Here is a 70,671-nt window from a genome sequence, read left to right on the forward strand (position 1 = left end):
ACGTTTGTCCTCTGCATCTGTGTCTCTATTTCGGCACTGCAAACCGGTTCATCTGTAGCATTTTTCTAGGTTCCACATATATGCGTTAATATACGATATTTGCTTTTCTCTCTCTGACTTACTTCACTCTGTATGACAGTCTCTAGATCCATCCACATCTCTACAAATGACACAATTGTGTTTTTTATGGCTGAGTAATATTCCATTTTATATATGTGGCATATCTTGTTTATCTCTTCATCTGTCGATGGACATTTAGGTTGCTTCCATGTCCTGGCTATTGTAAATACAGCTGCAATGAACATTGTGGTACATGACTCTTTCTGAATTATGGTTTTCTCAGGGTATATGCCCAGTAGTGGGATTGCTGAGTCATAAGGCAGTTCTATTTTTAGTTTCTTAAGGAGCCTCCATACCATAGTGGTATGTATCAATTTATTGGTATGTATCACTTTTTCCATAGTGGCTGTATCAATTTACATGCCCACCTTGAAAGGGTAAGGACAGAGATCACCTAAGGTGGCAGGTGGGGATTGGAAAAGGGAGGGGAGAGGAAATTTGGAAAAATCGGGGAAACTAAGTGAAGAGGGGAGGATGGGACAAAACTAGGGAGAAAGAGGAGGTGCAGAGGTGAGGGAAGCGAGGGGGAAATAAAATGAGGGAAAGGAAGGGGAAGAAAGAAACCAAGGCAAGAAAAAGAGGAATGGGGGAGGAAAGGGGTGAATGAGGAAATAAAGAAAAAGAATCCAGAAAAGGAATAAAAAAGGGGGCGGGCTTCCCTGGTGGCGCAGTGGTTGAGAGTCCGCCTGCCGATACAGGGGACACGGGTTCGTGCCCCGATCCGGGAAGATCCCACATGCCGCGGAGCGGCTGGGCCCGTGAGCCATGGCCGCTGAGCCTGCGCGTCCGGAGCCTGTGCTCCTCAACGGGAGAGGCCACAGCAGTGACAGGCCCGCGTACCGCAAAAAAAAAAAAAAGGGGGGGGGAGAAAGAAAGGAAAGAGCAGAAAGGAGTAAATAAAGAGGAAAACTGAGATAAAGAATGGGAGAAGGGCCAAGAGAAGGCAGGCTGGGGGGTGGGGGATTGAGACAGCGAGGGAACAGGGGCGGCGGGAAGCCCGCTGAGGGGCTGGCATTCCCCGGAGCGAGCTCAGAGACCGCCTCCGCTGGGGTTCAGGGGAGACAGGCGAGAGCAAGTGGGAGGAAAGGGGAAGATGAGTGAAGGGAGAAGAAAGGGACAGAGACCAAGGAGCAGTTGAGTGTGCTTCTGTGAGTTTTGTTCCAGGCCCGTCTTGGGTCCTCCCGAGGCGTGCCCGGCGCCCTCAGACTCTCCTCAGGGGCCACCGCTCTCTCTGCACCTCCCCCCACCACCACCGCCACCCCGCTTCTCGAAGGCGGCGTCTCTCCTGTAGGGGCACCCGTCCGCGGTGGGACCAGACACATTGGCCCGCCCGCGGAGCTCGAGACCGGGGTGGCGAGGCCGCCCCGAGCGGCGGCTCTCGGGGATTTCTGGCCGAAGATGCGCCAGAAGCGGCGAGAGAGCCCGAGCTTGGGCGCCGTGGAGCGCGTTGAGGGAGGGAGAGCTGGGCCGGGCTCCCGGCGCCTCAGGCGAGGGTGCGGGCAGCCGTTAGAGTGCGGGGGTCGGGGCGGGGCTGGGGGCGGGGCAGGACCGCGCCGGCTCTGAGGAGCACGCGGGGGTAAGCGCGGCCCCTCGTGGTCCGCCTGCCCCCCAGGGGTCATTTGCATGTTGTCACGGCCCCGCGCCGACTACCGGACGCGCGGCTCGCTTGCTCGCTCACTCGCTCACTCGCGCTCGGCTCCTGCTACCGCTCCGCCGGCGCAGCCCCGGGGAGCCCGAGTTCTGGCAAGTCCGCGAGCCGGGGAGGGAGGGAGGGAACCCGTGAGGGAGGGAGCGAGGGCGCGCCCCGGCTCTCCCTCTACCCCGCCAACCGCCCTTCCTGCTACCACAGGTCCGCCCCGGGCCCCCGCTTACACTTGGGAAACTTGGGACGGCTCTGGGGCCGCGTGTGGCACCTCAGGGGGGCGGCCCCGGCCCGGAGAGGAGCGGGTGGGGGAGAGGAGGAGGAAGTGAGCCCGAAGGATCGGCTCAGAGCTGTTTGTCCAGCTGTTTCTATTCGCACCCCGAGCGGCACAGCCAGAAGGGGGCCGAGCCGAGGGTGGCCGGCTCTCGGCGCTCATTTCCAACTCTTCTCCTCACAGCTTGTCTTTCCCAGACACCCTGGAGTCCCCTCAGGCCGGCCCGGAGGGCGCGCACCTGCCGGCCGCCCCTGACCTCGCGGGCCAGGCGTCCCCCGAGGCGGAGAATATGGCCCAGTCCAAGTCCGACTGCCGCTCACCTGTCGGCCTCGACTGCTGCAACTGCTGCCTGGCCCTGGCCCACCGGAGCGGGCTCCAGCGCGACAGCAGCGGGGCCAACAACAACCCGGGCAGCCCCACCGTGAGCAACTTTCGGCAGCTGCAGGAGAAGCTGATCTTCGAGAACCTCAACACCGACAAGCTCAACAGCATAATGCGGCAGGATTCGCTAGAGCCCGTGCTGCGGGACCCCTGCTACCTGATCAACGAGGGCATCTGCAACCGCAACATCGACCAGACCATTCTCTCCATCCTGCTCTTCTTCCACAGGTGGGTGGCAGGGCACGCGGGTGGGCACACGGGCCCGGCTCGCAGCCGCCTCGGCTGGACCCGCCCCTCTGACAGAAAGGGGCAACGGGAAGGCCAAAAGGGGCACTGGGGGGGGCGGCTGTCGGGCTCCCGGGCTGCCACGACCGGACCCTGAGGCTACCTGGATTCCTGTACGGCTGAGGGGAAGCCTGGCAGGTGGGAGCCCTGTTTTGAAAGGTGCCTGCAGAGTCTTTCCTAGGGAGATGCTGGAGCCCAGAAGGTGGACAGAGTCCTAGATGGTTTGGGTGTAGCTGGAGGCACTTTCTCCCCAAATGCCCACCTTTCTACAGCCACTTCGGAGAATGTGCCATGGGATGCTCTTGGGATCTGAGTCCCACCCTCATTAAAAAGCCCATTTCCAAATATGCAAACTCAGATGGAAACGGCAAGGGCTTTTAAATTACTGAGTGGCCCTGACTGAGGATGAGGGCAAGCAAAATGTCGAGACAAATTAAGCTGCTGCTGGTGTCGGGGAGAGCGGGGGGGGGATAGGCAAAATTAGAGACCTGTGAGAATTTCTTGAAACTCCGGATGGGGCGGGACCCCGCACCTCCTCCATGGATCACAGCCTTCAATTTCCAATGACGATTAAATGCAGCCCCAAAGAGCATCCTAAGGACAGGAGGGTGGATGATCCATGTCATAGCAGACGTGTGTTGGAGTGCGGGTCAGGCTTTCTAGAAATCTTGCTGAAGGGCAAGGAAGAGAGAGGGAAGGATAGAAACACAATGGGAAGACCAAAGGTGGCTGCAGTCCTCCAGTATGAGACACTCTGGTAAGAGCCGGTCTTGGGGGGACAACTGAGGCAATTTTGAGGCAGGGGAGGCAACTTCAGGAAACCTAGTGGTGTGTTTGGTGTTCTTAGAGCCATAGGAACCGGGCACTGGTGTGTGTGTGTGTGTGTGTGTGTGTGTGTGTGTGTGTGCGCGCACGCGCGTGCGCGTCCGTGCGTGCAAGCGGGTGGATTTTCTTTCTCAACATCACAGGTTATGTAAGAGAAAGAGAAACCCCGCTGTGGGAGACCTGGGTTGCAGTACAAGTTATGGCTCTACTTCCCTGTGTGAACCTGAGCAAGTCGCCTGACCTCTCTGGTCTCTAAGATGCCTTCTAGTTCTGAGATGCCCGGTTGTGGGCAGGTAATGTGCTCAGACAAGGTAATAAGAAATTTTGAGCTCCCACAGAATACTTGAATAATTGAATGGCTTTTCAGTGAGGCACAAATAAGAAAGTTTAAAAGCCATCGAGCTAGGCAAGAACTACCCTCACTTAGTGCTCAGCCCAGGTTTGCGTCCTCAGCCCCAGAAGTTCCAGGAGGGGACAAGTGACTTAATTAGCATTATTATAACAGGTTGTATTTTCAGGCATTTTCCATGCCATCGAAGCCCTTTCTCACCTATTATTTTACTTTACGCATCAATTTATCTCATTGTCTCCAAGAAACCACGCTGTGCATGGAAAAGGTTTCGAGGGAATCTTCATTTCTGGTGAAAGATTACTACAAGCGTATTCAGACCACAGCAGCTGCAACCCTGCTGGGCGAAAGCCCTAACAGGCTCCTAACAATCTGCTGGGATCTGGGCTAGTAGGCAGCGGGGGAGGGGTGGCAAGACACCTGGAAAGCGCGCCTGTAGCACTTGCACTCTTTCAGCTGGGAGAGAAACAGCTCCGAAGTGGCTTGATGACACAGAAGAGGGGACGCTTCCTCGGCTCTGGTTCCTAGGTTGGAGGCCTGGGAGGGTCAGACCTAAGCGAGTGAGGGGTGAGACTGAAAGCCTGAAATCAAAGTGTTCGCTTGTGCCACACCTTGGGAGGCTTTCTGGTGGTCTGGGTTTCTTGAGTGGCAAGACCTCCTTGTCACCTACTCCATTGACACTTGCTTGTTGACGTTCGGTTCTTGGGAAAGCCTGGAAATGCTACCAGGTTGGGTTGGGGGCTGAGAGCATTGGCGGAGGGAGCATCTCAAGCCCTCAGGCTTCCTTGAGGCTGGGGAGTGACAGAGTCCTGTGGTAACGGCCTTAACGGTTCTAGTGGGACAATAGCAGGACAAAGCATTCTCTCATTTGCCTTGACAACTGGGACCTTCGAGATTGGAGAGCCTCAGTTTGGTTGAGGTTTTGCCTAGAATGACATGCTCATTAGCAAAGTAGGAGACCATTATTACTGGTCACGGGGTTTCTCCAAAATCTGAGCTGGACAGTCTTCTCCCGAGTGAAAATTTCCTCTTCTTACTTCATTTATTCCCTGGTTTTCTATCTTCATACCACAGCCATCATTCTTCCTTCTGTTCCATTTAATGATTTGATATTTCAGATTCCTGCCTGGGTGTCTTTTTCTTCTAATTTGTCTACCTTCAAGGCTGTCTCTTCTGGAGAAGCGACTCTTCCTGCCCCTCCTCCTGCAGCCCACTCCCCTGCTGCAAGGGCTCCTATATTCTTGGGAGAAAGGGTGGGGCAAGTTCTTGATTTCTCTCTGGTTTGTCTGCTTTGACCTGTCCCTGGCTCCCAGCTTAGCTCTTGGTTTCCTTGGAACACAAGAGTGTAAGCAATTTGAGGGTAGGGCGTGTTTTCCACTTACTTGGCTTTCCCTTGGCTTTTAGTTATACACCCAGTACTCAGTAAAGGTTTTTTTTGGCTAGATGACTGCTTAATTGTTGGTGTGGTCCTCTGTAAAGATTTTACAACTTTAGTCTTGGAAAATTCTTATTAAGGTTTAAATGTGATTTTTTTTTCGGTATGAACCACATGCAGTAACTCTAATAGCTTGGTAGAAGTCCTGATGAACAGTGCTGTGTATATACATGTGAATCAGTGGTAATGGCCATGTAGCTCGTTGGTATGTAAATGGTGACTCTAAACTACTGGGGTGGGGGGGAGATGATGTGTTTTACACACCATCCCTTCAATCTTGTGTTAGGTAACTAATAACTATAATAGATTAATAGCTAACATCTATTGAGTGTTTACAGCATGTACTAAGCAGTATAGCTGCATAATGTCATTTAATATTTACACCAACCCAATGAAATGGGTACTGTTATCACCGTTCTTCATTTTTTAATGAAAGAAATTGAAGCTCAGGAAAATTGAATAACTTGCCTGATGCCTTACAATGAAGAGCAGAGCCAAGACTCCACCTAAGGTCAGAAAGACACTAAAGAATTGTCTATGAAGAAAGAATTGTTAAGCAGAGGTAAATATTATCCCAGAAACTAACCAAATGGTTAAAATGTCCTTATTAGGTCGGGTGACCAACCATCCCAGGACTTTCAACCAACACAGGAGTTTCAATGGTCAAACTGGGACAGTCCCAGGGAAACTGGGATGGCTGGTCACCCTATTATTAGGGGACTATACCGTATCGTTTGAAAATGCTCCTAAAACTGGAAAACTTAAGAGGCAGATGTAATATGCCGGGCAAAGAGCTAAAATTTCCAATTGAAATACAGCCTATTAAAAAACTTGCAAAGTTGAAATTTGAGGGGCCTTAATTCTCCGATCAGTAAGGTGTAGCAAGCTGGAATGGGAGCTTTTGCCATACTCTGTTGTTGTCATTGTTGTTGTAACCTCAAATTTATTTCTGAGATTTTATCCAAAACTACTTAATCAGCTCTATTCTGCCTTTGGCCCCCAAGCACGTCAGCCAATGTGATCTGAGCTGCTCTGAATCTGAGTTCCCTTCCAGCTCGGAGAGCCCCAGGAGTCTACCTTTAAGCTTCTGAGCTGGCAACAACTGGTCCCCACACTTAGATGCTCAGAAAATAATAATAGCAAAGATTTCTAATTGTTTTATGTGTGCTAATTCATTTAACCTTCCCTATTGACATAATATATAACAGTAAAGGGAAAGATGTAGATTCAGAGATCAGGCTTCTGACAAAAAATTGCATAAAAATTATGTGTGCTTCTCTAGACCTTCAGACTAATGATTTCATAAATGTATATTCCTGGACCTGATTTCTGAGGATGTAGCCACTTACATGGTGTGATTTGAGGGACAAAACTCTCCTGCCTGCCTGCTGTAGTGCCTAAATTCATATTCTAAGATCAGTTTTCTGTCCTTGTACCATCTAAAACTCCTATCCCATAGCGCAGTGGTATTTGGACCACACCATAAGAAATCCTGAATTAGAGATTGCAACCCTTTGTCAACTAATTTGCCATTTGATTTTGAGGATGGCGTACTTTGCTGTAGAGAGGTTTTGGGTTTCCGTGTGGTTAAGTCTGTCATTCTTTGCCTTCATGATTTTTGCTTTTGGCATCAAGCTTTGAAAGTCCTTCCCTAGCCCGAGTTAATTCAAAATAACTATTTCCTGAGTGCCTAGTGGTCTGACAAAGAATAGGCACTCTTGGATTAAGGCACATTCTCTGTTAAAAACACAAATGCATTTGCAAACTTAACATTTATGGTTTGTATACCTCATGAGAACCTCAATATGTAAGAAATCGCCTTTTTGCTGAGGCACAGATGTGAATTCCATGTGCTAAGAGGCTTTGGGTAGTGACCGACCCCACTGCTCTACTAGCAGCTACTATATATATTACATATGTGTGTGTCTTATATATGTATATAAAGTATATATATATATATATATTAGTACGTACATATATACCAGCAAAATATATATAACATAAAATTTGTCATTTTAACCATTTTTAAGCGTACAATTCAGTAGCATTAGGTATATTCACAGTGGTGCAGTCATCACCATTATCCATTTCCAGAACTTTGTCATCATCCCAAACAGAAACTCTGTACCTATTAAACTCTGTACCCTATTCTCCCCTCCCCCCCAGTCCCTGGTAACCTCTATTCTACTTTCTGTCTCTACGAATTTGCCTATTCTAGATATTTCGTATAAGTGGAATCATACAATATGTGGCCTTTTGTGTCTGGCTTCGTTCACTTAGCGTAATGTTTTCAAGGTCCATCCATGTATCAGTACTTCACTGCTTTTTATGACTGAATCATATTCCATTGTGTGGATACACCACATTTTGTTTAATCCATTCATCTGTCCGCGGACACTTGGGTTCTTTCCACCTGTTGGTTCTGGTGAAGAACGCTGCTTTGGACATTGGTATACACATATCTTTTTGAGTCCCTTCTTTCAATTCTTTTGGGTCTCTACCTAGGAGTGGAGTTGCCCAGCACCTACTTTTCAACTCAGTGTTTTGGTCTTCTACTCTTAGTCAATCCATTCAAGTGTAGTAATGCCCATGAAGTGAGTGAATGTCTACTTCTTTGGGGAGAACACCCCCTCCCTGAGTCAACTGCTAGTGCTAGCGATCACAATGAAAAGAAAGCTAAGAAGTTTAACAAACAACAGAAATAGTAGAAGTCATATGAGAGAAATGATGTGATTTCAGGATGCTCATGAATTAGGAACTGGCAAAAGTTTTGAGCGTGTCTCTCTAATGAATGGCCAGGGTCTACGGGGGTTTACTACCTGAGGGTTTCCTTTTTAAAAGAGTAACATGTAACGGCTTTGCTTGTCATTACCTACTATGTGTGGATTAGTTTATCAGAATTTTCCTTGGGGCGACAGTTCACTGGGAGTAGGGTTCTATGGGAATGGAACATGGGAAAGCCAAGTTTGGAGAAGAGAAGCAGAGAGACGGGGCCGGAGTTCTTGAAAGGCCTGCTGCAGTGTGGAGCTCTGGCCAGCATGGAGCTTGAGAGGCCTGGATGGAATGCTCGTGCTCTTCAAGAAAGGTGGCAAGAACAGAACACAGATTTCACCTTCTCCGCCTCTGGTTTGTCAGGAATGGACCCATGTGAGCCCACACCTCAGAAAATAACTCTTTCCAGGATGACCTTATTTTCCCTCCCAGCCTGAAGAGAAGGTTAACAATCCTGCTTATATTTGCACTTCCAGATAAGCTAACAAGCTTTCAATTCCAGGTAGAGCTTTGGATCCTTTCCATAACAGGTCCTGAAGGCCAAGAAGTCTGGGGAAATGGAGATGCATGTGTCTGGCCACGGCTGCAGGGTCTCCAGGTCCCCTGAGTGATGGAGCCCAGCAGAGCATTGCCCACACCTTGTGGGCTGGTTGAGAGGAATAAGGTCGGCCATGTCTGCACCTGGTGGTGGCCATTGCATGGTGTTTGCTCATCACGATTCTGCTCCTACCTGAACTTTCTCCTCTTATGTAAGGCATCCCTCAAGATAACTACAAAGCCATAATCTGCCATGGCTGGCTGGGTTTACATAACAAATTGGTTGGTGTCATGCAATAGTCTCTCTACCCCTGGAGAAGCCAACGTGCTGTGTGGACCCGAAGCTTGGACCCATTTGGTGGGGCATCTGTGTGCTCAGTGCACTCAAGGGAGAGCATTCCTTGACCACAGGGGTCAAAAAAGATGAAATTTCCCTTTTAGATGAAGAAGGCAATAATGGCCCAGGACATGTACTGTCCCAAGGCTTGCAGTAATGGGGCAAGGGTTAGGGCTTCGCTGTGGGGCCGCAGCTTTGGCAGAGCAGGACCCTGTGGGCTAATGGGATCTCTGTGAAGGCCTGAAGGATAGATCCCAGCCTCAAAGCAGTTTTGATGAGGAGTCAGGGCAGGGAAATGGCTTATGGAAGCTACCATGTACCATACCGAAATCCAGCTTAGCGAAGGAGTCAGAGCGGTGATAAGATGGGGTCCTGGAGAATAGAAAACAAACTTTTTCAAATGCTAATCCAGGCAGGAGGGAATCTTCTCTACAGACAAGTCTAATTCACTTGTACCTTCTAGCTGGAAATCCCTGCCCCAAAGTAGCTACTGCCCTTTTGGAAATAGTTTAAGAGGTGTGAGATCCCAGCCAGCATGGAGACTGACTAGGAAGCTTCCCAATGTGCAGACACTAGCCCAGGGAGAAACAAGAGCTAGAAGCATGCTTGGTCAGTGATGCCCCAGGCACACTATCAGCCTTCCTCCCCTGGGAGCCACTTTCCTCAAATAGACCCAGCCTGAAATCAGGCCCCTGCCTGTGGACAAAGCCCCACAGGGACCTTCCCCATCCTTCCTCGAAGGAAGAATTTACTCACGAAACAGCCTTGGGTATTCAACCTACTTCCTCTTGTCTTCTCTTCAGGGGAGATGGAGAGCAGCTGCTCGCAGCTTAGGGTCTGGCCAGGATTCCCGCTCCGAGCTTTCTAGGCCAGTGATTGGCTACACTGGAAGGGAAGGAAGGAAGGGGGTGAGAAGTGAGAGGAAGGGAAGTGGTTCCAGCGGCTCCTTCCTGGCTTACACCACACACACACACACACACACACACACACACACACACACACACACCCCTCCCTTTTAGCCTCACTCCCAGACTAGGCTGGGCCTGGGCCAGCCTGAGGTCCCTGACTCATATCTCGCATAGTGCCTTATGTAACAGAGCCAGGTTACTGAGGCATCAAGCTTCTGCTTGCTCAGTGGCAGGCTTCCCTGGGGCCAGGCATTCAGAAGCCTGATGGGGGTCTAAGTAGAGCTCACTACACTTCCAAAGGAACAGCCTGCTCTCCCTAGTGTCAGGCCAGTATCTGCTCAGAGCTAAGTGCCAGGCTGTGAAGGTGATTCCCTCTTGAGCCCCCATACTCAGCAGCAAATGTAACCAGGCAGGTGAGCTGCTGTGGGCTTAGTGTGGTTTGGGGTGTTTTTTGGGGGGTGGGTGGCATCTCCTGCTATCACCTGATGGTACAGTGCTAAAGAGTCAGCCTGGTGCATCTGGAGGGGCCCCAAAACAGGTGTCAGAAGTTCTTCTTCCTTTTGTATCTATCTGCTTGTTGGTTCAGGTACTGTTCTGGAGACTTTAGGGAGAAGGGTTTAGTGGAAGCTGGAGGAACTTTTTAAAGGAAGGCCTAAGCCAATTACCAATCCATTCTCCACAAAGTCTAAAAGTCCCCAGGCTAGCCTGAATTCACAGTGAAACTTAGCTCTCTTCCTAGCCTGTTCAGAAAATTGCATTACTGGTTTGGTGCAACTGAGCCCCCAGTGAACTGGGGCTTGCTGAATTCTATGACGTATTTCTCTAATAAGCTTACTCGAATATCTACATTACAGAATAGCCCTATCGATCTAATAGTGCATTGACTCAAAGTTTGTGACTAAACCAATAAGTCCTCTTCTTCTCTTTCCTCGTTTTTGCCCAGCCTGTCACACTGTGTCACCAGGGGGTAAATGGCTCACAGGTTGAGGGTAGCTGGGGACACTGCTGTCCTGTCTGAGAAAAAGAGGAAGAAACAGGGAGATAAAGTCAAAAAGGTGGCATTGGGAATTACCAGCAGTTATGATTTGTATCCAAATCTCAGAGTCATGAATCCTCAGACAAGCTGAAGACCACCATCTCAGTTGCAGTAAAATAAAGAAACAAAGAAAAAAAAATAAGAAAACCTCTGCCCAGTTTTAAGGCAATATACTCCGCCTTCCCCAGGTACACAGGGAAGTGAACGAACTCAGGCCCTGCACTGAGTGACCAAGCACTTCAGTTAATCAATCCATCATTTATTGACCAGGGGCCTGCTAGTAATCTAGCGCCTACTGCGGATTTATTGAATGTCTACCCCGCTAAGCACTGTAGAGGACACAGAAGGCAGGCAGCAGAGGCACGGGCTGGGCTGCGGGGAGCTGAGAGTGATAGAGCTGCATCCCAATGCTGGCGGGGAACAAAGCAGTTCCACCGGAGCCACCGCAGGCCACACTGGGGCTTCTGCTCCTTGAGGGAAAGGCCTCGAGCTTACTGTTCCCTGGATCCGCAAGTCCAGAGCTTAGGCGATGCCAAAGCAGACTAGGAAAGGAGAGTCTCTTTCTGGCTGTGGCTTCCAGCAGGGCCTTAAAGAATGGATTGGTGTGGCCCTGTGGGAAGAGCTGTAGGGCTCTCTAGTTGGGAGCGGGAAAGGGAACCTTGCCAGTCCAGCGGGGCTCATGGGTCAGAACGAGCTGGCTGCGGTGGGAACAGTGAGGAACACTTTCTATTCTTCCTGGGCTGAAACCCAGAGTCACCCAGCTTCAGGAAGGAGAGGCCTACTCTGGCCCTCCTCTCATAGCCCCTCTCTGACTCGGGGCAAGCTGGCCCCTAGTAGCCTCCCCTCAGAGACCTAGCTAGACTTGGATAGGTGGAGGCCTTCAGGGCCCGGGAGCAGGAAGGCACCTCTCGTGGATGCTTGTGGAAAGCTCATCAGAACCAGCAGCGTTGAGCTTGGGAGTGCAGTTGAGGGTGGGCACCAGAGGAGCCTGGGGGTATGGCTTCACATCTGTGCACCTCTGGCACAGTCTCCACCAGACCCCTTCTAAGGGGGGTGACAGAAGCAGGGGCGTGCCAAGGTGCTGCCCTGATAATATATATACCTTTTGCCGCTGGAGACCCCACAGGGTGTCATTTTAGCCTTGCTTCTACTTTGGTCAAACGCTTCTTTCCCAGGTTCCCTATAAATGACGGTCCTGGGGTTGGGCTGAGGAAGGAGGGAAGCCTCGAGCTGACGGGAAAGGAGAGGGAGCTGGAGTAGCAAAGAGGAACCAGCCTCAGATCATCTGGGGAAGGAGGATGCTGCTTGTGGTCAGCACCTTACTTTCTGCGGCCCTGTCCCCGTGCTAGTGTCCTGGGCATCCGCGCCCACACCCTTTCCTATCAGTGCTCTGGAGAATTCACATTTAAGTTCATGACCAGATTCAGTCAACAACAAATATAGCAACAACAAATTCTTGCGTGCCTTCCATGTAACAGGCTCACCGTTAGGCACTGGGAATAGAGTGGGAAACTCACAAAAGGCATGGTCACAGCCACCATGGGATAGTCCTTAGACTGGGGGAGATGAACATTAACGAGAAGAGCCACGCTAGTGAAAGTATAATTACAAATATGTGCCAAGGGGGAAAAGGAATAAGCTTCTCTCAGAGAGTATAACAAAGGATCAGACAAGGCTTCCTGAGGAAGTGATATTGCGCTAAAGAAATGAATCTCTATTGCTGAAATTCTAATCATCAGACCCAAGCCAAAGGAGACGTGTTTAGACAGAGGCTTTCTCAGGAACCTCTGAAGTCATAACATTAGGTAGCTGCTCACACTCTTGGAAATATTTCTAGGCCATGAGTGGCCAGCAGGTCCAAAAGAGGAGGACTGACAGCATTCTGACAAGAGGAAGAGATGAGTTTGAAGCCCACGGGGCAGCTAGTACTTAACGTCATCCTTCGCTAAAAATAGTCCATGACAGTATGGAAATGGGTGAAGGCTGGCCCTGGGGACCAGTGATAAAGTGAGTATAGCATATGGGGAGGAAAATTTGTTTTTGTAAATTATTTACTGTAAAGAAAAAGAATGGGGAGGGTCGTCTGGGTTTTCTTTTCCCTTTGCGGGCCTCCTTCTGAGTTATGAATGCTTCTCATCGTACAGAGGCAGTGGGGCACAGAGCTTCAGGCTGCACTCCTTTCTGGGGCCTGGGGTGTAAATTTTCTGGGCTGCAAATGTCAGATAATTTGTCCAGGCTGAAAAACAGCCTGAACGCAGAAGGGAAGAGAGGCTTGTTTAGCCAACGGGCTAAAGCCTGGGGCTTCAGGGAGCTGCGTGGCCAGGCTAAAGGAACTAAGATGATTGATCAGAGAGGAACATTAAGGGTGGGCCTGAGGGTTGTGGAGAGAGAGAAGAGAGGTTGATCTTCAAATATAAGAAAAGTTACAACTCAGAGATGGTGACTAGCTGTTTCCAAACCACACTAGGAACAGAACAAGAGGAAATAGGCCTCTACTGTAGCATGGAGAATTGCGATTAGATATCAGAAAGAACTTCCTGCCTACCAGCATTCAGAGAAGCTAGACAAAATTACCAAGGGATGTTATATTACAAATATGGGGAAGGTGGTAACAATAGCAATAAAGAACTGAATAAAAGTGTGAGAGGGCTGGTTATAAGGACCATGGACAGAAGGGGATAGACAGGTGGGGAAAGCAAAGGAGTCAGAGTAGGTGCTTATAAGGAAAAGGAAAGTGCCTGTGTGAGAGATGAAAGTGTTTGTTTGTTTTGTTTTTGTTTGTTTTTGCGGTATGCGGGCCTCTCACTGTTGTGGCCTCTCCCGTTGCGGAGCACAGGCTCCGAACGCGCAGGCCCAGCGGCCATGGCTCACGGGCCCAGCCGCTCCACGGCATGTGGGATCCTCCCAGACCGGGGCACGAACCCATGTCCCCTGCATCAGCAGGCGGACTCTCAACCACTGCGCCACCAGGGAAGCCCGAAGGTGTTTTTAGGAAGATACTTTCATAATAGAAATGTGTATGCAATTTCCATTGGAGAACAGTCATGAAAGCTAGCATATACTCTCCTAGGACTGGAATCATGTGGGGGAATAGACTAAGGAGCGGTTAGGTCCCCTCCGCATCCTTCAGCCTTATCTCCTGGACAAATTAGCTTCAATGGGACACCTATCCTCCATAGTCTAACAATTTGGGAGAGCATCTCAATGTGGGGGGCATTGGGATAAGACTGCCCACCCCAGGTGCATGGGGAAGAGGAGGATTTCTCCTTCCACACACAAATGAAAATCAGACACAGGGGAGAAAGTGGCAGCCAACAAGCCAGGAAGGATCCCCGCGGCAGGAAATTTACAATCTAGTAGTGGAGACAGACATCAAATAATAATTACACAAATAACCATATCATTACAATTGATCATAATGAAGAAAAGGTGCAGGAAGCCGTGAGAACACAGGCTAAGGGGGCTTCCCCCAGGATTAGACAATCCGCAAAAAGAAAAGTCACCTTGTTAAAACCTTGGGCACTGCTTGTGTCCCTCTGTGAGGGATTCTTGCCCCAAATCAGTAGCAAGGAAAGTTAAAATGAACCCAGTCACCGCTAATACCCTAAGATGTGGATTTTGAAGTTCCTCTGGCTCACTGGGGCCCTCAGATAGGAGCAAACCTCCGAGGAAATTTTCTCATTGCCAAGATCAAGCAGCCATGATTTAGGCAGAGTGATTCTCTAAGGGCCGTAATAGCCTATCAGCTGAAAATCGGGATCAGAAAGGCTTTGAAGAGCTCATCACCTGCCAGATGAACAGGATGAAGGTCACTGTAGAGAAAAAAGAACTAATGTGCTGAAAATTACACTCGGAACTGGCCCCCCGAAATGACCATGTCTCCAAAATGCTGTATCTTCAGTCTCCTATTCAAACGTGGGAGGCTTTGCTGGTATATTCTAGTATTGGCTGCAGGATGTGCCCAGGGCTGTAGAGACTGGGGGAGCAAGGATTGCAGAGAGGAAGGGCCCCCACTCTGCTTTCCCTGGTTCCTCTCCCAGGGAGGTAGGAGGTGCTGGCCCTTGTGGGGAGCTGGGTTGGGCTTCTTCACCCTTGAAAGTTCCTGGAGGAGCCACTGAGGAGTAGAGAAGGACATTAGCCACTGTGTGCTCCTGAAGAGTCTGATAAGACTACCATTGACAGACTCTGTGACTTTGGCAAGTGACTTCTCTGGACCTCAGTTTCCTCGTGTAGAAAATGGTGAAAGTGTGGTTGGGAAGGTTAAGTGAGAGGACGCTCCCAGGAAGCACTCAGTAAAGGGAAGCCTTCGTTATCATTAGGCAAGTCATACGTGGAACCAGAAGAAAACCTCTTCAGACTTGCCTCATCTCCCTCTCTCACCAGTCCCCTCACCGACCCCTCTCCTTGCTCCGTCAGTCACACACCCCGTCCTGCCCAAAGCCAGCTAACACCTGCAGCCCAGTCTGGCAAGCGTTCTCCCTATCAAGGCTTGCTCTCTGAACCTTCTTCATTCACACTCAGGTGGAAATTACTGAGAAGGCTTCTGGTCTTCCTCCTGTTGGGGGGACGAGCTGCTGGGAGCTTCGAAACTTTTAACAGATCAAGACCTACAGAAGCACCAGGGCACCCTACTGGCATTGCTGGCAAATAGAGAAGGATTTCAGAGGGCAGTGGAGCTGGGGATTGCCTCTTCAAGACCTTGAGCTTCCCCCTCCCGAGGGTTGGTGGCTGACACATGCATCTTAGCCGGAGACACAAAAGCTCAGAACTGGTAGGACTTTCGCAGCCATTCGGTCTGACGCCCACCCCTTACAGATGAGGAAACTGAGGCCCAGGAATGGGTGGGTACCTGCCACAAAGCAAACAGCCAGTTAGTGACCAGCTGAAAAAAGAAACCATGTCTCCTGATTCTCTTGATCCAATGGCCTCATGACTTCTTGTCTCTAGACGGCTGTGGACATCCCATCCCAGTAGGTACACAACACCTCCATGCCAGGAGACCAGCTTTGGGTCTACCTGATGCCAAGAACGGTGTTTTTTAATTTGATTTCATTTAACGGGATTGACCAGTGGTGTGGGTGTTACGGAGTCCCAGCCCTGGAATCTTGCTTCTGCTCAGGCTGGGGCTGCATGCCACAGCCACAGTCATGCAAGGGGGACAGAAAGGCCTGCTGTTCGGGTTGGAAAAGAAATCAGTTACTGAAACATTGGTCTTTTTGAAAGTTCCAACCACAGGGGCTGGCTGGCAGAGCCGCCGTCTGGGCTCCCCCGGAGGATCCGGCCCTCCCCTTCAGTCTGGGAGTTAGTTTAGGAAGCTGGCCCGGCCTCGGCAGAAGATCTGGAGGGCAGCGCTGGCCCCAGGAGCTCCAGCCTTCCCTCAGAGCCTGGGAGCCCCCAAAGGCACTCGGGCCCGGGCCCGGGGCCGGGAACTTCCTCCCGCCTCCACAGCTGAGCCAGCCCAGGCTGGCCCCAAGGCTCCTGAGCACTTTTTCTTCTGAGCCTGGGAAAGAGTTTCCAGTTGCTCCCGCCTAGCCAGGCAGCTACAGAGGGAGAGCTAGAGAGCGAGAGGGAGGCACAGAGAGAGAGAGAGACAGGAGCCAACCCCAGCCAGGCAATCAAGGTTTCCCTGGGCAACAGTGAGATGAAGGGGGAAAGGCTGGAGGAGCCCCAGCTCGTGGAAGACCCCCAGCTTGTAGAGGACACTGAACTCGTGGAGGAGGCACAGTTCCTGGAGGAGCTACAGCTCGAAGTGGTGGAAAGTGGGTCAGATTTGGATCCAGAAGATCTGGGTTCGAATCCTGATTTTGCCACCAATCTGATGCTTGAGCTTGAGTAAGTAACTCCCTGCGCTTCTGTGGGCTGCTTTCCCTACTTAAAAAATGGGGGAGGGGGGAGACAAGGTGGTCTCTAGGGTCTCTTCCAATTCAGATATTCTGGAAGGCTACATCTCTAAAATCTTGATGTGTGTAGATGGGATGCATGGACAGTTGAATATGCCATTGAACCCCTGAATGTTAGAATGGTGGGAGTGACAAAGAGGGGGTTCATATAAGCAAAAAAGGGAAGGAGAAGATGGTAAATGTGTAGAGTCGTGACTCCCAAGAGAGGGTCTAGGCTGAATAGAACATTAGGGTCCATTTTCGAAACTCAAGGATGATGGGCTCGGAATGAGTTAGTAACGAGAACCAGGGTGTTTGGGGGTGTGGTCAGTGTTTAGTTGCCAATGAGCCCTCCACCAAATGTCTCCCAGTGGCGCCTTCACCCCCACAGCTCAGGTCCTCAATCCAGAATGTGTTTCTTGAGTTCTTCATGTGTGTCTTTGTGGAAATTCTCATTCGAATTAGGGGGATTTTCAGGTCTTGGATGTTCACGTCCAGACCTAAAAGACTGCCTAAGAAGAAAGACTAGAATTTGACAGCTGCTATGTATAGCTACTCTCCCCCCAACTAATGCCCAGATGAGCTACCAGAAACCAATCTGCTTGGTGAATGTTGGTGTTTGGTACATTTCACTGCATTCAGATTCCTTCATAGTGGGTCATCTCTCCCTGGGTTATATGGTGAGGGTCCAGAGCCACAGTAGGTGCCATTTCACTAACCAGAGAGCTCTCAAGAGGCTTGAGAGCTCGGGGTTCCCTACATGGTAGATCATCTCCAGTGTCCTCTGCCAACCGTGTACCAGCCAGCCTCTCCACTGCTGGGGAGACTGTGGTGGGGAGGGTGAGTAGAAGAGGAACTGCCCCCACCTGTCCTGACACCTGCCTACTTCCCTAGCACCCTCACCCTCAACACCGCACACTCTGCTTCCTCGCCACTAACCCTCCTTCTTCTTGGCTCAGTTTGTTCAACAATCATTTCTTGCCCCTCAGTTAATCAGTCATAGATCCCTATGGTTGCAAGGGATCTTAGAATTCCCACAGGGAATAGTGCTGCACTATATAGAGTGCTATGATCCTCCTTAGTGCCTTAGGGACTGCTGAAAGGAAAGAAGAAGGGAGAAAGGGAGGAGAGAGTTGGTGGCAGGGGAGAAGCCAGGGAGAAGGTGAATTTAAGGGAGGAAAGGAGAAGAGGAGAGAGTTTAGAGGGGGACAGAAAGAAAGACGGGAGGTTGATTGTGCCACCGCCCTCATCAAATAGAGGTTACACTTCCAAATAAGGTCACAAAGAAGAATCTGCATGTGTCTTTTAAAGTTGGAGGGGTTTGGGTCCTCACCTGGCTTAATTTTCCTCACCAGAGGATTTTCGAGCTGGGCTGCCCTGAACTACAAGGCATTTCCTGGTGGGTGGTGGAAGTCAGGGGGCTCTGGGCCGAGTGGGTGGAACTCCCTGCCTCAGCCCCGCCTCCCTCAGAGCAGTTCTGCTCGTCTGAAGACTTTGTATCCAGGGACCCTGAGAGTGTCCAGGTCAGATTGGGGGAAATGGGGATGGGGAATGACTATCTGTTTAACAACAACATGAAAAAGGGCCGTAAGCCACTGAAGGGCCTTAACTCTCCAGCCCAAACAAGAATGTCTTGTAAAGCATCCCCAGGGGGTGGACACACTGCTTCAGCTTGAAGGCATCTACCCACAAGCCGGTTCCCTTGTTGGTCAGCCCTGATTGTTAGACAGTCCTTGTGTTTAGCCAACATTGGCACAATCTTTCTGGCCTGCAGGATGCTTGAGCCCCACTGCTCATGTTCTTGCTGCGGGCCTTTTGTCTCCTGACCACCCGGAGAGCAGGCTCAGAGGGGGGTCGCTGGCTTCCCAGGGAATACGGTGTTCCCAGCTAAGGGCACCACGTGCTCCGAGCTTCCCAGCCGGAGGTTGCTGGGGCCCATGTGAGCGCTGGGATGGACAGGCAGGCGACTGATGTGGGCTTAGGGCACTCCAGCCAAAGCAGCCCCTGGGGCCAAGGCTGAGGAAGTCCACTCCACAGAGGGCACTGTCCGAGTTAAGTGAGGTCTAGTGAGGAATTCTCAGCAGGGGAAATAGCTCAAGGGAAGGAGCACTTGACCGAGAATAAGGGCCCTGTGTTCTGCTGCAAACTCCAGCCTTGGCTGGGGCTGGCACCTGAAAGGAGGAAAATAATAAGAGCCAGGGCTCTAGCCCTGAGAGGAAGGCGTGAGGGAGGCATTCCGGCCATTCGGCCCTCTAAAGCCCTGCTGGCTTTACATCGCAGGAGGAAATAAAGCCGTGCTTGTTGGTGGTGGGGACCATCTGCGTGCACTATACAGAGGGCACTGTTCCCCCAAGTGCGGTAAACATACGCTGGTGGTGTGCAAGATGATTTTAGGTGGTACGTGGACTAACTTTGTTCTTCTATTTTTGTAGCTATTTATTTATTTAACATGTATGGGGGGGAGTGTGTACACTGTATAATTTCAAAAATATTTCTGAGGTGGAGGCATTTTTAAAAAGTTAATCTGCTTTAAGTTATTTTAGAGAAAGTAGTAAATAAATAAATAACAATACTGGTGGTCCTCAAATATGGCCCAGATCTTGAGAGTGGTAGGCAAATTATTGGATTTGGGGCCATCCTACCACACTGTGTTAGCAGAGTGGTCAATAGGAGCCATGCAGTATGATTTGACATCGTCTTGTCCATGTACACCTAGCTTGAAGTCCCCCTCTGACAGCCCGATTCCAAGTGTAAGAACACCCTGCTATTTTTACATCTCTGGTGTCCTGCTCTGCCCCGTGACACTCAACACTCCAGATCAGCAGCAGGCCTTTCCCTGGCTCCAGGGCATGGTCTCTACCATGCTCGGGCACACACGGGGACACAGCACTGAGAAGTTGTCCTCACCAGCTTCCACTGACTACTTCTCAGCATTGTTCATGGACATATTCAGCTCCAACCTAAGGAGTATATCCAGGAAGCAAGTCAAAGAGGTTCCAATCTTTCTCTGAATGCACAAAGCCACAGTAGAAGGACAGGAAATATGTCACTGTAGCAATTTCGCATGAACTGGTGCCGATTTCCGGACAGGTTCGGGCAAGATTCGGTGGGAAATTTGTATAAAATCAAACTGTACAAGAGGGTTCCCACTTCTGCCAAGAATTTGTAATGGGCTCTGTGTAAATAAGCTTGGGCCACTTCCTCCTTCCATTGCCCTGAGATAGGGAACATGATTATTAGTCCTGCTTCCTCCCAGGGCTCACCTTGCGGATTGCGAGGTGAGCCCTGGAAGGAAGTGGAAAGGTGATAAAGGTTTTGGGTCAGGTCTCCTGCTTTCCACCTGGATTGTACCTCAGGAGCCTTGAATGTCTTTCCTGTATTGTCCCTGGAACTGTCTTTAGCCAAGGCTCAAGGAGAGACAGCTGATCTTCCAACACCTCTAAGAAAGGAAATACCACATTGTCCTTTGGTCATACACTCCAGTGTTTAACAACCTCTGCTCTCTGAGACTGTTCCTCCTAAATTCTGTCCTCCTGCTTTCAGATATACCCCCTTAATATGATTAAATGGTGGTTATTATGTCCTTTGTCAGCTCTCTTTTCCAAATTAGCAAAATCAATTAAAAAATACTTAGAACCAGTTTGTATTTCTCCATTCCTTAGACAGTCTCCAAATTCTCCACCAGAAACTTCATTCTGTCCTCCGTAACAGCTGAGAGTTAGCAGGCACGTCTCTGCCCTTAGCCCATTGCCCAAATCTCTCCTTTGACCAGTGACACACATTTGCAAGAATGCAGGTTAGGAAAGGAGTAAAATTAACTGGACCTCGGAGGACCCAATCACCTGCCCTAACCCCCGGAGCTGGCTGTCCCACGGGAGACTGGAACAGTGTAGGGTTTCATTAGTGGCCAGTGGCCATAGAATAGAGAAGGAAGATGACCTCAGAGTTCCTACATGCTTCTTCCTTATTTAGAGCATCCAGGATCATGCTTTTTCCTTAATGATACTAAATTGTGTGCTTATAATTCATTGCAACCTCTGTCTTTTGCTGCCCTACCCACATAGCCCCATTCTCGTATCTGGGTAGAGTCATACTTTTATTATTCTTATATTCATTATCCACATCGGGGATTATCCATAGAAGTCACTGAATCCCAGGTTGCCAGCACACACACACACACACCCTTGAGCTGCTCTCTGGGTGTTCAGGCATGCAGGGTCACTTTGACACCAATCCAAGTCAAGCATAAATAAAGAAGATTCTTGCAAAAATAAATTATCTGCTCACACACAGATTCCAAATACAATCATAGTTGAATTTTACGTGGCTGAGGTAACATTGGACCTGTGGCATAGATAATCGAAAATAAAAGTTACACAAAAAAATCATGTATAGCTAGCTTTCGAACTGCACTATGGGTCTAGTTTTTTTTTTCAGTAGTTCTGCCTTCCTAATTATTTGGACCCATATGAAAGTGAGCTTGCATCCCTGGAGTATACAGAAACTAGGAGGAGAACCTGGGTGTAGGGAGAAGCTAAGCTGAGACCAAGTGTTGCCACAGACATTTCACAAAGTGGAAAAGCCACCAGAAATACTTGGGAGTTGGCTTTCAGAAATCTTCTCTGTGTGTCTTTGGAATGTGTCATATAGTTGTTTAAGCCATGGATTTGTCCAGGAAGGTCTAAGGGGCCTGCCTACCAGTACCTAGTTTGACTTGGGGAGGCACAGGGCCAGGGAGTTGACAGGAAATCGTCGTTCCCTTCTCCCTCTTCTCCATAGCCTGATGGCTGTTGCACTGTGCCTAGTCTGGTCACCCGACCTGTGCAAGTCTGAAGGAGGCGGTGCAATTCATCTGAGGAAAATCACGTCTGAGACAGGAAGGGGCATGGCAGCCTCTTCAGCCAAGGATTTATGTATCTGTCACAGGAGGGAAGTGTGAGCTGAGAAATGACTCCCAGAAGTGCTAGAATTGGAAGAGGCAGCACTGCTACCTTTCACAGTCAGTAATGTATTCATGCGGAATCCGGGCTACCTCAGGAGGCCAGCATCCTGGCCCTTCCTCCCTTCCTCGAGTCCATCCTCCCTCCTCACCCCCTTCCTCCCTCCCTCGCTCCTCTCTGGCTCCGCACACACTTAAGAAAACAGAGCAGAGCTGGCCAGGTGCATCCCGCCAGGGGCCAAGCTGTAGGTGAAGGAAGGAGGCTTGTTGCTGCTTTTTGCCTGGCAGTTAGAGGCCAAGGGGACGGACCTCAGACCCTTGAGCCAGTCACAGCAGCTTGCAGTGGATGCCATGTTGCCATGACGGGCATTGTGGCAACCTGGTGGATGGGGTTCCTCAGGTCCCTGCAGCCCACAGAGGCCAGGGGGCTCTATCTAGACTTAATTCTTTGCAGTCTTTGTGAATTGATGTTTGTATTTTTGCCTGCTGGGCACATTTTGGCTATGGGCCCTCTGCTGAGCCTGGGACTGCATCTTTGCTCCACATCCCTTCCCCTGAAGCGTGGCTGCCAGGATTGCTCCCTTGGCAATGTCATTAGGCTTCCGTGGTGTCTCTGGGGAATATAAGCTGGGCAGCAGGGCTCCATCTTTTGGGCTCTAGTTGTCCAGATGACTTCTAGCTTCTCCAGTGCCAAGGGACCCCAGCTGCAAAGTCCAACCCAGTGTCTTTAGGAGCACCCACTCCACTCAGGTCTGTTCCCAGCACCAACGGAAACAGACTCCTGGCCTCCAGGTGCAGCTCTTTGTGTGTTCCTTTCCTATTCTTTGTCTCCAGGGCAGGGGCTTGGCCAAGGGAGCAGATTCCCCACCATGGCAAAGAACTAGTGACTCAAATATCATATATTAATGCATATATGTGGAATCTGAAAAATTTGGTATAGATGATCTTATTTACAAAGCAGAAATAGAGACACAGATGTAGAGAGAACAAATGTACGGATACCAAGGGAGGGAGGGGGGGTGGGATGAATTGGGAGATTGGGATTGACATGTATACACTATTGATACTATATATAAAATAGATAACTAATGAGAACATACTGTATAGCTCAGGGAACTCTACTCAATGCTCTGTGGTGACCTAAATGGGAAGGAAATCCAAAAAAGATGGGATATATGTATACGTATAGCTGATTCACTTTGCTGTACAGTAGAAACTAACACAACATTGTAAAGCAACTATACTCCAATAAAAATTTAAAAAAGAAAGAAAGAAAGAAAAAAAACTAGTGACTGTTGTCATGCTCCTCTTCTCAGGAAGCAAGGGGTGGGCCATGCCAGGCCTTGAAGCCCAGTAGGGAGGGTGGTGAATGACACTCCTGGCTCCAGATCTCATCCCTCCTCACCAGCACATGGTCCCTACATTATGTGGGAGGCGATGAGTCTGAATTCTGGGGAAATGCCTCTGTCTGGAGAGGTGATTTTATCTCTCTTGTTGTAAACCTAATTGCCAAATCTGAAACATTGTCATCCTGGATAGAGGAAGCAGGCACATTCTACAGAAAATGGCAAACTGGGTAGAAATTGGTTTTGACCTTCTCTTTTCTCCCCCATTCTCCTTTCTAGCACAGGTTCCCTCAAACTACCCCCAGCTGCTTAGGGCTCTCAGCTACAGGGTGATAGATAGCTCGTGTTCCAGAACTTTCCTGATCACCCTGCCTCTTAACCATGCCCCTGAGGGAGGCTTACTTGCTGCTACTGCTAATATGGTACAGTGAATCCAGCCAAGGTGTAAACAGCTGGTAGTAACTGAATGTGCTTCCCCTGCCCAAGTCACAATTCTGTTTAGACCTAGACCTTTGATGGAAGTGAAGTGAGAACTGCAGGCTCAGCTGGGGGTTAGCAGAGCTGACCTTTTTGGGCAAGGTTCCTCTGACCTTTAGCCCCTTAAATCATACCAAGCAGGCAGCTACCCTCTCCATGTATGTGCAAAGCCATCCCAGGGGATGCAGTTGACTTTAGCAGAGGCAACTGAGGGAGTCCTGGCTGTGCCCTGCCCCCATACCCATAGAAGCCCATACACAGGGGTAAGGCTCCAGCTGAGCCTAAATTCGGCCTTGGCCTCTGCCCTCCCCCAACCAGCCAGGCAGGCACTTTTGGATGATGCTGGGAAGAAACTGGAAATCCTCACTCGTGTGTGTGTGTGTGTGTGTGTGTGTGTGTGTGTGTACCTAACTCAGTTGACTTTAAATATCTGAGAAAGCAAGAGTGAGGCAATTACTTGTAATAGCAAAACCATTCTCGTTTGAAGGGAGGAGCTCTAACCACTTACAGAGCAAGGGTTACAGTCCTTCCAAGGGGTCTGTTGCTAAGCTATTTTTGGCTCATTTGCTCTTCTTTCCTCCTTGAGTTCTGTTCCTCCCCAGGCCCCTCAGGAGCCCCCCTCTCTACCTCCTTCCTGGTGTCTGCGCTCACACAGGCTTATGCAGGGGAAGTAACCTCTAGCCAAGTGATTCTCTCATCCAACACATTTTTCGAGATGGTCCCACTGCTCCTTTCCAGAAGAGCAGGGACAAAGGCTGTCTGGGCCCGTGTAACGACCTCTTCCCCTCCGCCCAAGCACACCGGAATTCCAAATGCTCTCGTTTCCTTCGAGCACAAATGGCTTTTGCCGCTGATCCTCTGCTCTGGGTTACCCATTTCCTGCTCAGCCCTGGCACAGCAAACGTGTCTCTGTAGCAGCTACCTCAGGGTAATTTGAGAAGGAGCTCTAGGCCACCACATGTGCAAAAGGAATCAGGGGAAGACACATGTGGAATAAGAATCTCCACAGAGAGAAAGATGCTGGGCTTTTGCAAACGGCCTGAATAATATAGAAATACCAGCGCCGGATGTTTCTCGGATGCCAGCATCATTTAGTCTAAGGTGATTTTTTTATTATTATTATTATATCCTCCCAGTTACAGCGACTCAAACAAAATCCCTGACACTGTTCCATCTGCCTTAGGGAGTAAGCAACAACCCATGTCCTGGCTGTGTGAAAGTCTTGGACACACATACCCCTATCTGGCCTGGAACCCTCAGCCTGTACCTGCAGTATCTGATCGGTTTCTGCCTAGTCAGTCAGCTGTGCCCTGTCGCTGAGCCTGTTTGGGTGGGGAGGGTGGGAAAATGGAGCAAGCGCTCCAGGAGGGAGCCTACTCTTTCCCCACCCCCCAACTCCCCAGCTGTCTCTCCTTGTTCTATGTCTCAGGCTTCTGGACTCCAATCCTGACCAGGCCCAACACTCCCTGCGCCTCAAAGCAAAATAAGAAAGCAGGAGCCCTGCTCACGTTCATTTGGTCCCATCCTTTGTTTTACCATTTCTAGACCCATGTTTTTCCGTAGGCCTTCCAGCACTGATTCACAAAACTGCAGCCCCATTCTAGGGTAACCCGAGAATGCCGGCCTGGGACCCTAGACAAAGCTGCTGAGTAAACAAAAGGTGTTGCCCCCAACTCTGTCTGCCTTTCTATAGCATTCTCTCACTCCCCTTCTCTATGTCCTGTACCCCCATCACTCCAGTGCCCAGGCTGTGGCTGCCCCCTGGATGTCTGGAGCACTGGGTGCCAGGCAAGAGCTCCTGCTCGACACTGCCAGTTTTCCAATGTGCTCCTTTTGGAGCCCTGGGGAGCCACCAGAGTGATCTCGAGGGCAAGCGGAGAGCCCAGCCAGTGGGACTCCATGGGCCTCATCTCAACTTCAACTAGAGTAGCTCTGCTTTCATCTGTTTTATAAATTGGGTTTTCCATGTGAGACTCTGTTTGAAAGAAAGGATTCGCTTTTGAAAGAAAAAAAAAATCACTACCCTAGGCCTTACTCTCTGTATATCCAGATCAACCTACTCCTTCCTTGTCCTCTTTCCTCTGGTTCTGAACTCTACTAGGGGACAATGGGGGGTAACGCTAATCAAAGAACCACCCCTACTGATGTGTTAGTTGGCTACAAGCTGGCTGGCAACACCAGTGCCTTCACCCAGCGAAGATGGTGAGGAGAGCAGGCAAGTTGACACTCTGCTCCCCCTTGCATCACGTGGCTGCCTCCCCAACCGTCATTAATAATAATCCCTCGCATTTGCATAGCACTTGACAATTTCCAAAGCACTTTTACAGACTTTATCTTATTTGATCCTCTGGAAAGCCTGTGAAGGCCGCCAGGGCAGGGACTGTTATTTACATTTTACAGACTCAGGAGACTCTCAAGACCATTTAATCATCCGTCTCTCTGAAGAGCTTGCTAAAGGGAACTAGTCAGGATGAGCTGAAAGCCTGGTTAAAAGGAATGAGAGTTGGAAAAAGGGTTAAAAAGAAATGATGGGGGAGGGAGATGAGGTTGAAGGGAGCAGCAGAGCCCACAGTGCCACCAGATCCCCCAGCCTGGTTTGTGAAACTTTTCAGAAATAGTGTGGAACTTTGGGAGGGGCCGACCCAAGGAGATATCCCCTTCTCCATGATGGTGACTGCTTGAGTCGACCACTGCCCCCATCTTGTCTTATCCCCATTTTACAAACCTGACCTGGTCACACAGCTCTCTTGGGGCTCAGGAAGTAGAATGTTAAGTCCTAGAACCGGAAAGGTCCACAGAGATCATCTAGTCCCACCCCTCACGTTATAGGACAGGAAACAGAAGCCCAGAGACAGAAAAAGTCTTGTCCAAGGTCACACAGAGAAGCAGAGGCAGAGCTGGGTTGATACCAAGATCTCCTAACTTGCAGTCCAGAGTGCTTTCCGCTATAACCCACTGCTGCTGCTGTGTGTGTGTGTGTGTGTGTAGAGGTGTGAAGGAGGGTCGTGTGCAGTGCCGGAATGCCTGTCTGGTTAACCACCGTGGCCTGGACTTTGTACCCATGTGCAGTGGCTGGGGGTTAAAGCCATTTGTAGGGCCTGGCGTATGATAGGATGTGAGAAAGACGGAGTTCAGGGTTTCTCTCCCAAGGGGATTCACCCATATAAACTGCTCCAGGTAATTAAGATCCCAGAAGAATTGGCAGCTGCTTGCTGAACAAATTAGACTCTGCCTTTATGGACATGTTCTGTGCTGGAGATCAGAGGGCCCTCCCTGATGTTTGGTTCATTAGTCATTGTTCCCTGTCAGAGCAAGCACTCAGAAAATTGGATGTCTGGCAACAGCCTGTATTCAGAAATTAAATAGCAGAAGCAGCAATGGCAAGAGCGAGTGTCTGGGACAGTGCTCCATGCACAGTAGGTGCTTGGAAAATGCTTGTTAGCTAACTAATGAACTAAGTAAAGAAAGCCTTTAGTCCTCTGTGCTATTCAGAATGAAACAGTGTCAATAACAGATCTGATTGCTTTTCAGCCTAGCCACATTTCAACTTTTTAATGGGCAGGCTGGTGGGACTTGGATAGAAACTAACTGGACCGTAAACTTCCTATGCAGATGGCACTGCATAGATCACAGTGCCCACCACCTGGATCTTAGATCTAATAGACTAACTGCACACTCTCAGCTTGCTCATCACTTCCTTTTTGTCGAATCCAAAAGCCTTTTCCCAGTTCTAGTCTTCTTTGGCCAGAACAGAGGCAGCCTGGTGGGGGACAATGAGATTCCAGAGCATGTATGGGGAGGCGGATGGGGACAGGCTCCAAGAGGACATCCAGGGCTGGTGGGCTTTAAAATCAACTTTTCCTTCTTTGCCATCTTGCCACAGGCCAAGCCTGCCAGGTGAATTTGCACAGACACTTTAGTATTGTTCTTAAATGTCAGGGAAAGATTTTTATTTTTGTCTTGTTTTGTTTTGTTTCTTATACTAAATGTTCTTGGTTCAAAATACCCAGGATTCTTTGCAAAGGTCAGCTAGCATAGCAGAACTAAGAGAGTCTTAGATGCTTTTGGCAGCTGCTAAAGGTTACCGCTGGTGTCTTGTCTATAGGCCAAGGGAGTGAACTCTGTGAGGGATTTCAAATGTCCTTGATGGACTTTTCCACCATGCTAAGAACCATGCTAGGAAAAGCACTTCTCTAGTTCACCTGGCTATCCAGCCACTTCTTCAAATCCTACCCACCAAGGAAGAAAGCACTAGAATTTATTGAGCACAGACTTTTTTGGCCTCTGATGGGAAGGAAGATGTGTATGAGTGTGTGTATGTGTGTAGCTGTGTACATATGTGAGGACTTGGTTGTGTGGAGGGAGTTTGGGTAGTAATGTGGAATGTACATAAAAATATGTTCAAATCGTATGCAAAAAAAGGTATGGAAAATGTATGGTAAATATATTTATGTGTAGATGGGGAGGGACACTTGTGTTCGTGAAGGGACAGCTGGAAAGATGGCATCTGGGAGGGTTGGTGTTCTTGTGTGTGTGACATATGTGTGTAACTCCATCTGAGCCTATTCCTGTATTTGGGACTTGAGAGTCAGGGTGAGGAAGGTATATGTAAAAGAGGCATGTGTGCCTCTGTGTGTGTGTATGTGTGTGTGTGGTGAGGGTTTGTGAGGGTGTATATGTCTGGACTCTCCTCAAGTCCTAGGCTTGCCTGGGAGAACCATTTTGGCCCCTATTCCCTTTTCTCCACTCACAGACCTCTTTAAGCTCTCTGCCTCTGCATTCCCCCCCTTTCTCTGTTTCATGATCTCTATCATCCCTCCCCACTGCCCCCCCTCTCCCAGGCCACCTGCAGTCTCTATCAACAAAGTGGGGGTGACTCCACCATTGAGAAGGGCAGTGCTGAATGATCGGGAAACAATCTCCGAGCCAATAAAATGTCTGCCTAAAGATTGTTCTTGGATCAATGGGAATCCTGTGGGTCACCCTTGGACAGATTAACATCATTAAGAAATGTAATATAGATATTCAATCCGAGAATTTTGGTGACTTAATTAAAGCCTTGTTTTTAGTTCTATTGAGAAGAAAGATCATGTATTATCTTAAGTCTGACCCTGTGCCTTCAAGAGAACTCTTATTCTGTGAAAATAAGGGCTGAGGTAGGCAATTCACACATACTTGTGAAATCTAAGCAGATTATCTCACTAGTGGCTATAACTGTAATAAACTGAAGTGACCTCGGTTTAAACAAACAGATGTTTGGGGCTGACAATTGAAGTGCAAACATGACCTTAATTAATGACCGGGTTAATAGTAAGTAGCTCACTCGTTAGAGATATTAGCTAAATTCTCAATCTCAGCTATAACATAGGTCTCCAGGCTACCTCTGTATTCCTCCTGTTAGAAATGAAAGATTTCTAGCTACTCAGTTGGTGAGGCCACTTATGAAACAGGAGAGAAGGAAAACCTAGAGACAGTTCTGATTGGAATGAGTGTTTTAGGAAAAGTATTCCTAAATACTCAAGGTTCCCATCCATAAATGTGTATCCACCATCAAAGCCAGTCCTCTTTTATTTTCCCCTAGGTAAACCCATAAACAAGGTATACGTTAATAACCATTAATGAACAAACATGATCTCTAGTTTCAAATAATTTCCTATCAATAATTCAATCTGGGTCCACTGTCGTCCCACAGCTAGACGCAGGGAGACTGTCACTTGTGGAAACGAGCCTAGAAAGAAGCCTAACACCCTGTTTCCAAAGAGATGGATGAAACAGAATAGAGGATGTTGGGAAACGGAATGTCCAGCTCCTCGGCTTAATGGCCGCTTGGTGTGAGGCACCCCACCCTTGTCCCAACTGCTTAGTTGTTGTTTCATCAAGATGGGACAGGGAGGGGGTAGTTAAGTCAACTGACATGCTGGCTTTGGGTGACCCTCCCTTCAAGAATAGCTCTTTCTTTACAGCAGCGGATACATCCAGCTGCAGATTTCCGTCATCACTGGATGCGCCTGCCGATGAATTCAGAAATTATGCTGGCCTCCCCAGTTGTTGTTATTGAGTTGAACAAGCACTATTGAGACCATCCTCTTGGCCACACCACTGTCCTGAGTGCTACAGGGAGAGGGAGGAGGGGAGAAAAAGCCACCAAAGGCCCGCTTCCCACCCATCAGGAGCTTTGGATCAAGCTGGGGAGATAGATTACACACAGAAATCACTCCAGAACAATGATAGAGATAGTCCACAGATGTAAAATAACACATAGCAAAATGTCTTATAAAATGATGGTCTCTGTAAAGTGATGGGTGGAATTAAGTGGTAAATGTAACTGTCTGGAATCTCGGTGCAGAACTTCATGAGTGGGATCAAGAAGGACCTTGTTCTAACTGTCACTTGAATACCACAGCCCTCAGCAAGAACAAGGGGGAATGGAAGTGGTTAAAGTAGGTTCTAAAGCATGTGTTTAAGTATTGAAAGTTTTGGGCATGATTGTCTTCCATGCTGAGCTCTTTATGTTAATGGAGCTTCTCGCAGATATCCAGGTAACTGTGTCTCGGAAAACAGCACGTGCTGTTTCCACACTGGCCATAGTGAAGGGTTAGTGGCTTCTAGTAGCGGAGGGTTGGCTACATCAGAGGGGGTGGGGTCAGCTCAGCTTCAGCCCCAGCGCATGGCTTGAAGACAGACGCAGTCGATATAATTTCAGCCTGAGCATGCCAGGCTTAGCCTTGTGGGCCTTGCCATCTGCTTACAATCTGGCCCCAGAGCTTGCTCAAAGTTAAGAAAGCTATCTAGGGCTTATTACCTTCTTGAAGCTGATAGGCACTCCTGCCTACCCACTTCTTCTTCCCTGTTCACAACTGGAGGATTATACCTGGGCTGTGAAGGAGCAAGGTGGGCTCTGAATCCCAAAGAGGTGGCAAAAGCCACATACCTAGGCTTGCCCCCATACTGCCCTCCCCAACCGGTGGAGAAACTATGGCTGAGTTTCTTCCCCCTCCAGAGCTTGAGCCCTGGTAGGAAGAATACTCTAGAAAAGGTGAAGGCAAGAAAGAGCAGGGGTCCCCAACCCAACTCCGACTTGACATTGAGCCCCAGGTGTGATGGCCACATGGCCCCATAACATCAACAGGCATATCCCTTGACAGGTGAAAGGGATCTAAAGTGCTCACAGACCCACACCAGCCTCATGGCCACATTCAGCTCACCGGGCTACCCTGCCCATGTCAACTCAGAGCTTCTGGATCCCAGAATTCTTACTTGGGTCTTGGGTTGGCATATCGTCTTCCAACCATGGCCAGGACCCAGAACTCTTTGGGCTAGTGCCCTGACTTCTAGTGCCAGCTCTTCTGCTAACCAGCAGAAGTCTCCACATCACTCTGGGCCTCAGTTTCCCCATACATAAGATGAAATGGTTGGACGACATGATCCCCCGAGGTGCTCTGGCTCTGCCATCCTGCAGTCTAAGTGCCTAGGTTTTCTCATGAGGCAAATGCTTCTTTTGTGAGGGGGCGGCCAAGGTATATTTGAGGACTTTCAGTTTGGAAGCTGGTCCAAAGTTCCCAGGTTGTGTTTGTTTCCATGTTTGCTTCTTCCCGACTGGCTTCTCCCATGGCTAAGGGCCAGCGGCCCCTCGGTTTGGGCCGTGAACACGGTGGGGCGGCGGGTCGGTGGTTCAGGGCCGCCCCGGGCCTCCCCCTCTGGCTGCGGAGGAAGTTGTGTGTCTCCTCCCGGCCGGTCCTCCTCCCCTGGGAGGCAGCCTTGCGAAGCGAGCTGAGTGGCCCCCTGAGAGACCCGGCCTCCGGGCCCCGGGGTTGGACTGGGTGTGGGAGTGGGTGCTGGCTCGGGGCCCTCGGGGAGTGGGGGCTTCTGGGGACCCCACGAGGAGCCCGTGCCATTCCCGGGCAGGCGGGCGGGCGATGAGCTTCCCCTCAGGGATCTGGGACACTGGGGCCTGGGGGCGGCTTGTCATTAGGCTGTCGATGAGCCTGGGGGAGACGAGGGGACAGGGGCTCTGCTACAGCGCCTGCTCTGCTTCCTCCAAGGGACCTGGGAGGCCTTCAAGCCCGGCCCCTCATTTCACATGGGCCGGAGGAGACTGGCTTCCACAAAGCCACAGGACCAGGGGTTTGAGGGAGGGCGTGTTGTTCTGTGTGATCACGTGACCGCGGGACTCCTATTTCCCAGTGCTTTCTGGGGAAACATTAGTAGCTTGGAAGGATGCTAGGTGGGGAGACCAGTGATGGTGTGCCACACAGAAGGCAGTGTCAGCCACAACAAACAAGCAGAGCCTCTCAGACAAACACAGACTCTCTCTCTCTCTCTCTCTCTCTCTCTCTCTCTCTCGCTCTCGCTCTCGCTCTCGCTCTCTCTCGCTCTCTCACACACACACACACACACATACACACACACACAGGCCTAGGCCTCACTGCACACCCCTGTGCCTCTGTGGCACTGACTTTCTATGACGACCAGCTGGCAGCCCAGCCCACATCACCTGTTGGTACAACTTCACTTTGTCCAGGTGTGGGGGAGGGATGAGGTTCCTTGGAAGGGGAGGGGCATCTTCTAAAGCTTAAAAAAATGAAAGAAAGAAAGAAAACAAAGCAAGGCTGAAGTCCTCCCACAGGCAGGCTTGTGCTCCGGGTGTGCTTTCGCAGGCCAGAAACTACAGAACTGGGAGTACTGCCAAGTGCTTTATCAAAGGAAACAGCCCGCCCAACAGCTGGAGATGGGCTCCTGCCAGCTGTGTGTGCCTCTTGGTTGCTCCTTCTGCTTTTCTCTCCCCTTCTCCTATCTCCATCCATCCATCTCCTGCAGCCTTGCACTTTGCATTGGGAGAGCCCGCAGGCGGACTTCCTTGGACCACAGAGTACCCTTGATGCCGAGTAACTGAGCAGATCGCAGCCCCAGCTGGAGTGGGGTGGTGGTGGCTGTCATTGCAAGGGGATGTGCCGTCTAGAGGCAGGTCTTCTGGCATCGGGCTAGGGGTTGCTGGGTGGCGGGTGCTTCTGATGCAGCTGGAGCCTTGGGGAGATACAGTCGAGTAGTCGTTCGGAGCTTCCTTCTCACCCATGCTGGGAGGCGGGTGCCTGGCTGGGCTGTGTGTGTTGGCTGCAACAGGGTGTTTTCCAGCAACCTCAGCAACTTTCCCATCCATATTCATTAATTAGTTAATTACTTGGATTCATTTCTCTAAGCCTTGGGCTTCCCAGGAAGGGAGGAGACGATGGGCTGGTGGGGGAGAGCTCTGAAGAAGAGTGTTCTCCCCTTGCTGGAGGTGGGAGGCCCACTGGCAGAAGCTAAGGAACGAGAGGGCGAGGGTATCCTCCTGTGGCTTCACCACTTCCCCCAGCCCTCACCCATTTCAGGCTCCCTGTGTGTCAGCTAAAGTGTCCCGGCACAGCCCTGAAAGGCTGCTCCGAGCTACGTTTGTAGAAGCAACCCAGTGGAGAATGGTGCCAGCTGGACTGCCTAGCTCTGTGAGTGGAGCTAAAGGCAGCAGCCCTGTCTCTGGGGAGACCCAGGGGCTTCGTTCTGTTCCCTGACTGTGCACAGCCCGCACCGTTAGCCCCAGTTAACCCCTGGGGGTGGCTCAAGGCCAATCTAACATCTCCTCTGCCAGCCTGCCACATCTCAAGGGCAGGGTGCCTGTTGGGTTTGTCTCTATCCCCCTAGTGCCTGCCACGTGCTGGGGGCTTAAGTAATGTCTGGTGACCTGGCCTCTGAGGAAACCACTTTAAAGCTTGGGTCTTACCAAGAGGGAGGCAGCAACTTGGTCTGTGTGTATTCCCCAAGGTTGCTCCTTAGCAGTTTTACTGAGTGAGTACTGGTGTGAGGGCAAGCACCATGATGGGGGGCCTTGGGGGTTCCCAAGAGGTGTGAGGTTGCAAACTTAGATAATCTTAGCTTCTGGCATCTGGTGGGCGTTCTGCTGCCCATCTTCCCTCTTTCACACCATGGCCCACCATCTCCTCCACCATTGTGGTTCTTCTCCAAGGCCCAGCTCTCCAATCTTCCCTTTTACCCCTCTCTTCCTTCCTTCCCTGAAGCTTTTTGTATAAATGGGCACAGTCATATGCTTAGTCACAAGGGCCCTGTAGTTTAATGAGCACAGGCTTTGCAGTCAGCCAGACCTCTACTGAATCCCTATTCAGCCACTCTACCTGGTGGGACTTTGAGTAAGTTATTTCGTCTCTCTGGACCTCAGGTTCCCCTTCTGTAAACTGGGGAGGGTTAATTGAGATAAAATACGTACTGTATATGAAGTGCTTTGAACTATGTTTGGTGCAAAGTAGGCACTCAATGAATGTTAACTGCTGGTGTTCATTACTGCTACCGTGTGTGTGTGTGTGTGTGTGTGTGTGTGTGTGTGTGTGTATTGGAGGCATCTATCATGCACAGCTGAGCTGATAAGACTGACTATGCGCTAAACCATAGACAAACTGGAGGCCCTGACCAAGACACTCAGAAGGCACTCTGGCAGTTCCATTTGTCCAGCCCTGGCAGCCACAATCTTGGGTGGAACAAGGTATGGAGGTCAAGAGCCTGAGGCCGAGTTCAACCGCTTATCCCTGATTCCGTCCCTCCCAAGTAAGGCTTCTCCTTAGGCCATAGGCCAGACTAGACTCCCAGGCGTGGATAGGGCCAAATGTCTTCTGGGAAACTCTACCTTTCCTACAACTTCTCTGGACTCTGGCTTCTCAGCTTCCCTCATTTGGGGTCTCCTATGTCTCATCTGTCCACCCACCCTATGCTCTAATACACATGCCCTTGCTGCATGTTCCCCAGCGTGTTGTCAACCCTGAGTGTAACTTAAAAAACCAGGCTAAGACTCGAAATGACCATTTCTATCATGGCCTGTTGATAACTATCTCTCTGAAGATTGTGTGTGTGTGTGTGTGTGTGTGCGCGCGCGCGCATGTGTGTGTTTCCGTGTGTGTGTGTGTGTGTGTCAAGAACCTTCAGCCTTGGGGTACCAGTTCTTCTGCGTGTTTAAACTTTGTGACATCAAGATTTCTCATTCCTAGTGTTTTCTGACTGCTCAACCTTCCCTCAGCAGCGGCCTCTGAGAGCTGGGCAGTCGGAAGGATGCTGATGTGGGCATGTACATGATTTGCAATGTAGGTCTTCACGAATGGAGGTTTGTGGGGCTTGCCCCCTCCGGTACCCTCACAGGGGCACTTCCGATGGTTGGCACCAGCACCATGTCAGCTGCAGGGAGCAAATGGTGTGAGGAAAGAGATTCCAGGTCTTCTTTGGCTACGGCTGTCTCCTTATTTCCTCTCCTTTCCCAGTTTGGGAGCATTTGTTGCTGTCTGAAGGGCCGGGCAGTGCCAAGACCACAATAAACAGCTTGTCCAGTACACACAAGCTCTTTGGACCCTGAAATGTCAGCTGGCCAACTGGCTCACAGCTAGACCCTGCTGCATGCCGTTTGCATCCGGCCCCGGCAGTGCCACTCAGCACTTGTAGAACCCAGTATCGTAGCAACAGCCCTGGGAGTGGGGACCCACAGTGACCTAGCCCTAGCCCTGGGATGCTAAGCTTAGGGGCCCCACTTAGGGCCCCTGGAAAAAAAATGACTGCATTAGGGCTGCAGCTCTGTGGATCCCAGACCAGCAGAGCGACCCGCCCTCCCCCTCCCCCACCTGGGCCTGGCCCCACGGGCAGCAGACAGCCAGACTCCCCATGCCCCATATGGTTGAACTGCTGACTGGTGTCGGACAGAAATATCTCATGCAGTGAAAGCTAGTGGGGTGCAGGGCACGTGCCTCCAGACGGTGCAGACAGAGCACAAAGGGCAAGAGAAGAGAGGGAGAGGCAGTGGGATCTGGTGGCAAGAGTGCCAGGCCAGGATCCGGGAAACCTGGGCTCTGCTCCCAGCCCCTGCCACCAACTCCCTTGGCATCCTTTAGCAAGATCACCCAGAGGGCAGGGTTGGGGGACCAGGCCCAGGACCAAGACCTTGCCTAGGAGAAGATGAGCTGCAAAGTCAAGTTCATGCACTTGGGAGGTAGGGGGTGGGTGTTTAACCAGGAACACTGTCCCCTGAAGAAATACCTAGTTGCCTTTAAATGCCTTGGATACCTCTTGACCAGCAAGGGAACCAAACTCAGGGGCCCGGGGGACATATCAGAAAAGAGAGCACCGCTCCTTCCAAAATGTCCTGTCCTTTGCCTTGCTTGCGAGGTCAACAGGCAAGGACTGAGGGTGGAGCGCACAGCTGTCCCTTAGCCGTGGAAGGCCCTGTGATTGTCCTCACCTCTGCCTCTTGCGGCTACCCAGGACAACTTCTCTGGTGTGTGAGGTTTGTCCCTGGTCCTAGGAGTCTGTGTAGAAGTGGCATCTCCCAGCTCACCACCCTAGGCGCCCATGCCTCAGTATCCCCGATGTGCAGAGACCCACACTATGGTACACGCTTACTCTCAGGACCTGCCTTCGCAGCTGACCCCCGAGCTTCATCTGACCCTACATGCTCGTTTGGAACTTGTGAGGTACAGCAGTCTTCAACTGCACAAAACACAGTCGATAGAAGCTACCAGTGTCTGATACAGAGTAGGCGCTCAGTAAATATTTGTGAAATGAATCCAGGTTGGAATAAATTCACAGTACTTTCATATAAAGGACAGCATTTAATAGAAGAAATGTCAGGCTCAGGCTCTGTGGTCTGGTTTCAGGACCAGTTTCGGGGCAGGAGGAAGAAGCCTGTTTGTGACCATGCAAATAACAGCATGAGGGCAGCCACTCTCTGTGTGCATGGAGGGAAGGTAGTATACACCCACTGGGGCTGGGGGAAGGATGTCTGGGAAAAGGGCCAACATCCACTCCAGTCTGAGGGCCTCAGACACTTCCCAGTGCAGGAAGGCCCCATGGTGTTGTCTAATTGGCTTTCTAGTTATTCTCTTCCTTAGTGAAGGCCCAGTGTGGCAAAGCTGGGGTAGGGCCGAGCTTCCAGAATCACTACTGGAGCTCCGGACAGCTTCTGATTATTCCCAACCAGGTGCCAGTTACCAAGGAGGGCCTAGGATCTGATTAGCATTGCCCGAGGGTTAGCCAGGAGGGCCTTGGCCGGGGTCTTCACAAGTCACTCATACCTTAACATGCACCCACCCCTCCCCATTCGGTTCAGGGGCTCTGGGAGCTATGGTCTGGCCTTTGCAGCTTCGCTTGCCAGATTCCTGTGTTGTCTATGCCTTCACAGCAGGGTGGGTGAGAAAGAAGGAAAAAATAAACAGGAAAGGTCTCCGGGTCTGTTGACGTTATAAGTGCTATTGATTTTACAAGATTTTTCCATTGGGAGGACAGTGAACTGACCTCATTTTGCAGCCGGCTCGGGCTTTGACGCCACCGTCTAGGCCATGAACTGAGAATCCGAGAGGCTATTGCTTTATCTCAACACATACTTGGTAGTCACCACTCTCGGCAAGGCCAGGCTGGGGCCTCCCAGGGTGGGAAGTGGGAGGATATGGGCAGTTCCAGGCCTCTGCTCCTTCTACCTTTCCCCAATGATGCTCTATGACCCTGGGCCCAAGCACTCTCAGATCTTGCAGGACCTGGAGGGCAGAGGAGGGGGGATTTCCAAACAAGAAGGACTCTTGGCAAAGAGTGCAGACAGGAAGAGGGTGGTTGAAAGAGCGCTGAACTAAGAGTTGGTGACTTGGACTTGGCTCCCAGCTGGGCTACTAATTAGCTGTCTGATTTCGAGCAGATGACTTCCCCTCTCCTGGTCTCAGTTTCCTCATCTGTGCAGTGATAGGTGAAACTAATGATCCCCGAGGTCCCTTCCAGCTCTAAAATCCAGCAGATTTGTGAGAAATGCAGAAGTTAAGAAGGAGGATAAGAATATAAAGAAGAAGCAAGAATGAAACATCCCAGTACAGTACAGAACGGGAAAAATGGGATAAAAAGAGAGGTGCACCACATCATGGTATAGTGGGAAGAGGCCCCAAGTGGAGACTCAGAGACCTAGATCTGGTTCCCAGTTCTACCACTGAAGAGCTGCATGACCTTAGGTGGCTCACTTCCCCTTTTTGTGCCTCATTCAAGTGGGAGGAATGAGTTAGCTCCCGCCCCCGTAGACTACTTTCTCGTTGGGAAACCTAGATACACACATGGGAAACAATTAGGGAATAGAATCAGTGCTCAGCGGTGTGACATGGGCAATAGGTGCATTTGGAGAAAGAGAGGGGAATGGCAGCTGGTGGGCTAAGGCCTTACCTGAAGGGTAAGGGAGCAGAGTAAAGGAGCAGAAGCCCCAGAATCAGGTAGACCTGGATGGAGTTTTGGCTTTGCCCCTGCCTGGCTGTGTGACCCTGGGCAAGTCATTTGCTGTATTCAAATTAGTTTCCTTGCCTATAAAAGGAGGGGTTGGAACTAGTTGATCCTCAAGGTTCCTTCCATCTCTCTGAATATGTGGGAAGACAAAACACAACAAAAAGAGGTCAGACAATGCCAAGTAGGCCAAAGGGGAGAATTGCCCATTTAAGGAGGAAGCCAGCCAGTGTGTATCTGACATATTTGCCAGGAGAAAAGAAAGGATGGTTTTCCCAGAGCAATAGTGAGCTGGGGGGAAAGGAGGGCAAGGAGAATTGGGAGGAAGAGGCAGGGCGAGGTCATCTCAAAGGAGAGATTGGAAGGGAGGGACATGGATGCATGTTCAGTGAGGGGGGCCTTGGTTGGCGGGCATGCCAGTTAAGAAGCCACCGCCTGGCACAGAGGTCTTGAGTGGGTCCTGGACCAGATGTTAAGGGTGGTGACTGCTACAGTGGACTCACCAAAGGGTAAGCTCCAAGTGGAGTTTGGGGAATGGAAACACTTTCAAATTGGCAGGGCTTCTTCCACAGAGGACAGAGGGTTCAGGGGCCCATCACTAAGTATTTGACACCCTTGGATTTTATACATCGCTGATCCCTGCCCAGGACCAGAGATAGAGTCTGGACAGGTGGGGAAACTGAGGGCCTGAGAGGGAATTCAACCAGCTTGCGGTCACAGAACAATGTCACGGCAGGGCCAGGAGCAAAAGTTGGTCTCTCTCCTGATTCAGAGCCCAGTACTCTTGTGTGACCTTTGCCCCATTCATTGGATGCTCTTAAACAAATCCCTGATTGGAATTGTTAGCCTCTTAGGGGAAAAAATGGAGTGAAGAAAAACCAATTCCAGGTGACTGAGGTTCTCATTATGAGACCAGCTTTCCCAGGTGGCCTCTCCAGAGAGTTCCACCTCCTCTCCACCTGCCTGCCAACATGGGGCCCCAGCAGCAGGCAGAGGGAGGGAGACAGGTGGCAGGGGCCAACAAAATAAGGCCTTGTGTTGCCGCCCTGTCACCAGTTCCCTGCCAAGGCCTAGCAAGGTCACCTTTTGCTTCTAATTTCCTCCTTTGGGGAGGGGAGGGTTGAAACGAAGCCCTGAAGGATAAAAGTAAGGGCTTTGCCCCCACCATTTAGAAGAAACCCTCTCTAGTATTTGCTAGACCAAGAGACATTCCAGCCAAGGGGACTGCTGTCAACCTAATATAGGAGCAGAGCTATTAGGTCCATGCTGAACTGTGGTAAGCATTGTTCTCCAGCCCCTAGGAAAATCCCAGGAGCCCCTAATTCTGAAGAGGGAAACCCAGGTTTCCTCAGGTGAGAAGATTCCTGGGTACGGCGTTCAGAGAGAGCTGATTGCTTATGCTGGGAAATTCAGAGGGTGCCCCAAACTGCTGTCAGCCTCTTATCCCTGGGGGAAAGGTGGGGTCACCAGAGAAACTCAGTGGCGCTAGGCCAGGGAGGCCCCAAATCACATTCTAGCTTGCAGGTCCTGGAGATGAAAGAGCCCAGCACATTCTCTGGGTTGAGAGGTGAAGGGGAAGATGGGTGGGAAGACCAGGCGGGCGGGGCCTGGCGGATCTAGAGGTGGAGCAGTTGCCTATCTGGCGCGATGTCAGGAGCCCCAAAGCAGACTCCACCCCCAGGTCTCCCTCAGCACACGCAACCAAACAATGATGTGTTTCTGGAGCGCATGCTGGGTGTTCTGCGTTGTGCTCAGCCTCTGTAGCAAATCATCAAGTTCAGTCATTACCCCTGCCCCAGAGTCCTTCCTCTTCAAAGCTTTGATGGGGATGGGCTGAGGTCAGGGCTGGGAGAGCAGGGTCACTCGGCGCACACGGATGGCCCTGGGCCCTGGGCTGCGAGAGAGGGAGAGAGTGTGGCAAGAGGCCCTTGGATGGTGAAGGAAGGCCTAAGGGCAACAGGATGGGTGGTGAGGGGTTGGGGGAGGGGCGGGAGATGTTCTCAAAGCTGGGCAGAGTTACACAGGAGACCAGATTTGGCTAAGGCCCAAGCCCTTGAGGAGAAACAGAGGAAGGGGGCAGGCCAAAGGCACACTGGCATTTTTGTAAAAAGGGCTGTACCAAGTAACCTGAATGAGTAATCCCTGATATTTGTCCCGGGCCTTGCAGTTAGTGGTCTCTCTCTCTCTCTCTCTCTCTCTCTCTCTCTCTCACACACACACACACACACACACACACCACACACACACATCTCCTTTAATTTTCAAAACACCCCTGTCGAGGTGGGTAGGGCAAGGGTAATTACTCCCATTTGACAGATAAAGAAACCGAGACTCAGTGAGATTACATGACTTACCCAAGGTCACACAGACAGTTTTAATGGCAGAGATGGGACCAGAACTTTGATCTCCCAAATCCCAGGGCAGCAAAAGACAGAATTGGTCTAACGAGCATCCAGAGTATGGAGGTAACCACCTCCACAGCGTTATATCAGGAATTCTGGGAAAGACCCCTGCCCCATAAATCTCTCTCTCTCCACTCACTAATACCTGAAATTTCACTCTTAAAGATTCATTCTCCTGGATTGAAACTGTGGCTCCTGTTGAAACGTGAAAGGGTGCTAGAGGAAAGAGTGGGGACACGCGAGAATATCTCAGCGCCTTAGAATATTGTCTGGGAGTATTCCTAGGAGAGTGCCCTGGCCACGGAGTGGGGTGGGGGAGGGGAGGGCAGGGGGGCAGGCCAGGAAGGGAGGGGAGGGGAGGGAGGCAGCCTTTTGCGTAAGAAGGTGAGGAGTTGCGTCAGAGTCTGAATGCGGGCGATGCTGAGAAGGGGGGTGGGCAAGTCTGCTTCTAGAGGTCTAATGGGTGACTGCACCGGAGTCTCGGAGGGAGGTTGGGGGAGGACTTCACGTCTCAGTGGGGGAGGGGGAGGGGGCAGCCAAGGCATCAGCTGGACAGGGAAGCAGGTTGGCGTAAGAAGCTGGAATTGTGGACGGCTGAGTGGGGGAGGGGAGCTATTCAGGGAGCTGGCCTGGAGCCAGAGGCCAGTCCCAAGGGGGTGAGCAGAGGCTTGAGAGCTCTGGGCCCCATTCCAGCTCCTGACCTTGAGTCACCATGCAACTCGGCACTTTTCCTACCTCAGCCCAGACACCCATCAAGTCTCTCTTATCTCAGCTTCCCGTTTTACAGAAAACTGTGTAAAAGTTACTCTCCTGACTTCTCCTGACCGACTCTTCCCTTCCTACATTCCTTACCGCACCCCCACCCCATCCAGCATCCTGCAAGCCTCCTGGGCCTCCCAGAAGCTCTTGCCTACTGCTTTCGGTCCCAGAGCCTGCCCCTCTGCAGTGCAGGCTGCCCCTGTACCTTCTGGTCCTGAGGGCAAGGGCCTGAAGGCCTAACCCAGGCTTTGGCCTGGGCTTCTCCACTCAGAGGCACAGCTGTAAAGAGCTGCATCTGAGGACATCAAGGCTGTGACTCTTGGAACTGGAAGCAACCTTAGAAGTCACTTTTGCCATTCCTTCCTTCCTTCCTTCATTCAATTATTCCATTCGTTGAGCACTTACTATGTGCCATACACTGTTATAGGCCCTTGGTATATGGCTTCATGGAGCTCCCAGTCTAAATGGGGGTATCATTCATCAAATAAGCCCCCAAATAACTATAAATTCGCAGCCTTGATCCTCTCATTTTACATTTAGGGGAAACTGGGACTCAGAGTGGTTATGAGACTTTTCCAAGGTTGTTCTGGTAGCCAGAGGCAAAACCAGGCCAGACTCCTGTCTCCTATTATCCCAGTGCCCTGTCTACCATGCTCTGGAAACAATACAGCATGAGTGTAAGGGTGGAGCGCTTATCCCTCCACGCAGACCCAGACTTGACAGGAGCACATGGCCTACTTGGCAAGATTTGAAGGTCACTGACAAGCAGTCTCCCCCGCTCCCACTGTTGCCCCCACCCAGCTTGTTCTCTGCCCACCTCCACACCCCCCGCCCATGCCTAAAATTGTACCACTGACTGAAATCTAAGGGTTAGAGCCCCATGATCTGGGGAAAACCTGTTAAGCTACTACTTATCACTTACACAAACACATCTCCCGATTTGTCCTTTAGGATGGGCTGGGTACTTATGATTTGGGGGAGGGAGACTAAGAGTCCCCCTTAAAGGGGGCATTGCTAGGGAAGACAGGCAGCTGCAAACAGTAGTGAGGGGCCCCATGGAACCCTAGGCAGCAGGAGGGCACAGGTCACCTGCAGGGACAGGCAGGAAGAAGGTACCCAAAAAGGAAGCAGGAAGGTTCTGAAGACACACTCCTACTTCACAGTTTAGCCTGGGGGCCAGCCCTGCACCAACATTGTGATCGGTGACTTTTTTTTCAAAATACATGTTTACATTTGGTCTTTCCTTATACTGGATTATACTGAGTCTTTTTGTCCCTACCCCAGCCTGGTGTCGAGTAGTTTGTACTTACTTGCAATTAGGAGGGGACTTCCCTGTGTCTGGTCAAGCAGTTGCCCTTAAACAGTCTGCCAGGCCTGAAATGAAATGCAGATCTGTCCGATCCTGGCATGCTAGGGGGGCCCCCCTTATGGGAATCCTTTAGTCAGTGGCAAGAACCATCCCCCACCTCGGGGGCTTCCCCACCCTAACCCTGATAAAGGCCTGTTAATCATTCCCCTGCAAACTGTGATGAAGGGGGCTCAGCACGAATGGACATTCATGCCAAGAATGCAGCCCTGCCTAGAAATCTCAAGACAAAGCTAAATGCCCAGCTAGAGACAGCCTGGAGCTTTAGAATCACACCCCAGAAGTTCACATCTCTCCTCTGCCACTACGAGCTAGGTAACTCTAGGCAAGTCACTTAACCCGTCTGGGCCTCAGCTTCCTCATCCACAAAATGGGCTTAATGATAATACGATACCCAATTCCTACTATCAGTTATCCATAACTCTTGACAACGTTCAAAAGGCTAATGAATATACTCTTAGCACAGTGCCTGCTAAGTAATCAGTACATGGGAGCTACTGAAGTTATTATTTGGACCAGATGTGGCTTTGAGATCTCTCAGTGATAGGTCAAGACCTAATAGCGGTGCATCGCTACCCTCTTGTTGAATTAAGGTTTTCATATGTCAGGTTTGCTTAAAGCAAGGCCTACCTGCAGGGCATTCCCTGAGCTGGTGATTCATGGGTGGGATGCATTCCACCCACCTATTTTAAGCTGTTCTACATTTTCTTCCCCTTGACATGGACGTGTTTACACAGAGGAGGACAGTCCCAGTCAAAACAAGATGAAAATACACTGCTGGCTGGGAGCCCCAGGCTAACTGGTTTCAGGTCCTCTCTCAGCTGTCAGCACCTCACAACAGAGCCACGGGGATGGGGGAACCTGCCCAGCCCTACTCCCCTGCCTCCCTCCATCAGCCCAGCTCTGCCTGGTATCAAGCAGTTGGCCATCACCTGGTCAAGCTAGAGTGGGGTTCTGGGGCTGAGATTTTGCCAGTTTTACAAGGGCAAGAAAGAGGGGTGCTGAGGGGCAAGGGCTGCCCTGGCCAGCTCTGGTGTGAGTACTGTGTCTGCCGCCAGGGTCGCCTGCTACACAGGCAGAGAAGGCAACTGCCAACAGAGACTGGTGGAAAATGGCCAAAGAAAGCTCCCCCCAGCAACCTGACCTCCTGCCTGGCATTTCCCCCACTGGACTCATTCCTTTGGGTCAACAGGAGGCTCTTGGTAAAAAGAAATTACCACGGGGAAGGAGAACCCATCAACCCCTTATCAGTCACAGAGCCTTCCATTTCTCACCTATGCCAACTTATCAGTGAGTCAGTAGGACTTGAGGAGGAGATTTCCAGGGAGGATGCTTTGATGAGCATATGCAAACAAGATTCCCCAGACGGGAAAGCACTGAAGATAGATACCCCCAGTCGGGCTTGGACATACATATATTACTGCTCCTCGCCGCCTCTTCAGAACAGTTTGCTTGTGTTTACCAAGAAGAGCAGGAGAAAACAATCTCCTTTGTCATAAACTCTGCTACTCAAAGCTGCCCACTCAGGCAGTTTGGTTTCTTTACAGTGAGTCCAGGAATATTTGGGCACATTTGCCTGTCCCCTGAAAGCCTAAGGCCACCAGTTAGCCAGGACCCATTGTATGGCCCACCCCAGGCAGTACCCCCCTAGTCTATATACTTAGTCAGCCTGGGTCACTTCTCCCAGAAGCCCCCCAACTATTCGGACCACAGTGAGCAGGTCATCATGTTCCTTTCCGGAGAAAAACTAAATAGTTCCCCTTCTGAGAAAGACCTTTCATTTTAACAGGGACCCTCAAGACTTCAAACCCAAGGATGACATTAATGGTGAGAATTTCCTTTATGTTGACGGTCATCAGGGTATTTTTAGTCAGGATGGATTTTTTATCTGCGACCCACCCTTGCCGCATCGTTCCAGTTATATGGCTGTCACTTGCTCAGAATCAGGCTTGCTAGCCTGAAATCCCTCTTTGATGTTACTGCCAGCTGAGACTTGGCTGCCCTCCTCCTGGGCTTCATCACCCTCTACTGCTCCCTGTGGGTGCCCTGTTCCCAACTGACCCAGCCCCTCCAGCTAAAGATGGGAACTGAGCAAAGTCCCAGCATTAGTGCAGAACCAGGAGCACACACACGGGTGAATTATCCCTTTTATTGAAGAGGTCGGGCCTTGGTTCCAGGTCATTAGTGGCCACTTACTCAATTAAATTGTGTTTGTGTTGGGTTTTCCAAGTATGTTTGATTTTCACCAGTCTTCCGTGTCTTTAACTGCAGAGTTGCTCTTGTACAATGAGTGTCCCCAAATTAACATGTTAACAGGAGGCAAATTCATGAATTTGCCTGTAGTTCTTCCCTGTGGAGGCCATTAGCCAAGTTCTAATACTTATCTAAACCTTCTCTTTACTTATTAAGCACATGTTTATGGCATTGAGACTGTGTGCCAGGCACTAGTCTAGACTCTGGGGGTGCCGTGATGAATAAGATAAGCCCCTGCCCTCGAAGAGCTTGTATTCTAGTCTAGAAAGCCAATCACTGCTCACTTGAGACCATTTGCACTGTCCACTTCCAGTGGTCATGATCTTATCTCACTGTGCCTTCAGTCCTGCTTGAAAGACTAGGGGTCCTGCTGATTACTGACTGTGCCATTGGAGAAGCTCTCAAGGCCAAAACTTTATGCAAGTTACAAGTCCTCTGTGAGGGAAGGATTGCTAAGACCTTCAAGACGCAAATTTTTTTTTTAATAACATCACTTTTTTAAATTGAAGTTAAGGACAAAAGTTGGCCACATTCAGAGATTAACAGGCCTCATCCAGATGGTTAAAGCCATCTTCTCTTTCTTGGTTAACCATCTCCTAATTTTAAGTGATTTCCACAAGTTCTCTGGAACCATCTGAAATTGTCCTTTGAGGAGATCCGCCACACCACCGCGTGGCAAAACTTGAGCAAACACACCGCCAGACACACCTCACTGGATATCATCATCATCAAAGAGATTTTCAGAATCATTAAAAAAGTCTGCATGAACTGCCTTTTCATTGGCTGCCAAGTCCATCAGGAGCCCTGTGTTGCCCCCTGCCTCGTCCAGATCCATGTAGGGCCCGGCACCCTCGGGAAACATCTCGTCCACCGCCTGCTTCACCTCCGCCTGTCAAGACACTAAATTTTGAATGTTGATTCCATCTGAACATCAGTCCCTCAAACTATGCCCCTCCCCATAGGCAGTATCCATAACTTGTGAAATCATGGAAACAACAAACTGGAACTGGACAGGAAGTTAGAAATGCTGGACTTTGAAACAGCATTGATAGGACTGCTCGTTTGGTGAGCCATTTTGCCAACAGCATTTGAGGACCAGGGCCCTTACTCATCACGGCACATATCGCATTCACGTGGCCCTTTTTACTACCTGAAGAACTCAGCTATGCCGCCTATAGGATATCCACCATGTCTGGAAACATAGGCACATATATACATGTTGTCAAGGACATCATCAGTCTGCAAAAGCTATACAATGTTATCTCCATTTCCAGACTTTGGGGAGTCCATAAGCATATACACCTTGTGTGTTGTTTATGTGGGGCAGGGGGGCATCATTCCCATTTCATGAACGAGGAGCTAGCAGCATAGGGGGTTTAGAAGCCTTCTAAGCAGTTCTGGGGGCCTGGTGGTAAGGTAGAAAAGGAACTCTGGCCTTCTGACGTATTTTCTTCCCACTTGACCTAGTTCATTTAGAATGGGTGCCAGAGCTGCGTTTCTCAGGGGGCACCTACCCTGGCACCTACTCCTACACTAGGAGAGTCCCTCTCAATTCGTCTTGTCATTACTCTCTGTCTGAGGACTCAGCTCCATGGGCCAAGCCCATTATTGCAGCAGCCTATTGTTAGAGAGAAATCACCTGGTGACAAGACAGATGCCTCTGGGTTGTCTCCCAACTGTGTTCAGGCCCCACTGCCCCCAGATGTCCAAGGAGTGTCTGTGAAACTCCCTTTTCTCAACTGCTGAGCTAGTAACCGTCTATACTTGGCCTTTCCTCAGTTTCCATGTTTACTTTAGCTCTTCTGCAACTCTGTCAACAAACGCCACAGTATTATTAGTTTTAGCAAATAACAGGATGTCAGAACTGTTGACCAGGATTTGTTACTTTGCTGTTAGAGCTCTATCCTAGGACACAGGGGCCAGTGTTCCTCTTATTTTTTAAGGTGTATGAGCTTTGGCAGGAAGCCTTTCCCAGGCAGGCCCACCGAGCTCTGCTCAGTCTATAGGCCTTTAAGGCTGCTCACTGCCAAGGCTCCACCCACCAAGACCTGGGCCCTTCTGTCTTTGCTCGGTGGTACAAAGACATCTGTAAGTAGATTTTTCAAATAATCAATGCAAATACTTTGAATTTTCCGTTTTTGTGCCTTAACCCTTACAGTCTTGCAGTGGCCTTTGAAGGAAGTCTGTACTTGCTAAGGCAGCTTCGGGGCTTAACATTCATGTGGAGAAGAGCGAGGGGGTGGTATTTTAGGCTGGCACTAAGAATTTACAGGCTTTTGACCCAAAGTATCTTTCTTTTCCAATCCCACCCCCAACACTGCGTGTCTCAAGGGGCAAGAAAAGAGGTTAAAAGGGTTACTCTATTGCTGACAGGCAACCGGGAAGTCCAGGCCTTGGGGGAAACATGGCCTTTGTTTATTTAAGCCCCAAACCTAGCAGGCAGTGTAAATTAAACATAAAAATAAAATAAAATACTGAAACACAGGCCGGATGCGTACCACAGAGAGCAGTGAATTCCCTTGGGAGAGGGGAGTCAGTGAGCCGCAGGTGCGCCCTCCTTGCCCAGGAGGCACTTGCAAGCCATGGGATGGGATGCAGATGGTAGGGGCAGGGGAGCGCAAGGCTTGGCTCAGGGACGGGATGGGCACGTTTGCAGAGATCCTGGCAAGTCTTTGTAGTCAGCCCCAGCAAGCTCCTGAGGGGGGAACGAGTCACAGCCCTCCAGCCAACCTCGGAATGGATCCACGTTTGACCAGGCAGGGACAGCCACAGGGCTGGGGGAGAGCTGGCTTTTGTTGAAGGGGGGTAGGGCATCTTAACTGACCAGACTGTGCTGTTGGAGAAAAATCAGCCCCTCTCCGTTCTCTCCCTCTCTCCGGGTTCTTCTCCCTTCCCGCCCTGTGATACCTGCCCCCCACGCCTCCAACCTCCCAGGCCAAGCGTTCCCACAGACAGCTGTGAAGTGTCTTAGAAGCAATCTGTTCCTCATAACAGAGAAGCCAAATTTGCCAAAGGTTGATTTATAAATCAGAGCAAGTTTGCGTTATCTTTCTAATAGCAGCTCTCATTCACGTTCTGATCAAGTTTTCAGGAGTGAGAGGGAAAGAGGTAGCCAAACATGACAGGGAAGGAGATGACTGAACAGATGTTAGGCTCAGAATATGCTGAGCCCCATCATCGTGTGTCACACAGAGTGGGTCGTGGTGGCCGTGGCACTTTGGGGAATCTTCGGGTAGATCCTGTCTTGGCTCTCACCTGTAGGCCAGTGGTTCCCAAAAGCAGTTCCATGGACTGGGGCCAGAAGAGCTGCATCCTCATCTCCTGAAAGTACCCTTCTCAAGCCACAGATGTATTCCACTAGATTTTCTAGGGCTGGAGCCCAGGATATCCGTACTCTCCTCACCTGGACCCATTTCTTTCCCTCCACAGCCCACCAGCAAGGTGTACCTGCTGTGTGTTCAGTCATCTTCTGATGCTGATCCACCACTGACTACTGTGTTGAAAGTATTACAGAAATTTAGTTTATCCCTATTTAAGTATTTGTAGCTGATAGTGGCAGAATGTGGTACTCTCCCAGGGCTTTTGCACTGGAAGAAAAAACTTTCCTAATTCCTCAAAGTGTAAAGAATTCCATTATAACTCAAAGGTATGACTCTGAGGGTGACGTTTGTAGGCACTGCATCCGGTCAGGCAAACAGCTTGGACTGAGAGGAATTTTTCTCAGTGCCGTTCAAATCACACTTCTCAGGTCGTCAGTCACATGTGACATCTATGCCAGGACTGGCTCTCTTTAGAGCTGTCCTCGTGAGGAGCCTATGGGGATCATTTCCTAGGCATTCACATGATTGATTGTACACAAATGGTGCTTGTTTTTATTTCTCTTTCATTTGAGTGTGTGATTGACATCTTTGAAAACTGTGGACCTGGCGGCACCAGCACTTCCTGTGCCCGGTGTACAGTGTGAAGCTTCAAGCTGGTTCCCCCTATGCCCACCTGACTTCCACTCCAAGCTTCCCCCAAGAGCCTGTCACCTATGACCCCTGCACAGCACGCAGCCAGCTCTGGATGTCAGAGAGAGCAGAGGCCACGGCTTGTGACACTCTGACTGGGTCTACAGCGTCCTGCCTTGCCACTTTGCCATGTCCTATTGCTTTACTACCCCTTTGGGGGTCACGAAGCTGGCATCAGGTGGGAGAGAGAGACAGAGATGGAATGATGCCCTCTGCGTGCCTAGCTCTGTGAATTAGACTTTGTCAAAGGCTGAACGGGTGTTTGCATAAACGTGTGTGTGTGTGTGTGTGTGTGTGTGTGTGTGCTTGTGTGCCGCCCTTTCTTCCTGATAAGGTGTGTGTATTCCTTGTCAGCAATTCTCAAACCGGGCAGGAGGCCTTCCTTAACCCCTCCCCGCATGCCTTTGAGCTGCCTGGCTCTGTTCCCATGGCTGGGGCTGGGTGGGGTGCCCCCAGGGAGAAGCTTGCCTTGTTTCTCTCCTTTCTCTTCTCCTGACTAGTGTGTCCCCTGCCCCTTCCTGCCACCGCCCCCCACCTCAGCTGGGCTGCCTTCTTTCCATCCAGGAAACCCAAGGGAGGGGGGAGGCGGCTGGAGAGCCAGAGGCCCTTTGCAATTACAGAGTCTTTCCTCACAAGTCACAGAGTCCCACAACAGAGGATCAAGGAGCTACCTCAAGTGAGCCCACGGTGAATAGCTCTGCTGTGAGTTAAACAAGGGCCTCAGGCGTACAATGTGAGAGCCTTGGGAGGCTCATAATGCTCACCCATCGTGGCCCAGGAGCCCCCGCGCCTGAAGAGGCCGGCGTTATTACCGTCGTTTTGTTCCCCAGGGAACCTGGACCACTTCAGAGGTCACCCATTCTATAGCGGGGCCCACAGGGGAGTCAGGTGCTGCACCTCAGAGCCCCTGGCCTCTTCACAGGCCCCTTGTCTGCTGGCTCAGCGTCCCCAGCAAGATTCTCCTGGTTCTCGTCTTCCAAGCATTGCCAATAGTCCCAAGTCCTTCACATACCACTCAGAGTAACCCCGGCAACTGCCAGAAAAAAAAAAAAGGCTTGGAATTTCGGCTCTTGGGACTGCTCCATAAAGCAAAAGGACTGGGGAGAGGCCCTGCCAGTGTCTCCCTGGCCCGGAGAAGCTGGTGGAGGGCTGGTGCAGACAAACAAACATGGAGAGTAGCCATGTTCTTGCTGCTTCCTTTCCCAGCCCCTGACAAGGCTGTCGAGGGCCAGGATTCCCAGAAGGTGGGCCGTGATGAGGGAGTTTATTTGCCCACGTGAAGATGCTCGCTGGTCTGGGAGGGCACTATAGAACAAGGATAAGACCACGAGGAGGTTGACAGAGGTGACCCCCTCCCCGTGCTAAACATAGACCCCCTTCTCAAAAGGAAGGGACTGGCAACTCAGAGACCCTTAAGGACCTGTGCTTTGTTCCCCTGGTTTACAAAGGAAGGGAATCAGAGTGAGGGACCCTGACACTGTTTGCCACCATGTCAGAGGAGCCTTGGGTCCCACAGAAATTCCAAGTTTTGTGGCTGCTATGTTAATCCCCATCTAGATGGGCACGGACCAAACGACAGGGTGGGGAGAAAAAAGGCGGACCCGATTCTGAGGACTGAAGTGATGCCAGGGGTGATGGCGGTGGTGTGGCCTTCCCAAACCCCAGGCTACCCTCCTGAGCACCCCCAAGCCCTAGGCATTTTCCTGAAGTAAACATTTCACTGAGATCTAACCAGTAGGTAGACTTCAGAGTTCACCAGAGGCCCAGGATATTCTGGAAGGAAGCACAGTTGTTAACCTGCACTACCAGTTTGTTTGTTTGTTTTTAATTTCCCTGAAATGTGCCTTGTACTTTGAATAGGCAGTCAATCAACTTTGAATTGAGTTGAATTGAATTGTATTGAATGATAATGGCAACTAGTGTTGGGTGGAGGAGGGGATTCCATTTACCGAGGTTAATTTGACATTCTCTTTTTTCAGGAATATCTGTTTCATACTGGTAGATGGGTAATGGGGATGGTGGAAAACGAGAAGAGAGCTTAGAAAAATGATGGATGTAAATTTTCCCAGCTGCAAGGCAAAAAGAGAAGGGAGACAAGCATAAATATTGATACAAGGTTCATGAAATTTAAGATCCACTGAGCTAAATTGCATTCATTCCTGGATAACGTTGCCAGTACTTCCAGTCTTGCTGAGATGCCAGGAGAGACTGCCTACCCCCCATAGTTAGCCACCAAAGTTGGGGTAACAAAGGTGATTTGACAAGAGCCCTTTTTGACTTCTTTGAACGAGGGTGAGTGGAGTGGAGTGCCTTGTCCAAATGGGGTTTGGTTCTGCCTGTCAGCCCTCGTGTCACTGGGAGATTGTTTGTGAAGCTCACATTGGATCCTGTTTGGGGAGGGAGCTGAAAGGCACAATTCATTGCTCCTGCCATCATTCAGTGCCAGGGTTTGGCCCAAATCAGTTGCTAGAGCCACTTTTCCAAGACAATGTCCCTCTCCACCACGATTCCTCTTGGGCTCCCTGCCGCCCACCACTGCCTTCTGCATCTGCGTGCGCATCCTCCTCCCTGTTTTCCTGCCCCCCAAAGTCGACGTTCTGGGCCCTGGCCATGCAGGGCAGTTCACGTGACCCACAGAGGACAAGGCACTTTGTCTGTCTCCGTCTTTCCTTCTTGCTTCCCTCCTTCTGGACTTTGGGGATTTTCCATGAGGCCAAAGTAAAGATTAAGTGGCAGCATCCTTCCTGTCTATAGTCTCCCACACTGGAGTGGAACCAAGGGGAAGAGAGAAGAGTGAAGCCAGCACAAATTAAATGATGGCATTTCAGCCTCCTTATTCCCCCAGCCTCTTCAGAAAAAGGGACAAGTCAGTAATTAGACGTAGACAGAGCTTCAGGCAGAAGGGGGCCGCTGTGGAGGGGTAAATGGGGAGGGTTGTTTTGCAGCCGCCCTGTCAACTGTGCTAACACTCTGGAGCTCAGCATCCTTTTTGATTTCCTTGTCCAGCTCCTAACGCAGCGTTTGCTTGGTGGCTTGTCCCGCCCCTCTCGCATCGTGTCTTTTCCCGCTTCTCCTGCCGCAAGACCCTGTGTTTCGCCGCCAACATTGCCGAGCCTTGGGGGTGGAACATTCCCTGTAGAAAATAAGGAAGACTTGCCTATAAGGAGTTTCCTTTGGGCTGCGTGGTACACAATGCTTCGAGTGTGACAAAAAGGGAAGTGAGGTGTTCCCCCTTCTCACCACCCCCTACCTACCGCACCCACCCTGAGTCTGCCTCCCACCCCTCGGCAGCGAGCTGAGATCCTGCCCACAGGTTATGAGGCCCAGACTGCCCAGTCTCCGCCTTCCTGCGCCATGGGAACCCGAAATAGGAAGGGCTCTTGTCCTAGAGAGTCTGGCTTTTGAAGTGGAACAGAACGGTGACGATGTTGAGACACTTCTTCCACTTCAAAGGGAACAAGTTGGCTTCCAGGGCCACCTGAAACGGCGGGAGTTGACCCCATCCTCCTCATGCCACCCTCCACCTAGAAAGTCACCCTGAGAGAGGGAGGGTCAGCTGTGTCTGTTTAATCACAGAATCCCATAGCTGTAGGCCTAGAACCGAGAGCCAGCAAAGGACCTGGCTCATCAGCTGGGCGCTGTGACCACGATGGCTCTGGGTCCAGCCTACCATGTAACTCACAGGATGGAAGAAAGGAAATTTGGAAACACACATGTTGGAGTTGCTATGCTGTTGAATCCTTAGGCCACTGTTTCCTGCCTGAGGCCCACCTCCAGAGACACAAGGACGCTGAGAGCCTCATAGATCAGCACTTTACTCAGAAGAGTTAGATCAGATCACAGATACCCTATACAGCACAAGCTTCCACTCACTGCAACATTTGGCTCAGCTATTCTGGGCAGAGGAGTTTTCCGGTGTGCCGAGGGTTACACAGAAAGCCTTTGGGGTTCCTCCAACTTCTCCCTCTCCCCCTCCTATCTGCCCCTGTCTCCCCTACCCCTGCTGTTTGAAAATATTTCTACAGAGACATTTAGGTTGGTGGTCTCCCTTTAGCAAAGCCTGCGATCCAGGGATCCAGCCATTATTTGCGAACTGAGAATCATAAGCCCTCAGGGTGAGCTCTTCTCACTATTGGTTGGTAAACTAGAGGTGCAGAGGGGACTGAGAGATTGGCTGAGTGTGGGCTGAACCTGGGACATCCTTTCAAAGTTGTTTTTCTGAAACGAAATCCCTGAAATTAGCTTGTTTTCTTGTTGGTTTAATTCTCCTAAAAGCTGAACACAGCAGGAATAGGGGGGAGAAAGAGTTAATTAAGGGCCCCAGTTACGAACTGGAAATTGACTGGACTGTGATTATTATCATGAGACTCCATACCTAATTTGGGACGCTGTGTAGTCCATTCTGGGAGCCAGCTAGTTGGCTTCATAGTTTCTATTTCCTAGGCAGAGAGGGCTTTCTTTGAGGACTGCGTGGCTGCCTTTTGAAATAATGTAGGTGAGCAAATCCCTGTTATGAAGCTCATTTGGACATTTTGTATATTCTTCCGGTCCCCCATGCTGCTGGAGTCCTAGGAGTACTTCCCCTGCCCCTCACCTTTTCTTCCTCTACACCACTTTCCTGGCACCTCCAACCCGTCCCCCAACTTCCTTGACTCACTCATTCAAGAAACCTACTCCCTGCCCCCACTAGTAAGTGTAGTAAGAACAAACTTGGTCTCTACTCAGGAAGACCTGAGCTGGAGTCCCAGCTCTATAATTTATTAGCTGTGCCACCGCCTTGGGCAAGGTAGCCTCTCAGACCCTCGGTTTCTTCATCTGTTAAATGATGGTGACAGCACCTACACCACAGGGTTTGTGACTTCAGCCAACACAGTGCCTGGCCCACAGCCATGGCTCAGTTAATGGTAGCTGTTATTGTCAGCGGGTCTCAAACCGAGCTTATTTCTAATTGAAGTATAATTAATGTACAATTCAAACACAGCCTTGCTAGCAAACTTCACCTGTTGTTTTTTTTCCCCTCCCCAAACTACCTGGATTTCTATGCCTCTGTCTCCATATAAGGGAGTCCCCATTGAAGGAGCTGGTTTTTCTTCGGTCCCATGCCCTGTTTTCCTGGTGGTGTTTTTTCCCTGCCGACCCAGCTTATTTATCTCTCTTTTTTTCTTTTCATCATCTCCCTTGGAATCTTGGGGTAGGTAGCAATAGTGAGTTGAGGAAAGATTTACAAGCCAATGAAAGGTCAACTCAGACTCTTCCTGGACCAAGAAAGCTCTATGTGACACAGAGGGCAGATTAATATATCAGGGAATTCCAGTATCAGCTAAGCTCCGGATTTAAGAAGGTTTTTTTATTTTTGCTCAAATAATGTTCTTGATGACCTATAAATGTGGTATGCACTTTGTTCTGTCTACCACACGCAGCTTAGCATGAACACCTTGTTCAGGGAGTTTGTGACCTGAAGATAACATGATATCCTGAGATTGAGATGGTCTCCCAGCTAAACTGGGGTGAAGGAAATCACCATCCTGGGCTAGTGCATGCAGTAGGTTTGCTTGGGTAGATCTCTTTGTCGGTCCTTTGCAAATAGAATGGCCCTTGTGCACGTATTACCACCGGTGGGATCCAATGGGAGCTCCACGTCATAGTGAAAAATGTTGGCTGTTTGGTGGCATGACTGCACGGGCAGCCTGAAGAAAACTAAGGCCTTCAGACTGGGCTTAACTGGGGCCTTGGCCAGGGTGTCTGTGCCAGGTACCTGGTTAGGTGAAATATCCTGAAGCAAATAATAATTACCTTCTTTGCTGATAAGAGGCCCCAGTACTTTTCCAATAGCTTGATTGCACTAGGGTATTTCTTTGGACCATAGCCTGAATCACCAACTGATTCATGGGTACTGGCCCTAACTTCATCCAAACTATTGTATGTGTGGTGAAACCCAATGTTCTTCTTACGGCCCTGAGTTGGCGTAAATAATACTCCCAGTTGCATCACCTGTCCCTTGTTTGGTCTAGGTTGCTCCATCTGGCTGCAATTCTGCTTCAGACCACCAGGTGGCCTCACTTAGGAAAGAGCAGGATAAAAGGACCTCAAGCCTCTGATGGCTTTTTTTTTTTTTTTAAGCTTGACGCTTAAAAGAATGAAAATATATTTTGATGGTAACATGTGTAACTCTTAGTAGGCAACAATCACCTCATTTTCCCTGTGACTTGGAATCTTTTTGTCTGTGAAGTACCCTGTAACCCCGTGTGTGGCTGGACCAATCACAGGGCAGGTGTTCTCCTGGGATGGTTTATATTTAGCCTTGGTTTGTAGTTTTGCTGTCATTTGCTGTTCATAGGACAGTAACAAAATCTTGTTTTTAAAAATAGGAACATGAGATCCTGGATGATGTTGAATAGGGTGTTGAGACCAAAGAGAAAAGGGCTGGCATCTTGCGGTCACTGCAGTGCCCACCCACTCCCCTACTGTCTCCTCCACACCTCCTCTGTCACCCACCTGGCCCCCAGCTGCCCCCTTGTACATGTTCCCCCACTCATCTGAGTTCCTGGACACTCATGCTCTCCTCCATACATGCACACTGGCATGTACAGATTAGCTAGTCCGTGCATGCCACAGATCTGTGCGTGTGTCAGTACACGGACAGGTACATCCGTAGGAGGAGGTGAGTGGATAGATGCTGGGGATGGGGGCAAGCCAGTGGACAAGCTGGCTGGGTGAGGGGACATGCAACTGACAAAGTCTGTGTGCAGGAGAGAGGCTGAGAAGGCAGGCGCCAGGAAGGTGTGAGGGTCCTGATGGTGAGGGCGGGTGTCCAGGGAGGGCGGCCTGTGACAGCACTGCAAAGACACGGGAGGTATGCTGGCGGACATCCGAAGAAGAGCTTTTAAAACCAGCGCCGCCCTCTACTGAACGCTTCCTACCTCCTGTAATGGCATTTGTACTTCTCATTTCTCTAAGAAATCAGTTCCCTTTGGTTTTTACCAATCTCCAGAGCCCTCTTTGGAGATGCCAATTGGCACAAGAAAGTGCTGAACTGTTTACAGCCCCAGACTAAGGTTCAGGGAGGGGATGTGGTTTAACTGAGCCACAAAGCCCGGTACAGGACTCATTTGCATGCCGCTGACGCCATGTGACGCAGCCGGCTCCTCCTATATAAAGAAGAAGGAGCCGAAATATCTCCGAGTCTGGGTTGGACTGGCGGCCGTGGAGTTTTTGACACACCAGGTGACACCCCTCGAGTCACTTCCCTTCAACTCTGGAACGCCCGACCGGCTTTGGGTTCGCTCGGCAGCCTTCGCCCCCCTCCTAGCCCCAGGGCCCGACGCGCAGAGCCCAGCCCCGTCCAGCGCGCCAGCAGCCAGCGGCCGCCCAGCCCGCCCAGCCCAGCCCAGCCCGCAGCCCGGCCAGAGCTCCCCGGCAGCCCGAGCCATGAATACCGAAATGTATCAGACCCCCATGGAGGTGGCGGTCTACCAGCTGCACAATTTCAACATCTCCTTCTTCTCTTCCCTGCTTGGAGGGGATGTGGTTTCCGTTAAGCTGGATAACAGGTAACCCCTGGCCACAGCTCCCAAGCCCGGGCGCCGGCGGGGGCTGGGCTGAGAGCGGGATCTCGGAGCGAGCCGTGCGCCGCCGGTCCCCGTTCCCCGCGGTGCAGCATCCTGGGAAGGGGCGGGGGTAGGGGACGCAGGGAAGGGGGGGGTCACCGCTGCGCTGGGATCCGCCGTCGGAGCGTCCCTGCGGCCGCTGCACCGTAAGAACGAGCTGCTGCAGCCGGGGGCAGAGGCAGAGGGGCAGTGGGCCTGGGCTGGGCAGGGGGGCTAGCCGCGCGCCGTGCGCCGCTGGGGAGCAGGCCGGAAGCTGTCGAGCCGAGGAGGAATTCCTAGCTAGCTTCGGAGCTCGGTAGGTTTGCCCGGGACCTTCTGGGCCGGCGCCGGAATGGGCTGGCGGCCGGGGACTCCCTGGGCCGCGCGCCCCCATTGTTTGCATGTCGCCGAGCAGGCCTCGCTGGCCCGTGCGCCCCTGGACCCGCGCGCTGCTCCACGCGGAGCTCTGGGCGGTGGCGGCGCGGAGCCGGTCTGGGTGGGGAGGTGCAGCTTCCTGCAGGGGCCAGAGAGGACCTAGGGACAAAGTGCCCGGAACGTCGGGCCAGCGAGGCGATAGAGAGGAAGAGCTGGGGCAGATGGAGGACTTTGTGGCCACCGCTACCAGGTACTCAGACTGGAACCAAGCGGGTAACACAGTCGCTTTCCTTTTTGTCTTGGCAGTGCCTCCGGAGCCAGCGTGGTGGCCTTAGACAACAAGATTGAGCAGGCCATGGTGAGTGGCATCACTGCGTCATTCCCATCCCCAGACCTGGCTCCTGCTTATGTAACTCAGGGTGGCAGTGAGCGGGTGGGTGCAAAAGCCAAGAGCCTGAGGAAGCTGACAGCCTGCCTCCTATCCCCTTGGAGGCCTTAGGTAGAGTCCCATCAGAGTGGCACCTTTTAGGGCATTTCCAGGCCACCCTTGCTGGACCCTCTCCTTTCCTCCTCCTTCTCCCATCCCAGGGCTTTGCAGCAGCCTCTGGCTCCCTCCTGGGCCCGTGGCAGGGCAGGGAGCTCAGACCCTTGGATTTGTCTGCATCCCACAGTTGGCAGGGGCCAGAGCTCATTGGATGCCACCGCACTGCAGTGCCTCTGCAGAGCCTGGGCTGGGGTCAGGAGTTGGGAGGAAACAGGAAGCAAAGCACCCCACCCCTTCTCCCTTCTTCACCAGGTAGAGGTCGTACTCCACCAAGCAGCCAAAATGGCTGCAGGGGATTGGGGCCTCCAGCAGTTTTAGCAAACACTTTATTGTGCCCCGGAGCCTAATGACACAGCTCCCCGCCCCCAGTGCAGTCATCTGAATTCAGAGAGGATGAAGCCATCCGGGTACCTTCCCCCAGGGCCAGTGTCCTTTCGGGCCAGGCTGCAGGACAGCTGCAGCTCAGTATGCTGGGTCCTGTGGACAGGAGGAGACTCCAGAAGAGCCCATTATATTCTCCTGGTGGAGATGGGTAAAGCAAACCAACAGTACAGGGTGCATTGCAGGTGTTCCCTGGGATCTGGGCCAGCCGCGGGACCTTATGAGGAAATGGGGATATAGCATACCACCGACAACCAGCAGAAGTCTCACCCAAAAGTCTCCCAGGAGGCCAGCTTTGAAAGTCATCAGAAACTTACAGGGGGGAATTCCTATGTAGTTCAAAGCTGGGCTCCCAACTCAGGCGTGGCCCCGATCACGCAGCTCTCCTGAGCGAAGGTTTAGGTGCTTCGGAGAAAGGGGCAGGAGGACCAGGGCTGCGGGGCCAGCATTCTGAGGGGCTGCTGAGGGAAGGCTGGAGGTTGGCAGCATGAGGGATAGCGCAGGCGCCCCAATGGCCAGGAGAAGGTGCCGCAGAGGGGCCGCCGCGGCTAACGGATAGCTTTGTCGTGATCTCCGGGACAGGATCTGGTGAAGAATCATCTGATGTATGCTGTGAGAGAGGAGGTGGAGATCCTGAAGGAGCAGATCCGGGAGCTGGTGGAGAAGAACTCCCAGCTGGAGCGTGAAAACACTCTCTTGAAGACCTTGGCGAGCCCAGAGCAGCTGGAGAAGTTCCAGTCCCGTCTGAGCCCTGAGGAGCCAGCTCCCGAAACCCCAGAAGCACCCGAGGCCCCCGGTGGTTCTGCGGTGTAAGTGGCTCTGTCCTCAGGGTGGGCAGAGCCACTAAACTTGTTCTACCTAGTTCTTTCCAGTTTGTTTTTGGCTCCCCAAGCGTCATCTCACGTGGAGAACTTTACACCTAGCATAGCTGGTGCCAAGAGATGTCCCAAGGACATGGCCACCTGGGTCCACTCCAGTGACAGACCCCTGACAAAGAGCAGGTCTCTGGAGGCTGAGTTGCATGGGGCCTCGTCACCCCAAGCCAGCGAGCCTCTAATGCCACCGCGCCCTGGGGGCTCCCAGGGCCTGGGCAACTTAGCTGCAACTGGCAGAGGAGAAAGGTAGTTTGAGACAGGCCGCCAGTTTGCTCCAGAAAGTCTAAGGGGTCTGTTTTATTTCCATGGACATCTTTAACAGCTTCACCTGACAACGACTGTCCTATGAAGAAGCCAGTTGTGGTTTAAGCAGAGGCAGCCTCTCTCTCCTCCCCTGCCTCGCCAAGGCAGGGCCGCAGTTGGGAGAGATTGAGCCAAGTCAGCCTTCTGTTGGTTAATATGGTGTAATGCATGGCTTTGTGCACAGCCCAGTGTGGGATTACGGCTTTGGGATGACCGCTTACAAAGTTCTGTTTGGTTAGTGTTGGCATAGTTTTTCTATATAGCCATACGTGCGTATATATACCCATAGGGCTAGATCTGTATCTTAGTGTAGCGATGTATACATATACACATACACCTACGTGTTGAAGGGCCTAACCAGCTTTGGGAGTATTGACTGGTCCCTTATCTCTTAAGGCTAATTCTTTGACTGTGTTCATTTACCAGATTGATCCAGTTTGTCCTTTAGGTTAAGTAAAACTAAAGAGTAAAGGTGGGGGGGGGCACCCTCTGAATGCCTTGCTGCTGCAACCTTTGCCCCATCTGTCCCCTGAAGACATGTGAGGTCCTCTTTTGAATGCCAAACCCACCATTCACTGGTGCTGACTACATAGAATGGGGTTGAGAGAAGATCAGCTGGAACACCACATTGTCATTCGAAAACTTTTCTTTTTTTTCTTTTTTTTTTTTTGTGGAAAACTTGCAAGTGAACAGAATGATTAGCTTGCCGGTGTCCTCTTGTGGACAAGGGATAGACAAGGGAATGGCTTTGACCCGACAGTGCCTGGGTGATGTGCTCAGGGAGCTTGTCTCTAGGGAGTTCTGTGGCAGTGAGAACACTTTCCACTTTCTGATGTTATGTCTCCAGGATTTGGACTTTGATGTTTCAAATGTAGCTTGAAATTTCAATAAAGTTTGCTCTTTTTTTTTTCTAAAAATAAACCTGGTGTCTTACTGAGTTTAAAATGGAGTGGGCGGTAGGGGCCCCAGGGGCACTGGTTTTCTGACTCGCTGTCCGTTCACGGGCACCCCCTGAGTGGCAGGCCTGTGCTACAGCCATGATCTTGTGTAACTGTCACAACACCCCCATTGTACGGGTGAAGAGGCTGAGGCTCAGCCCGTTTAAGTGACTTGCACAAAGTCACACAGCTATTATGGCAAGTTGGGACCCAATCTTCCACCCATCCCTCTGTCCTGCTCCTGCTTTCATATAACAGCTTCGGAGTGAGTGGCGAGGTGACTACTAACACAACTTCAGCTCGAGGGGGTGATTCGGGAGGAAGGATACCCCAAGAAGGTCCAAAAGAAAAGGACAGGGGGTCCATGTGAGGGAGCATGAAGTGAGGAACTGAATAAATGTGAGTGGGCCCCTTCCCTCTTTTGAAACATCATCCAGATTACTTGGTGCATTCTCTTTAATACCAATCCACAGGAGACCCCTGACATGGGCAAAGGAGCTAAGAGGGCCTTAGTGAGGAAAGGACACAATGTATGCGGTGGCCCAAACCCCATCCCTCTCCCCCAAGGAAAGATGCTCTCAAACCCTGCTGCCCCACTTGTCACTGCTGAAAGTTCACTCACAAAACCCACCAGCCTCGTGGGCACGGCCAAGTCTAACGATCCCAACTCCACTTCCCTCTTCTGCCTCTCTTTGAAGGTCATCCTCACCCATCACCCTTTCCCTGGCCCCATGTCTCTGGCATCTGGCGTCCTGCCATTTCTGATTCTGGGCATTCATTGTCTCCTCCACCACGCCCTAACCTGGAGCCACTGAGCTGTGTTCTAAGTCCCCTGGTTTCCCAGGGGAGGCTATCACCCCAAATGTGAGTGACTCCATTCAATCTCAGCTTCCTATAACACATGCACCTCCCGCTTTGTCACTTGAAATTTAAAAGAACTCCTTGATTTTCCTGAGCCATAAACCTCAAGGACCAAGAGGTGTTGGCTCCCTTTCTTGCACCCGTCGCTGCCTAAATACTTTCCAAATGTCAGGCTTCCTTCACCATGGAGGTCGTACATGTTGGCCTGTTCATTCCGAATCACTAAACCTCTTAGGACGTTACAAACCCCTGCTTGCTGGCCTCTCAAATCCCAACTTCCCTCCCTGCTTCTCACCTCCCTATTCATGATGCCAAGTTTATTGTCTGCACCTGCCCATTTGGTTGATTTTGGGGCTGTGCAGATTTTACAGTTGCTGGGATGGACACGAACTGAATCAGGCAGCTACTCCCCTAGCTTCCCCCACCTCTTGCCCCAACCGGGCCCCCCCAAGTTCCCACTTACTCCCATCCCATCCCCCTCTCAGGAAGAACTGAGAGACTTCTCGACTCTTGGGCTCATCTGCAGACTTACAACGCCCTGATTTCCAGCCAAACAAGAACCAACCGATGAAAAAAGGAATCTCAGAAGATGCCCCAGCAAGCATACAGCCCTCTCTGGTCATCTAGCCCTTCCCTACGAGAAAGGGGAAAAAACATACCCACAGTCACACAGTGGGAAAGAGAGAACAACTTGGCTTCCTAGGCAACCGTGACTAAACAGAGACAAACACTGCAACTTCTAAGGCCGCAGCGGTTGCTAGAGTAGATAAGAGGAACTTTGTGGCTGTTTGTTAGTCACACAGAGGAGCAGCTCTTGTTGTTGTTCCACAGAAAACCAAGCAGGGGTGGGGAAAGGCAAAAGAACACATTGCTCCTGGAAAGACCTTCACAGGCTTTGGGGTTCTGGGCTCAGCTGGTCCCGCTGGACCCAGAACAAGGAAAAGAACCAGAAGAGCAGCAGCCTTAATGGTCCCCTGCCTGGACATGCCCCCTCTCCCAGGACCCTCCTATCTATCATCTCATCTAATCCTCACGCAGCCAGCCCTTAGAAAAAGAGGCACTTAAGATTCACCTCCATTTCACAGATAAGAAAACTGAGAGCCAGAGAGCTCCGTGCTACTCCCACGGCTCCCCATGATCCCATGGGGCAGTGGTTCCCACAGCCTTGTCAACAAGGGCGCCTTTTAAATGTCAAAACTCTTCTCAGATCTCCCCCAACCTGAGAGTGGTTGAACTCTTAGTATAGTCATACCTCACTTTATTGTGCTTCGTGGCTACTGCATTTTGTTTTTTTCTTTTTTACAAATTAAAGGTTTCTGGCCACTGTGCGTCGAACAAATCTATCAGTGCCATTTTTCGAACAGCATTTGCTCACTTTCTGTCCCCGTGTCACATTTTGGTAATTCTCGCCATATTTTAAACTTTTTCACTATTGTTATATTTGTTATGGTGATCTGTGATCAGTGATCTTTGATGTTACTATGACTCACTGAAGGCTCAGTTGATGGTTAGCATTTTTCAGCAATAAAGTATTTTTTAATTAAGGTATGCACATTGTTTTTTAAGCCATAATGCTATCACACACTTAATAGACTACAGTATAGTGTAAACATAACTTTGATATGCACTGAGAAACTAAAAACTTCATGTGACTCGCTTAATTACGATATTTGCTTTATGGCCATGGTCTGGAACTGAACCCGCAGTATCTCCAAGGTATGCCTGTATTCTCTGAGAAAGAGAGAGAACACGTAATGACAAGCAGTGACTGTGAATTCAATGGGGCTTTTAAAGGAACTTAACTGTATTCGCCACAAAAGCATAGAGGTGGATTTGAAAAGTAGAACAGAAATGTGGGTGGTAGATTATTTACAGACAAAGACCTCAGGGGTGCAAGGTGCAGGGCTCCCAGGCTGGAAACCACCACAGAAGAGGGTGTTTCTGGTTAGGCTCCAAGAAGGAACCCAGGGAGTGAGAAGATGAGGAATCGGGGCCACTGGGACATGGCGTGTAGGGAGAAGGATTCTAGAAAGACCATAGGAAATAACGTGCACAACCCAATGTCTCTTAGGGTATTTTGAAGTGTCCTAACATAATCCTACTTATCCTGGAAAAATCTTGATTTCAAATCTCACCTCCTCTCCTCCTAGTTCGTCAGAAATTGATGGACATAATTATTGCTTTGTAGACAGCCTAGTTCCTCAGGTTGTCTCATGCAGAGCTGCTCACTGGAACCCAAATACTTAACAATTAACTACCTCAATTAGATCAGGCAAAGTTTGACAGAGAACGCCACCAGTTAGCTATTCCAAGCAGAAGTGGTTTCCAGGGAAGAGCTCGCTGGAAGGGGCCATCATAACAATGATTAAGTAATAATAGCTGACACTTACATGGCGCTTACTTTGGGTCAGACAATGTTCTAGGCCCTTTTACTTCTATTGCCTCTTTTAATCGTCTCTGCAAACCTATGAGGATGTACCATTAGGATCTCCATTTTACAGATGAGAGAACGAGAAGACAAGGCACAGAGAGGTGAAGCAACTTGCCCGAAGTCCTATAGCAAGTGAATGGCCAGGCCACAATGGAGGGGAGGGGAGATGGATGCATTGAAAAACTGGCTGGAAAATCTCAACAGTTTTCATAATTCCCCCTAAGTCACCAGAGGTGTTCTGGGGGTGGGGTGGGGGGAGGTAGAAAGGAGACCACCCCCAACTAGCAGAGGGACTAACATGAGATTAAAAATGACCAATGAAGCTGGCTGGATGGAGTGAATAGGAAAGGAGGAAAGAGGAAGAATGCGAGGCCAACTTGGCTGACTCCCAGCCAGTTGAATCGAGCTAGGACCTAACGGGTCTGAGGGAGCCATGGTAAGCTTCTGAGCAGGGAAGTGATGTGATGCCAAAGATATTTGCAGAAGATGGGTCCTGGCAGCTGGGGAGGCTGGAGCAGAGAAAGGCTAGCCGAAGGCAAGCCAGCTGTTGCGGTAATCCAGGTGTGAGGTGATAAAGGCCAGCCGGGGCAGGGAGGGGGTCGTGGAAAAGAGACAAAGGGACAAAGCCAAAAGGCACTGTAGGGCAGTGTTTCTCCAAGTGTGGTCTGCAGTCCACTCTCCTCAGGTTTGTTGGGAAGTTGGTTTAAAATGCAGATTCCAAGCCCTACCCCCAGACTAAAGAGGGGAGCGGGCGGGGCTTGGGATTGATAACGCTAACAAGCTCCCCCGGTCATGCTGGAGGATGTGAAAGTTTGAGGAACCACCACTAAGTGAAAAAATTATCAGCATGACCTGGTAACAAAGTGAGTTGGGATGAGAAAGCAAAGTAGCCACAGGTCAAGGATGACTTGAAAGTTTTGTGTTTTCTCTTCTTTTCAACTGTGATAAAATATATATAGCATAAAATATATATAGCATAAAACGTACCATTGCAACCATTTTTAAGTGTGCAGTCCAGTGGCATTAAGTACACTCACATTGTTGTGCAACCATCGTCACCATCCATCTCCAGGACTTTCTCCTCCTCCCAAACTGAAACTCTGGACCCATTAAACACCAACTCCCCTTTTCCCCCTCCCCGCAGCCTCAGGTGACGTGAAAGTTTGGAGTCCAGAGGATTGGGAGACAATGGAAGCACCGAAGAGGCAGGGGTGTAGGAAAAGGCTGCAGATTTGCCAAGGGAAGATGAATTCCAATTTTGAACTCTGGCTGAGCTAAGCATATTTCCATATGGAAATATCCCAGAACCAGCCATGGAAAGAAATGTGAGGTCTGAGGCTGGAGCACCAGATGCAGTGTGTCTGCGTGTCACAGGGGCTGGAGTGATGCGAGTGGACGTGCGCCCCAGGAAGTGGGTGCAGAGGAGGCCAAGCAGAAAGCCCAGAGCCATGCTTCAGAGGCCGCCCACAGGGAGGAGGGAGGGCCGGCTGGGAGGTGTCAGAGAAAGACAAGAAAAGCCCCAAGGGAACACTGAGGTTTTCTGATCTCCTCCCCATCTTTATCTTTTGGTCTATTCTTTTTGACATTTCCTCTCCAGAGTCCTTAGCACAAACCCCACCAGCTTATTAAATTAAATTAATTCTTAAAGGTCATTTTGGGGTAGAATGACACAGCTGAGATAGTCTAGGAAGAGGAGTCAGGAGTCCTGGGCTGTTGTCCTGGTCTTTGGCTAACAAGCTATAGGACCTTGGGCAAGTCATTGGTGTCCTCGCCAGACGTGAGCTTCTCAATCTGCAAAACAAAGCAGTTACCCAGGATCGATTCTCAGCCACGTGCCTAGGAAGTACCCGGGCCAGGAAGAGCCCTCTAGGCATGAGATTTGTACAGCTACCTCCTGGCTCTAGGCCTCAGTTTTCCTTCCAGTCCCCAGATTCTCTTCATCCTCATATCGAGTTCTTATCAAGTTGCTGAAGAAAAAGCCACTTTTAAAGACAGATACATCGCTCAGCACCCTGACACTCCACGTGATTTTGTAGAGGAAGGAATCACCTACAGCCTTATTTCCCAGCCTTTCTCATTGCATGAATCACTTCTGGTTGCCTATATTGTGACAACACACTTACGAGCTCTGGGTCACCAAACTCACATGGGAGGGAGGTGGGTGGGTGGCACAGAGGTCATCTTGGGTAAGCAGAGGGAATCGGTTCGCCTAGGAAACACTTGTGACTGATGCAGATAAAGAGAGAGGGCAGGAAAGGAATGAAAAAGAGATGACTTTGGAGGGAGTGGGCAGGATAGGACAGGAACCAGAAGAGGAGGAATGTGGGCCCCAGGGGCAGCCCCAGCCCCTTAGACCTTCCTCAGCGTGGCTCCTCTGCCGTGAACTTTCTGCTGCCACTGTCTAAGAACAAACAGGACAAATTCTCCACCAAAGATTGACTCTGTGGGTCCCGAACTGTCCCAAACATCTCTTCTTTGCCGTCCTTTGCCATCCAGAACCCAGACATCTCAAGGGCAAAGCTAGCCTAACCGTCGTGCAGAAGCATCTCGAGGGACAGGCAATGTCCCAGCGAGTTAAGTCACACCTGGGATCAGAGGACAGAGTAACATGCCATCAGTGCTGGGCGGGGCCCTTGAGATCAACTGTTCCAACCTCCTCATTTCCCAGAGGAGGACATGGACGCCCGGACAGAGAAACAGGCTTGTCCCAGCCACTCATGCAGTAGGCAGCAGGGCCAGGATGAGCCCATGAGTTACAGATGACCATTTTGCTCTAGGCCTCGGGGTCCCGATCGGTAAAGGGAGGAACTGGGCCAGAGCAATGATTATTAACTTTGGCTGCACATTGGAATGACCTGGCAAGAGTTTAATGGAATGCTGGTGTCTTGAACTCGGTCCCCAGAAATGTTGATAAAATCAATGTGGGATTGTAACCTGGGCACCGGCACTGGTCAGCTCCCCAGGTGATTCCTGGATGATCTGTGAGGATGGTTTCAATCTTGACATCCATTCATGCCACACACATCGGCACCTGCTGGGTGCTCGACCCTCTGCTAGGCACGGGCCAGGGCAAACCCGGGCCCTGTGATCCTGGTGCTGGTTTCCTGTCTCCATGTGGAGAGGGCAGATGAGACAGGCTGCTCATATTAACAGGCCTGTTCACAGGCAGCTCTACTCTTTCTCCAGGCAGCTTTATGATTAATAAAGGAGATATTCTTATCTCCTGTCTGACTCATATGTGTGTCTCTCTTGATCAATTCTGATTTCAGGCAGAAGAAAAAAGATGCTTTTTATCAGCCTCCTCAAACTCTAAAACATTCTGCTGGGGATGACGAGCAGTATACAAATAACCCTATGGCCCCCTGTCAGCCTCGTTTGCAGGCTTCTCCTCCTCTAAATGTTGGAGCGCCTCTGGGCTCGGCTCTACCCTACTTTCTCGCTCTGGTTGGTTCCATCTATTCCCAAGGTCCTAAGTAGCATCCCCCCATTAATGACTCCCAAATTTATATTGCCAGTCCTAAGCATTCCCCTGAACTCCAGGCTCAAATATTCGACTGTCTCCTTGACAGCCCCATATGTATGTTTCACAAGTACATCAATATCTACCTGATAAAAATCAAAGTCTTGACTCCCAACTCCCCCAGTGTATCCGACCTCAGTGTAAGGCACCACCATCTACACAGCTGCTCACACCGGACGCTTGATTCCTCCCTCCCCCTCAGCTCCCACATCTAATCCATCGCCCAGCGTGAGCCACTCCACCTCCAAAAACACACCCCGAATCCCTCTACTTCTTTCCAGCCCCATCACGGCTCCCTGGTCTAAGCCACCCTCATCTCTCACATGGAGGCAAAAGCCTCACACATTGGTCTCCCTGCTTGCACACTGGCCCTTGTCCACTTCCACACAGCAGCCAGAGTGACTTTCTTAATGCAAAACTAGATCCTAGTATTCCTTTACTTTAAGCTTATCAGAGGCTTATCATTGCACTTACAATAAAGTCCAAACTCCTTTGCATGGCCTAAAAGTGCCTATGTGATCTGGCCTCTGCTGACCTCTCCAGCCTTTACGTGTGTCACTCCCCCGTTCTTACCAAGCTCCAACCCTCCCTAGTGTCTTTCATTCCTGAAACACACCTCAGAGCCTTTGTGCACGTGGTTCCCCCAGTCCAGAGGCTCCCACCAACTCTGCCACCCGACTCTCTGCATGGCTGTTTGCTCCTGTCCTTTGGCTGTCTCCCTTCCTCTGACAGGTCTCACCCCTAACCCTATCTACAGAAGTTTCCCCCATTATTGTTTCTTTCCTTGCACTTATCCCAAATGGGAATGACTAGTTCACGTATTTTTGTTTGTTGTTTCTCCTCCCTCACTGCACAGGAAGCTCCCTGAAGGCAGGACCTTCAGTTTTGGGTTTTGCTCACCACTACATCCTCGGAGCTGAATCCAGGACCTGACACATGCTGATCAGCAAAAAAAAAAAAAAATTTATGGGAAGTTCAGATGTTGTAGCAGGTGATGGTAGGTTAGGGAAGAAATTTTGGATGGGGACACGGAGGGAGCTTTCCCAGTCTTTCAAATCACACACATAAATTTGTCTGTTGATTATGTCAATTATGAAAGCAACAAATTGTTTATTCTTTCAACAATTTTCAATTGAGCCTGTCCTATATGTCAGACACTGGCCTAGGCACTGAGGATACTGTGACAAATCTGAGAGTGTGATGTGGGTTCTCTTGGGGCTTACTGTGAAGGGAAACTGCATACAGCCTAGTGGTATTCCCATACCTCTTGCCTAGAGAAATCCCCACTGTTATCCCTTAAGACAGTCTAAATGCTCACTTTTCTCCACATTTTAACCTATAAAACTTCACCCCATTACCTGGAGCCACTTGTCAAGCTCCAGTCTCATTTTAGGGAGAGTGTATAGTATTAGTTACGATTAGCTCTGGTTGCAATAACAGAAAAAAATAATAATAGTTGCTTTAAAAGGATAGATGTTCATTTATCTCTCCCATGAGAAAAGTCTTCAGGTAGGCAGTCCATGGTTGATAGGGTGACTCTATAAAGTCACCAGAGACCCAAATTTCTTCCAAGTTGCTGCTCCACCAGACTTATAGCGTGTTGCCTCAGTGTCCACAATGGCTGCTCAAGCTCCAGCCATTGTATCCACAATCTAGACAACAAAAAGGAGGAAGGGGAAGAAAAAAATCACTGCTTCCTTTTGAGGGAGCTTGCCAGAAACACTGTACAACACTTCTGCTTACATCTCATTGGCCAGTTCTTAGTCTGGCCACTCCTCCTAAGGGAGGCTTTCTTTAACTGCATACATGGCCACCCCCAAAGAAATTTAAGTTTCTGTTTTGTGAGGTTTTTTTTTTTGAAGCTGCATCTGTTATCTATTGCCACGATAACACTGCATAGCAAACAACCATCGGAATCAGTAACATAAAACAATAAATATTTATTTAGCTCATGAGTCTGTAGGGCTCAGCCTATTTGGACTGGGCTTAGTTCCTTTCAACCAAGCTCACTCACGTGCCCTGATCTTTTCCTAGAACCAGCTTTTGGTTTTATTGACTTTTTTCTACTTTTCTATACTTTCTATTTTATTACTTTCCATGTTTGCCTTTATAATTTTCTTTTTCTCTGCTTACTTTGAGTTTCACTTGTTGTTTTTCTAGTTCTTAAGATGAAAGATTAGGATATTGATTTGAAACTTTAGTTTACAGCTATACATTTTCTACTTAGCACCACTTAAGCTGTATAAGTTTGATACATAGTGTATTCTTTTTACTCATCTCAAAGTTTTGCTTGTGATTTATTTTTTGATCCAGTGTTTAACTTGGTGTTGTGTAATTTGCACATATTTTTGCATTTTTGTGGGGTTTTTTAAATTGAAGTATAGCTGAGTAACAATATTATATTAGTTTCAGGTATAAAACAAAGTGATTCAATATTTTTATAGATTATACTCCATTTAAAGTTATTATAAAATAATGGCTATATTTCCCTATGCTGTGCAATATATCCTCGTTGTTTATCTATTTTATACGTAGTAGCTTGTGTCTCTTAATCTCCTACCCCTGTCTTGCCCCGTCTCCCTTCCCTCTTCCAACTGGTAATAAGGAAGAGAAGAATACATGTTGGAGTAAACAACCAGAAGTTTCTTCTCTGGGTGTTTGGATATACTGAAAGATGAGAAAGAGAGAGAAGAAGAAAAGAGGAAGAAGGCATTAAAAAGTGCATTATAAAAGGGTCTGTGGCCATTGACTTCTACCTAAGGGGATGTGCCAGAGCTGGCTGGCAGGTGTGGTCTATGCTCTGGGAACAGAGTGAGTCCGGCCTCACCCCACCAACCATCACTGTCTTCCACCCTCCAACGTCACACTCAAGACACGAAATTCCCTGGCGGTCCAGTGGTTAGGGCTTCGTGCTTTCACTGCAGGGGTCACAGGTTGGATCCCTGGTCAGGGAGCTAAGATTCCGCATGTCGCACAGCCCAGCCAAAAAGAAAGAAAGAAAGAAAAGCAGACAGACAGGCTGCGTGGAGAAGATGCTCATTTGAGGGGATTGTTTTCTATGGGAATGTAGCATTTTGCAGAGCTAAAAGATTTTTGTGGGTGAAAATTACCCAATCACACCTAGTTCCCCAAACCTAGGAATACAGGATCTGTTTCAACAGCCTTCAAACTTGCTGAAGAGCAGTTGCCAACCTTATGGAGAACGACATAGACAATTCAGTGTCCCCTAAAGACAGACTGCTCCCTCAATTCCCTTCTCCTTCTAACTCCAAAGGCCTCCATGTCATATCGGCAGTGGCTGCCTTGCAGAGGGTCAAAGAATGGGTTTATTTTGCTTTTAGCAAAAAGCAAGGGACTCTTGAGAACTTTGGTCATCGGGGCTCCCAAATGAATTCTTCTACAAGAGTTTCCTTTGAAGGTCCACAGTTTAATGACTTTCGATCTCCCCCATCGAGCCTGTGAAATGCGACACCAGGGCATGATTGGGGAATGCTGAGGAAACTAGGACTTAAAGAAAATATTTTTCCCGCCTCTGGGCAGAGCCCATTCTGGTACCAGGCTGAGCTGTGGAAGTTTGTCACCTGACCCTGCCCATCCAGCTAGCAAGAATTCCTCAGGCAAAACATAAGTCCTGCCCCTCCCACGAATGCTGAACATTCTGGTTTTTGCCCTTAGGAAGAAACCGGTAAATAACTGCATTCTCTTCTCCCGGTTGCATACCCCCTTCCCTGCAAAACCAAAGAACTGGGTCATATTATCTAAGTCTATGTGGTTTAGAAGGGCTCAACATCAAGCTTCAAATTATTGTCAGACACACATGTCGGAGCACAGCCTGCGTTCTCCTGGGCGACACGAAGGGAAGCTGCTGAGTTCCAAATTTCGGCAAGCTGTTTTTCCATACACTTCTGATCATCTTAACCCATGAGACCTATTTCCGTTCCTCTACTAGCGAGGCATTAAGCTCTCTTGGGAGTACGTGAAACTAGCCCAGACAGGCACACCGTTAGGGTATGGAAAAGGGAAAGTTCCCAGAAATCCCTGTCATCAAATTACCAAAGCCATCCCCGCCCTTTGTAGATTCAGTCATTCAGTCACCCACTTGTTTGTTCAATAAATATTAATAGAGAACATATTGTGTGCCAGGCTCTCTGACAGATGAGGTTCCTGATCTCCTGGAGCCTACATTCTAGTGGAGGGAGACGGACAATCAAGAAACAAACAAGAGCAACATCAGGTAGAGAGGAAGCTGAGGCT

At 50.2% G+C, this 70,671-nt stretch overlaps 1 protein-coding gene and 1 pseudogene across 2 annotated transcripts; one reads left to right on the forward strand and one right to left on the reverse strand.

Annotated features, from left to right (window-relative positions):
- The first annotated feature begins 1,503 nt into the window (after positions 1-1,503).
- TSC22D3 (TSC22 domain family member 3) lies at positions 1,504-59,584 on the forward strand. 2 transcript variants are annotated; one of them, XM_022556667.2, is made up of 4 exons: positions 1,504-1,613; positions 2,220-2,645; positions 56,871-56,922; positions 58,072-59,584. In XM_022556667.2, the coding sequence occupies exons 1-4, from the start codon at positions 1,519-1,521 to the stop codon at positions 58,300-58,302; spliced, it is 804 nt and encodes a 267-aa protein (XP_022412375.2). In that variant the 5' UTR covers positions 1,504-1,518; the 3' UTR covers positions 58,303-59,584. The 2 variants fall into 2 exon arrangements, with proteins under 2 accessions (XP_022412375.2, XP_022412374.1); XM_022556666.2 differs by lacking the exons at positions 1,504-1,613; positions 2,220-2,645 and adding an exon at positions 55,789-56,153.
- Positions 45,303-47,911, reverse strand: LOC111165783 (COP9 signalosome complex subunit 9 pseudogene; annotated as a pseudogene).
- Positions 59,585-70,671: the final 11,087 nt, after the last annotated feature.

This window comes from Delphinapterus leucas, chromosome X (assembly GCF_059928025.1).
Source record: "Delphinapterus leucas isolate spDelLeu-1000000601 "Yukka" chromosome X, BTC_Dleu_Yukka2, whole genome shotgun sequence".
In the NCBI taxonomy this organism is placed as follows: domain Eukaryota; kingdom Metazoa; phylum Chordata; class Mammalia; order Artiodactyla; family Monodontidae; genus Delphinapterus; species Delphinapterus leucas.

Bases quoted from the DNA above. Each gene is read 5' to 3' on its own strand.
- TSC22D3 (XM_022556667.2), top strand. From the start codon at position 1,519: ATGCGCCAGAAGCGGCGAGAGAGCCCGAGCTTGGGCGCCGTGGAGCGC. The intron at 1,614-2,219 runs GTGCGGGCAGCC...TTCTCCTCACAG, and splicing joins TCCCGGCGCCTCAGGCGAGG to CTTGTCTTTCCCAGACACCC. The intron at 2,646-56,870 runs GTGGGTGGCAGG...TTGTCTTGGCAG, and splicing joins ATCCTGCTCTTCTTCCACAG to TGCCTCCGGAGCCAGCGTGG.